This window comes from Phytophthora infestans, genomic scaffold (genome assembly GCF_000142945.1).
Source record: "Phytophthora infestans T30-4 supercont1.13 genomic scaffold, whole genome shotgun sequence".
NCBI classification, from domain to species: domain Eukaryota; phylum Oomycota; class Peronosporomycetes; order Peronosporales; family Peronosporaceae; genus Phytophthora; species Phytophthora infestans.
Window position 1 is genome coordinate 831661 of NW_003303746.1, and position 68204 is coordinate 899864.

Genomic DNA, 68204 nt, shown 5'->3' on the forward strand with positions numbered 1-68204 from the left:
AGTCGAACCAAAGGCTAAAAACAGAGAAATGGAGGAGTCACTTAGTCTAACCGCAGAGGAAGCCAAGATACTGATTACGAGATGGCTTCTTTCGTCGGGACTTCCTTCGACTACTCTATCAAACAAAGCGTTACTGCTGATGGCTCGACGTCTTTCAAACCAGCCTAAGCTGTCGCTTCCAGCTCGGTAGACGTTTCACGTGTTTGCACAGCATGATTTTGGCTGCTTTGTGGAGAGATTATTGCGCTTGCTACACTCTGAATTTGAGTCATTGCTCAAGCAGCCATTTATATCCGTGTTGAAAGCTTTGTGCACCAGTGCAGCCAACATGAATATCGTTGGGACTGCGCTGCGCAAGTTCAAGGTGGCTGAATAGACGCTATTGTCCCACATCTTCAACTTCATCAAGTACATCTAAATACTCAAATGCTTCGCCAACGACTGGTAAACGATGGAAAGGGAGCCAGTCCTTTGACCTGGTTCAGCTTAGCATTCGAACACGACAGCCTCATACCAATGAGATGCTCGGGATTTGAATTGGTTACGCTCATGGTGATAGAAACTTCCCAGCCACATGAATCGGTTGCGCTTGGCGCCATTGATGCGGAGCCCATACGTGTTTGGATGGAGGTCCGCCAAACTCGGATCACACTTTTCTCTGTCTTCGAGTTCAAGTAAAGCCCCGCGGACGAGTGAGACGAGCTGGTTACTGTCGTTTTGCGTACAAAGAATGACTTGTCTTGCCAGCCACTAACGGCGATTGCACCTTCGCCGTGAGACGCATAACCACAGAAAGAGAGCTGATTGATCATGAATCCCATTTTAGTCAGTATAAGCTGTTTGTTGATGGAGAACATGATGTTGTCAGTTGTGAAGTTGGTGCGGATCTCGATAGGGTACCAGGCGTTTTCCTTCACATTGATTGACACGCCGTATTGACCCAGAATGTAAGCTCACCATGCATACGACATTAACACAATCATATCCGTACGCTAGTGTCGTGCTAGCAGAGCCTTTTCGTGTAAATGTTGGATAAGGTCTGTCATTCAAATACTCGGACACCACGGGATACATATCGTCGCAGTTGCCTGTAAGGTCGTATGCAATGGTGTAGCCTGCGCAGTCGTCGAAGATTTGGGACTCAAAGTTGAGCACGTAGTCTGTCTGGTTACACGTACGATGCGTATACCTGGACGCAGGCCGAGCTTAAAGCTGCTGTTTTCGAAGGACGCGCTTCACGAGTACACTTGGTTACCGGCATCAAAGCAGGCAGCAATCATGGCACAAGCGTTGAAACGGTTGCCGTTGTTGACCTGGCTGACTGAGCATGGAGGTGATTGTAGTTCCATTTATATCTTCCGTGAAGCGGTAAGTCTCAACCCGGCATGAGTTGGCGCTACGCGAGCACTTTAAGTACATGATATGACTCGAAGGGAGTGGTACTGCTCAACGCGACTTACCAAGAGAATCCCTATGTTGCCTTCCCAAGTATATCTATGCTGCGCTGGACCTGATGCTCATGAGAAACTTGAGAGCGACATTCAATTCCTGAGACACGATGAAAAATCCGCCCACATCATGGACCAACTCGCATGCCACTCGTACTGGGACGGGTAAGTCAGCATTCCGCATGAACTTCACAATATAACCACTTAATGGTTGTGGTGCATGCGCAGAGCATCCAGATCAAGCCGCAGCTTCAGACATCGATCGTCAAGGTGCACGGAAGTGCTGTACAATTCCAAGGGGATCAACCGCGTGAACATCGTCAAGAACGGCTGCGGCAAGGAGCCTCATATCGTGCTTCGAGTATGCTGTCCTTGGAGGGCTATTTAGTGCTGGTATCACCTAACAAAGTGTAGCGGAGAGCGATAAACGACGTGACTCTGCCCAGCGGTGAAGTGGTGGAGAGCGGCACGAGCTCCGAAACTTCAGCCGAGTCTTCGTGTCGTGTGGTGGCTGCCCGCTACTGTCAACATCAGGAACTCCAAATATGTTAAGGACGGTGTGGACGGCTATACACTCCAATTTAAGTGCAGCGTGGTAGGAGCAAACAGGTTCCTCGCACAGTGCACGAGATTCGAGGGCACCAGTGTCATCCTTCTCAAGGACACGTTGGATGGACCACGTCGTTGCTCGATGCACTCGTCTATGGTGGAGTCAATCATTGAGCAGTTGCAGCTCGATGAGACCACCGTATTATTACGCTGACGTCGTGAGCGACGTGTACAAAAATCGCATCGGCTTTGACTCCGAGTGCACGGGTACGTACCCCTTGGACCTAGAACGTGGAATCACTCGTTGCGCCAGCTCTAGCGTCTATCACACCACTGAGCCTACCCCCCCCCCCGAATCTTTTCAGTCTTTCAGTGGTGTTTCAAATATGATTGCATTGGCGATGAGCTCGGTGTCATGGCGTGGCCCTGTTCGCGCTCAATTTGGTTTCGTGATCTGGCGCTCGCGCAGGGTGATGCAGATTTTATTTGCGATCTATTCGACAAGATGTGTACGGACCCTTTCGTCCATAAGATTATCGTGAATACCACTATCGAATTAAGTTTCTATGGCACCATAATCTACGTTCTCTTCGTTATTCCACGAGCGAACTTCTCGAGCCATAGATCGCAGCGTTTGGTATGAAGTAGCTTCCGATGACTTGCACGGTTGGGTGATGCAGAAGTTATGCAACCGGATACAGGCAGACATCACAATTCGACAGTACCGTAACCGAACATGCCGTGATATTCTCCATTTGTTCACCAACAATCCAAACGCCATTTAAATGCGTATCCGAAGCTGTCTGCTGTAAAAATTACATTAGTCGCGGTCAACCCGGTACTCCAACTGGCCTTATTGAATGGGACCACAACGTTCTTGCTTTGAATGCACGCGTTATTACGGACAATAAAATACTTGCTAGCTGTGTCACGAATTAATTTGCTCAGCTGCCTGCGCTGAAAATCATACAAATCTTTCATGCCGCCAGGAGAATTTACCGAACGCCGTAAGCGAGAAAGGTGATCCGCGCACGCTTGGACGTTGAGTCCATATTTTGGTAGTGCTTAGAAAAATGAGGTTACTCGGCCGTACTCAACCTTTCGTAACCCTAGAATAGGGCAGAGCCAGCCGTTAATAATGCCAATGCAAATGTCAATGACACCACGATTGCTTAATGATTGAAACCCAGCGGCATGCTGCTTTTCTACGAGCCTTCTTGGAAATCGAGGGGCTAGGGTATTGGGGCCATTTATAGCAAATATTACGAGATGAATAATCGATAAAACGCCGAAACACTTACTCCCGTAATCACGCGAATGTGGTTGTAGCTGCCGCCAGCTAACTACGACAAAGCGCAATACAGCATTGCAGCAGGTGATGGTGGGGGCACGCCTCGAGTTCGTCGAAGAGAATGGAATGTGCAGCAACCAGGTAGAGGTCACAATGAAAAGCAAGCTCTCGAAACTTGACATGTCCATACGATAGTATCTCTTGAATGCTTTCTCTTTTAAAAGAGTGGTTTCGTGGGCTCTCCATGCCAGCCTATTCCAAACTACGGGGTCGCTTCTCTTGGCAGTTAGCATACGCTTATATGCAACGAGGCAAATGATAAGACTGCATAGATTATCATCGGCTTTCACACGGCAACGCTGGCGTGCAATAGAACGGCATCGTCGATCTTCTCTATTTGAAGAGTGTGTATTTTATTGTAGCTTAAAAGCATAATATGGTTAGGTGAAGTACTCGGGGTGGGGCAAAACAAAGTACGCATAGTGACGCATGCGTTTTAGGTAGGTGTCTATGACACACTCGCTTTTCCAATCAAATCGTTAAGAGTTCATTTAGCACTCATCCGAGGGTAGGGTTCATTGTTGTAGCACAAATACGAAGGTTCAACAAACTGGCCGCCGAGCGCAGCCAAGGCGGCATCGATTGGCCAAAAACGTAAATGTTGTGTACACATTGGATGCGGTCATCATATCATACTTAACTGCAACGTTAAAATCTCAATATGCCATTTTAGTCGTGAAAGTGGTAAGCGGGTGTTTTAAAATATTATTATAACAGTAAATTACTGGACGTATTTCTATTCTACAAAAATATTTATTTTAGATAATATGAAATTTGTGACTAATATAAGTACTTTTCAAAAGTATTACTTTTAATTACATAGTGATTTTCTTTTTAAAAAGTATCTAAAAAAACAACTATATCTTTCAAAAGAATAATACCGCTTAATAATACCAACATTTCGGGCTCATGTCAGTAACACAATTAGTAGTACAGCTTGTGCTTCTGGTATTAATAAGTTGAGATTCTTAGCTAGGCCTCTTCTTCCATCCTGCATTTTCAAAATTGCCGTCAACGGTAACTTTATGACTGTCTTTCAAAAGTCAAAACTCAAAAGATTTATAGCAATCGTTTAGAAGAAAAAAAAGAGCTATCTCTACTGCATGTACCCGAAGGAACGTGACTGTAGTTTCTTACTACAGTAGAATGCCAAAGACAATGGGACATCGCCCTTCCTCCTACATGTCCCTAGCTCTACCACAAAAGCAGTCTTTGTGCGAGAAGCACAAGTCAGATCCTGCATGCTCTCACTCCGAACTTGCTCGTTTAGCAACGGAGCGCTTTAAGACCCCCCAAGCAGTAAAGCGCACTACCGTCCAGAGTATTCTTAAGCGGTCGGCGGACGTTGCCGCCTTGCCGAATGCCTATCGCGACCGGAAGCGCTGTTGCGCGCCCGCGATTCGCGCGTCTGACGCCAAGATTATGCAGAAGATTGACGAGTTCAAGACTTGGCACGGAAACGCAACTATTCAGGGCTCTACGGTACTAATGATTGCTCAGCGTGAAGGAGTACAGCTACCCGGAGGCAATGCACCTAGTCGAAGGTGGCTGTACCGCTTCCAGCAGCGCACAAGGCTGTGGTTTTCGCAAGCTCCCGCCTAATACAACTGCCGTACTGCAGCCCATGGACCAGGGCATCATTAAGTGCCTGAAGAATGAGTACCAGAACAAGAAGCAAGCCGCGGAGCTGGACCTGTTCTACAAGGGTGTTCCTTACACGCCGGTCGACGTTTACTCCGCCATGAAGTGGTTGTCTGAAGGCTGAAACAACATATTTGCAAAGACTATTAGAAACTGTTGGTGCCACACAGGCATCTTCTCAAAACTAAACGTAAATGTTGTACTGAATTAAGAAACAAATATCAGTGCACTGGATTTGCGTTTGTTTTTTGCTTTACGTTGTGCACTTATGCCCTGGCACTGTTGATATGGTCTGCCCTGCCACATTGGAGGTGCACAACTGTAGTTTCTTACTACAGTAGAATGAAGCGGTCGGATGTCCTCCGCTACCGCTGGAATGCTTACTTGCTACAGTCTGACGGTATCCAATGCAAAAAGCAACACAGAAATGCTCGTTGAATGCTAACCGTAAAGCAACACAGAAATGCTTGTTGAATGCTAACCGTGACACTTAGTATTTGTAGCCTCTTTACCCTACCCTCGTACTTCAACACCCGTCCGCTCGTCCGCCGGTGTCGCTCATTCAGCAATTTGCCGTCCACTAGAGAAATGGCTCCAGTCCACTCTTCCGTGGAGGCTCGCGACGTGCCTGTGGTCGCGTTTGAAGACCTAGTAGCCAAGAAGGACCTGTCTACCGTCATCGAGGAGGCTTTCGGCTACGAAGGCATGGGGATTCTTGTTGTGAGCGGCGTCCCAGAGCTCAGCTCCAAGCGTAGTGACCTGCTTCCGCTTGCATTCAAGTTTGCCAACTTCTCGGATGACGTTAAGGCCAAATGCGAGCTCCCTGGCGCTTTCTACAGCTTCGGCTGGAGCCACGGCAAAGAGAATCTGCAGGGCAAGCCAGACTACGCCAAAGGGTCTTACTACAACAACCCAGAGACCAACGATCTAACTGGAGGAGACAAGCAACTCATTGCCAAGTTCCCGTCCTTCTACCATCCCAATATTTGGCCAAACGAGCTGCCAGAGCTGGAAAAGGCATTTATGAAACTGGGTCAATTGATTGTGGACACAGGAATGTTGGTAGCGCACCAATGTGATAATCTGGTGGAGAAAAAGTGTCCTGGATACGAGAAGGGCAAACTGCATCGCATCATTAGCACAGGCAAGTGCTCCAAGGCCAGGTACGTATCTGTAAAGTGGCTGCTTCTAAAGCACCGAGGCTGATATTGTTATGGACAGGTTGTTGCACTATTATTCGCTGTCGGAGGAGCAGATTGCCGCTCAGAAAGAGGCCACGACGCTCGAGGATTCCTTCGCGTGGTGTGGATGGCACAACGACCACGGAGCGCTAACGGGACTGGTGCAAGCTATGTTTACGGACTGTAATGGTGTTACGGTGCCAAACCCAGATCCGAGTGCGGGTTTGTACGTGAAGACCCGTCAGGGCGAGATCCTTAGGGCGGCTATTCCTCCAGGACACTTAGTGTACCAGATTGGTGAGACGTCACAGATTCTGTCGGGTGGCACGTTGCAAGCCACGCCACATGCTGTACGAGGACCTCAAGTCACGGGAGTGAACCGTGAGACGTTGGCTGTGTTCATGCAACCTTTGCCTCAAGAGCGGATGGCTGTGCCCGACTCCAAAGACCCCAACGAAGCTGGAAAGACCGAGAACTTGCCCAAGGGTGTACCTCCGCTCCTCTCTCGCTGGAACAACGACATGAGCTACGACGACTTCACCCAGGCCACCTTTAAGGCCTATTACTGACTTTGTTAGTTCCATTTACTGTTAACCCATGTACCCAAGTACTCGTGTTGAACTTGATCATAGCAGTGGATACTGCATCACGAGTGCTGTACGTGGCTCTAAGTGGCGATAGTAGTCTTCGACACGGGCTTTTTCAACGAACCCCAGTGCCTTGTAGAACGCCATCGCTTCGTCATTTCCGGCATGAACATGAAGGCGAAATCCGTCGATCTTGTCGCCCTCCTTCTCCGCTTTTTTTACCTGCTCGACCACTTTGAACACTATTTTCTTTCCGATCCCTTGGCGTCGGTATTGCGAGGACACAGCTAGCGTCCGAAGGTGCACCGTTCGTTGTCCATCTCGTTCTAATTCCAGGTCGGCAATTACAGCTCCGGTCACAATTTCCCCGTCCACTGCAGCCCACGAGAGACGGTGCTTATCCTTCTCTGCACGACGGTAGCAGAACGTAGGAGGCTGCACAGGTAGGACGCCCAGATTAAGCTTCTGCACCGCGCGTACAAGTGCCGCATCGTCCGTCAAGCAGCGCAGCTCCATTTATTTCTTTTCAGTTGATACCGGTAAGAGTATCGGTTTACCGACAAAAGCTGATGACGACTTTTTTCAGCTCTGGAGGCCGTGCAGCGCTGTGCTTCCCGAGTGATGGCTCCTGGTTCCAGGGATACTTTATCTGTGCGTCGAGCCGCGCGCAACTCGGTCTAATGGGCGAAGAAATCCCTGTAGACGATTGGTGCGGCTACAGTTGCTTTAGGGTTCTTTAACTGTAAAAACTACGCTTAAGCATCCTCTTCACTCTAATTTGGCAGTGTGGCTTGTCCCGATGGAGGATATCAGGAGTATCGACTCACAGTTCTACACTTTGCGTTGGATAAAGAGGTGCAACTGATTGTCAGAAAGACCGGAGGAGACTTGTGTCAATTGGATGGAGACACTGTTCGCTTTCAGTGCTCTCTTTTACTCGTAAGTTAGTTCTTTTTCTTACTGCTTCTGTCATTTTGAGCTGCTGACTTGTTGTAGACAGATGACAAGGCTGCTGAAGCGATTGAGAAATATTTTCCAAGCATCGCTGAGCGTGTGGATCACGATGTGGTGCGTAGATTCTTTCGACATCGTTTAGTATAACTTTCTCAGTCACGATGTCGTTACAGAGCTTGTTGCAAGAGTGCACGGTGTGTTTTGGAGACATGGACATCACAAATCTCGTCTTTCCTGCGTGAATATCACAACCAACATACTGTAGGTGTCGAATCCTTTTTACTTAGCTCGCAAAAAAACAAAATACTTCAATTTCTGGAGGTTGATACCCCACGTTGAGTAATTGAGTGTTCAACGAGCGGCGAGATTTATACAAGTCTAGAATCCAGCGAGCCAGTCAGCATCGCCCGTATAGACGCCACCGATGTTCATGTCTTCGTGACTTCCACTCGCTGCGATCTGCTTGAATTCTGATGCAGCCTCCGGCTCGAGTGGTGCCTACTCAGTAGATAACGGCACAGTCAAATGTCAGCTATATCAAAGCATGGAGTACATGAAGTAAAGCATCCAAGCGTACCGAGAACGAGCCCATCTTCATGGCTTCCCAAGAGGTGCCAGCGAAGAAAGCGTGTTTCTTGATCGGCTCGCAAGCGCCGGCGCGAATTTCCGAGTATCCGAGACGCTGTGCGGGGTCCGGACTTAACAGACTCGCGATGATATCCTTCAGCTCGGTGCTAGTGTTTTCAGGCCAGGGCAGTTGGTCTGGGCGGAACGACGCAATGTCGTTCAAGATCTCCAAGTCGTTCTCGTTCTCCCGGGTGAATGGTGTTGCACCGGTGAGCATTTCGTACATGAGCACACCAAGTGCCCAGTAATCGGCAGCGATGTTGTGGCCTATCAAAAACAGTCACGTTAGACCAGGACTTCGTCTACCATACAAATAGACTCTCTCACCTTCGCCAGTAATCTGCTCCGGGGCGAGGTATTCGGGGGTTCCACACACAGTGTAAGTCCGGCCACGACCGACGTACTTGGAAAGCCTACACGAAGCAGCCAACGAATTAGATGCTTTGAACGAGCTGAGACACAGGACAACGGGACGTACCGCAAGTTGATCATGCGGAGGTTTCCACTGCGGTCCACCATGAGGTTCGTGGGGTCAACCGTTCGAGAAACCACGCCCTCCTGTACATGCAAAAGACAGCAGCATGAGACATGGTACTAATCCTCATTGAGAACTCAGGACAGCTTACCGAGTGCATGAACTCGAGCGCCATCACAACTTGCGCGGCGTAGTATCGTACGAACGACTCGCCGTGCGGTTCGCCGTCCAAGAAGCTCTCCAGAGTGCCAACGATTTGCGTGTTATACAGCATGTGAATGTCTGAGCCATTCGAGTTCATTCCGAAGAGCTGCGGCACAATAGCGTTCTTCTCGTACAGAGATACGTAGATGTCACGCTCGCCACTGACGTGCTTCTGCATACCAGCGTCCACGATCGCCTGTTTGCTCACCGAGCGCAACGTCAAATAGACGGACGGGGACGAGCCCTTGACCTCAACCAAGCGAACAGTGTTGGTTAGATCGGACATGACGCTTCCGACAACCTCCAGATCGTTGATAGACTGGGGCATCTCGGACTTCGTTTCGTTGTCGAACTGGACGAAAGTGTTCGGCTGTCGAGCATAAAACCCAATTCTAATTTAGCGCAAAGACCACAGTGTAGTCCATACTATCCATACTTTACCTTTGCCTCCTTCTGTGCCTCCGAGATCTGTGTCTTGCGTGCACGACGCAGTTTGTCCTTCTCCAAAATTGAAGGCAGTTTGCCCACAGCCAGTTCCAATGCGTCCTTTCGAATGAACAGACACTCAGTGCGCTCAATAGCACGAATGGAACGTTGACTGCATACGAATACATCACAAATTGTTGTCAGCAAACAGTCATCACGCCCACCAATGCGCAGCTGTCATACCTGATCGAACGTCTTCGAACCAGCGCAATTTCACCAAAGTAGTCGAACGTCTTGAGCTCCAGAGGCACCACGTTGTCCATCTTCGAGGTCGATTCGATGCGGCCACTGGTGATCAGAAAGAAGCCCGGCTCCGTCATTCCCTCGTGCAAAACCACTTGGTTCGGTTCGAAGACCACAGCGCGCATCTCTTCTGCAACCAGGTTAGTCTGCGCCACAGTCAATGGACGCAGTAGGCTGATCTGGCGTAGACGTCGCACAACATCGCGCAGAGGTCGACCACGCATCAAGATCGAGCGGAAAGCAATCCGATCCAGCGCCCAGAGCGTTCCCTTCTCCTTTGTAACAACCGTGTTGACGCGAGGCTTCGGGTAAATAAGCGCCAGCTCACCGAACGTCGGATGAGAGTCGTTGGTTGCCTTGTACACCTGAACCACATCACCATACGCTTCCGGTGAGGAATCGTTCTCAGGCGAAGGCTCGGGAATTTCATCCTTCAGGTGACGAGCTTCAAATTCGCCCGTCTCCACCTATCATCGCACACAATCAGTCTTGCACGTACAGTTCTTCAAATGCAGTGCTGCGTACCAAGTAGAACGTGTCCCCAGGGACTCCTTGACGCATCACAATATCGCCGGCCTTAGACTCAAGTTTCTTCAGTACGGAAATCACCTCGTGAATCTGAAAAAAAAAAACAGAAAACATCTAATAAGCTTCCAGTCTGATAAATAGAAGCAGTCAAAAGGCATGCTAACCTTTTGGTCGCTCAGATGGTTGAACAGAAAGCTGCCCTGAACAGCCTTCTTGATCCACTGCTCCTCTTCCTCAGACTTGCCCTCAGCGTCAACCAAACCCGGGAGACCGGGCTCGCCGTCATCCATAAATGCTTCAGCCAGCGACAAACGGATCGCGTCCGTTCCTACGATCGTGTTCCTTCGCGCATGGTTCTTCGTAATGCCGCGCACCGGCCTCTGCATGGACTGCAGATCCAGCACTTCTCCACCAACGTAGATACTGCCACGAGGCCCGTCTCGCTCTTTAGCCGGGGTAACCCCGTCGAGGAAGATGCAGATCGCTGTGATGTCGTCAGTACGCACTTCAAACTGCAGCCAGCGGTTGTACGCCTCTTCAACGAGAGCATGACACGCCTCGGACGGGTTCTCGTACTGCTTGACAATGTCCACGACGTTCTGACTTGTGAGGAACTCGAAGACGCCGTCACTCGCGATGATGATGAACTTATCGTGCGGGTTCAAGCCCTTGCACAGGATCTCCGGCTCAGCTGTCACACCCAACTCCTCCGACACCAAATCTCCGATGCTGCGCGTGAATGCAGTGCCCTATAATAAAAAATGATAACGATGCAAAGTCAGGACAAACTAAATAATAAATCAGAAAGAGCATCCCCATATGCTTACGGGGTACTGTCCATAAGGATGCCAGATCCGAGGAGGGTCGCCGTTCTCGTCAATCTCGTCACCGAGCGAGAGCCCCCAGTTCTCGTGAATAGGCTCGAGGCCTTCGACTTGGTCCACGGTTAAGATGCGAGCTCCACACTTTTTCACTCTCACTCTCTCGTCCTGAAGCAAGAAATTACAATTTTAGCTGCTTTTAGAGAAAAAGAGAAGGGAGATAAATGAATATACCTTTCGGAAGGGCGTCTGGTCGATCGACAGCGGCTTGGCCACGAGGTTGGCCTCGCCTTCTCGTGTCGAAGCCTTCAAGTTCTCCTGGGCGACAATCGCTCGTGAATCTCCGACGTTCGAGACGTGGATCTCGTTGCCACAGAAGAGAACGGAGATGGATGTGGTGCCACTCATCGAGTCGTCGAAACTGGCCTCGTGCATGGCTCGATTGGTCTGCACATGGGCTCTTGTGAGGGCCGGTAGGATGCTCATATTCTCGTCCAGGTTCTTGATAATATTCTCGGGCAATTGGTCGGCTGCAAACTGCGAGCAAATGTCTCCATATTGACCGTGGCCGTCAAAGACCGCGAAAAAGGCCTTCTGGTCGTCTCCAGCGAAGTGCGTCTCGCAGTAGTAGCTGTCCTGGTTCGCTTTTTTTCGTGCTGCAGCAGATAAACGGTTAGAGTCTGTCTTGTTCTACCGTTTTTGAATTGTCGGCTCTACCTTCAGGATAATAACCGCGTTTCGAGTAGTACGAGTAACGAAGATTGTAGTCTCCGATCTTGACGTGGTGTGTGTTCTCCAGGTGCTTGTTACTGGGTCTGTGTACTGGTACAAAGTCGTCCTCGGGCTCCTCGGGCGCCTGGGACGGTGACGAAGGCGACGATGGAGAGGGCGAAGACGCCGGTTCCTCATCCTTGATACGCGGTTCCGTGTCCACCGTTTCGGCATATTTGTCCGGCGAAGGAAGAGCGGCAAAGGGCACGGCATGCACCTCATCCTTGTCAGCGCCTGAGCGTCTCGCCACGACGGCCGAGGCCTCGGAGGAGCAGCAATTCCCCATTTTTCAAGTGACGTTTCCCTTTCGTGCCGCTTTCCGCACTGGGTGGGACCTGTTGCCTTTTCGTCGCAGCGTGGAAGAGATGTTTGGGGCTGGCTTCCACTGACAAAAAAACAGTCGCCTAGTCGCGGTTTTTGGGGACGAAAACAAATGCTCAGATGATGAGTTTTTGGGTGCACACAGTACAGTTCTAGCTTAAAAAAGGGTCGATATTTATTACTTCTCTGGCCCAAGCAATAATTGGTTATTCCGTACAAAAATTCAATAGTTATTTTATTGATTTTATTTTTTTTAGCCTCTGCATACATGTATTACCTGTCACGGAAACAATACTATGCAGCAAGAGAGAAAATGCTTGCGCGTGTATCACACTCGTGGCCATGATGCTGTAAGTATTCCGGAAAATTTCGAAATCGCATCGATGATGTTTATTTGCTGGGACGGTGTCCAAGATTCTCAGCATGTTTGCATTCACTAAGGGCTACGTTTTGGGACCGAATATTTGTATCCGTTATATTATTCTGTCAGTACTAAAACGTAACTCATAAATTCAAACAGATCCAATTTAAAGAGCTTGCCATTTTTACGAGGATTGTCGCCGACAGTTTATCGGGGATCATAATTGAGAATGGTGAGGGAAATATTAGAACACGAAAACTACGAAAGAACCAGAGTTGCCATCACGCGGGCACTGCGGTTTCGTTCCCTTGTCTACTAGACAGTGTCTACTAGCTGGTGTTGGCAGACGAACGAGGACGGTTATCGTGGTTGCCATCATCAACTTGCTTGAATTAAACACCAGCAATGTTTTAATACATGTAGCAAATTACGAGAAGCGATCCTCCGAGATTGTAATGGTGACCTCACGATTCTCCCCAAAGATGGCACCCCGCTATGTTATCTGGCTCAGATTCTGAGCGTGAACTACAGCTACATACCGGAATCCACAATATAGGATAATACGTGCTGCAAATATCACACAACTAAAATTGAAAAACATTATTTTAAAGCAATAGTGAGTGTGCTTGAGACATGTACCGGTACGGTGCTGAGAAATTGAAAGTGTGTCACTACATGTTTAATTCATGTAGGTGAAATGGGCGCTTTTAAGCTTAAAAGCTACCGACCGGTACAGCCGAAGCGATACTTGTCGTCGACGAGCTATCGGTAGAATTTTTGTGCTCTCTGTGATAATAATATAAGCGAATCGGAAGCTGCAGGATTCATTTTCTACACAAGTGAGGAGACTCAACCCTCTGAAAAGTATTTGCACTTGTAAAGTGGTAAAACCAGCTTCGATTTCAAGGAAACGCAACTTGCGCTTTTTGTTTTGGGTAGATTAGGCTATTTCGCACATGCAAACGAGGCAGCTGAAAATTCGAACCAGGTTTGGTCACAAAAACAAAGCACATTTTCCTCCCAGCAAAACTAGTCCAATCTGAAATTTAGTCCCAAGAATAAAACAAAAGTTCAACTTCAGTTGACGAAAGATCGAATCCCGCAATGGCAGTGCGCGCGTGGAGCTGGACGCGCATCGACGGCCGCAACGTGCTGGCTGTCCCTACCCAGACGGAGATCCGTCTATACGACAGCGATGACTTCATCCTTCTCTCCCGTCTCGCACCGTCGGGCCACCGTTCGCCCGTGGCTTTCGTGCGTTGGAGTGCTTTTCACGGTCGTTTAGCCTCGCTATCGAGCTCCCTGATCCTCGTACATGCACCGCAACGGGACCCACAAGTGCGCGGTCGCGTGCAATTTGTAGCTATATGCTCTTTCCATTTAAGCGATGCGCACGTGAGCATCCGCGGGCTTGCGTTCTCTCGTAGTGCCGATGAGCTGCTCTACTGTGGAGTAGATGCGGGTCTAGGGAAGCTGGACGTGCGTGGCTCAGGCTCCAGCGTCGATCAAGCCCCAGTATTGTGGCAGGACGAAAGCGAGGCCACCGATGTGGCCAAATACTCACCCACCGCCTTCGTTTTTGCCACGTTGACGATGAAGCAGGTGAAAGTGTGGAGAATGAAGAGGAAATTGGGGGATTTTGATCAAAATCAGACGCTACATAAAGTTGAAAAATTGAGTCATCCAGATCCAGTGGTGTATTTCTCATGGAAACCTTCAACCACGCAGTGGCATTCCACGTTGGAGACAGATGGGACCAGGAAGGCTCAGTGGTTTGAACCGGCGAGAATTTTATTGACATGTACGGCTACGAAGTCGGTCAGGATATGGACGGAGACGCAGGATGCAGAGTTTATTCCTGTGCTGGTGTTTGAACCCACCTACCCAATTGACAACGTACGCTGGGTCATGTCCAAGAACAGGAATATAAGCGACGAGAACTTTCAGGTGGTGAACGACGTGAATGACACACATGCAGATTGGATCTCTGGGGTGGATCGGGATGGGATTTTGAGGCTGTGGAGAGTTGTGGGCATTGTGTCGTCCAAACCGACGGTGGAAGAGACGACACTGCAGATTAAAGTGAACGGAGAAGACGACAAGCAGACGATGGGTGTGAATCTGGGAGAGGCTTGCGTCATGGCCTATTTCTCGCAGAACTACTTCGGTATGCCGTCCAAACTGGGTGTTGTGCTTCAACGTGCCGATCATATTATGCTGTCGTTTCACGTCGCAGTTGGAGAGGGAGATCGACCGTCGCAGATTCTGAAAAAGTCGTGGTATAGAAGTCATCTTGGCTCGATCTCCGCGTTATCGGCGCATCCGTCGCTGCCGCTGATCGCTAGTGTTGACACGCATCTGTCTGGGTGTGACGGCACGTGGAGGAACGAAGTTCTCGTCTACTGGATCTCGTTTTCGGCGTTTTCTGCAGAGTCACGGTTAATTCCGTCGGGAGTTTTGCCCTGCGATAAAGGAAATGGCGATGTTTTGTGCGTTCAGTGGGTACCGACACTACACTTTGACGCTACTCCACTTCTCCTTGTTGTTTATAAGTCGGGAGTCATTGAAGTATATGGGAGATCGGCAATAGCTGACGTCGCAGTTGTGTCTTCTCCGAGAGTGCAGGAGCCTACACAGCGTCGAAAACTGGCTCGCTCTCCTAGTTTATCGCCGTGGACATTCTTCGACTACGTGACGGGGGAATCTGGCTTCGAATATGAGGTTACATGCGAAAAACCGGCAAACACGGAGCTGGGGGTTCAGTTTGAGGAGAGAAAAGGAAAGCTGATTGTGTCACGGAGCTTTGCTGGTAGTAAATGCCTCGGTGAAGTGGTCGAGGGCGATGAGCTTGTCGGAATCAACAACAAAAGCGTCGTGGGAAAGGAAATGAACGGAGTTTTTGCTTTGATCGACAAACTCCCGCCTCAGGAGCCTTTGCTATTGCGCTTCCGGGCAGCCTGTGTGCAGAATTATCACGGAACAATGGGGCAATCAATGTATGAACCCAGCTCTCAGTTGAAGACGTCAGATGCTTTCCAGCCAGCGTCTAGCAGTAGCAACGGAGGTGATGTGAATACAGAGAAACATTCCGTTGAGGAGTACGCATCGGACCTTCGACGGAGCTTTCTGGCGTCGCTGGAGAAACAAAACCCGCGAAGCCCTAGCAGTACGGACAACATGATTCATGCAGGCGCGGTATCAATGTATGGTGGCTGGAAACAATTGCTTTACATGAAAGCAGTATCCAGATTGTCATCCCTTTGCGTGTGTCCATCTTATGCTGACGATGGCGAATATGTACCTGATTCAGTATTGTTCTTTGGCATCGAAGTACTACCTGGGATGCTCCGTGTGTGGAAAGGAGTTCGCGATGGCGCGAAGAGCTCGTTTGAGCTTGTTCCCCTTCAAATTCAAGACCCAGCAATCGAAAAGAAAGCTAACATCACTGCGATTGCTGGTGAACGAGACTACCGCCAGCGAGCATTCACAAGCAAGCGAGCTCAAGGTCACAACAGTCTGAACTCACTGCTTTTTATTGGTGATACTGCTGGCAACGTCGAACACTGGCGCTGTCAGGTTGTTGGAGACATTATTCAGTTTACGATGATGAGTTCCAACCCCATAGGCGAAGAAGATTCTCCCCCATCGCCTAGTGACCATCACGTCCGTGAGCCAACTGGCTCGTTTTGTCGACGTGGATATGTTTCTGTTGATCAAGGTGAAAGCCCCGAAGACGCTGAGAGGACTGTTGCTGGCGGTATAAGCCACATCGAAGTGGATGATCCAAACCGCTTGGCAGTTCTACACGCTGATCAACCCGAGGAACTCTATGTGTTTGAAGCCGAGTCCGGGCTCGGAATTCTGCGTCCAGAAGAATCGATTCCATCAAACGGCAGAGGACACATTTTGGGTTTCACGTGGTGCAACTCGCATGTTGAGTTTAATGTCGACGCGCTTGCGGTGAGATACGAATCCGCCACCGTAATTTTTCAGTATGATACGAACTCGCACCGATGGGCACAAATTGGAGACGACATCGTGAGTCCACTACCTCTGTTCGATTGTACCCGAGACTCGTCCGCTTTGTTGATTGGTGGCGGACACCTAAGAGATTCACGACTCGACCAACCATCGTTTCAACCGATTTCTAACGAAATGCCTGTGGTGATTGGCAAGTGGGATGAGCCGGGAAGCTTGCTGCAACACGCGATGGATTGGAAAGCAGCCGAGTCGCCACAGAAACTACCGGTGTGGCATCCCTACGTATTGCTCACAACAATGTTCGGCATGCACGCGCGTGTCGGAGAGAAGGACACTGTGCTAGCCGGAGACCGGACGTCCTACGAGTTTTCCAGAGCTTTTAAAGATGCCACTCAAATGTTGAAGCTCCTGGCTAAAGTCCTCGAGCATGAGCCTTCAGCTCGTGCTAGCGCTTCTAGTGGAGTTCTCTCGTATACTGGCCCAGCGCGTTCTAAACGAACTGCTCTAAGTGAGAATGGACACGCTCGAATGCTGGAGTCTGTTGGCCGATACTCCACATCTATTCACCGAAGTGATCGAATTGATAGGGCAGAGAATCTGTTTGCTGCTCCGATGAGCAGAGACAATCAAAAGAGATACAGCTATGATGAAGATGAGAGCTTCACCGACGAGGACGATCAACGCACTCTTGGATTAGGCGAAGCAGCGACAATTTTGACAGCGGTTGAGTCGATGCTCGAGGGTAAGACACATGCATTACAAGACAACGCGTCTGAGTTGTTCACCTCATTTAGCGAAGATCATTTGTTGGAGATGAAGGCGCTTCTGAGTTTTGTGGACGCGATTCAGTCGCTCGGGTTTGACTTGGATGCTTCAGCTGCAGATCTGGGGGCCAAACGCTTCTTCTCGATGCATCTGTTTGCCAATTCTCTACGAAGTGTTGTGCTGGCGCACACAGGCAACAGCGCTGACAGTGTCAAAAGCAATCCGCAAACCGGAGAAAGCGAGGCCTTATCAGGCAAGTTGAAGTGGAGAAATTCTTACAGCGAGCGTGATGTCTGCTTTTGGTTACCAAGTTTGGAGGAAACCCCTTCCTCAGGGCTACTGTGGGCACTGCATTCAGATGCGCAGCAGTTCTTGTGGGAGCATTGCATTCAGCCCAGTATGCAATGGGACGACATTCGGCCTCTATGGCTTGGACTCTGGATCAAGGATGTTAAGGACTTGCGAGGAATAGTTGAAAGGTAGGCTTTGCACTATTAGCCGGCGTCCTATTCATGTCACTAATGACTGTGTTGAACGTTCCAGGTTTGCGAAGGTCTCCTATGCCCGAACTAAAGACGCGATGGATGTGTGTTTGCTCTACTTGGCATTGGGAAAGAAAAAAGTGCTTAGCGCATTGGCAAAACTCACTCAATCGGAGTCGAACAAGGTAAGAAATGTCTTAATGCTCCGATGATATTTTGTTTCTTATTGCTTAACGTGAGTTATTGTGTGTGCATGATTCCAGACACTAGCTTCGTTCCTGGATAACGATTTTTCTGAGAAACGCTGGAGCAATGCGGCAGTGAAGAATGCGTATTCTCTTCTGAGCAAAAAGAAGTACGAGCCCGCTGCGGCGTTTTTCCTTCTGTGTGAGCCTCCACGGATTCAAGATGCAGTTCGCGTTCTTTCGATGCGGCTCGGAGACCCAAGTTTGGCACTGGTAATCGCAAGACTTGTGGAGTACGAAACGGACAAGCTGCAACATGATTTCTCATCGAATCAGGCCGGGATCACGCCAGCGGGGGAGATCACCAAGCAATTACTCGAGCAAGAGATTGTACCTCTTTTCCGCCGAAAGCGTGAGGTATGGCTGGAGAGTTGTGCGCTCTGGTGGCTTGAAGAGTTCGAACAGGCGTGGGCTGTGCTACTTCCTCAATGCCAAGACGTGGGTGTTTGTGGAGGCAATGAAGCAACTCTTTCTACAAAGAGCGACTTGGTGTCAAGTGTGATGCGAGCTACACACTTCTACGTCAACCTCACGTCTCTCACGGTCTACTTCCAGCATCTTCACTCCAGTGTCAACTCTTCATTGCTCACCTGGGCGAAGAAGAAGATGCAGCAGAAAGCGTTTCCTGATCTCCCAGCATCACCAGTGCCAGCTTCTTCAGGCAAGAGGCGTCTACAACTCGCTTCAACAGCAGATATTGAGCATGCGTTTTCGTATGCAGCGTACGTGTGCAAACGTAGTGGATTGAGCGATACAGCACTCGTCGAGATGCTTCAAGCGCGACACTTGGTGAACGTCCATGCACGCTTTGAAATCTCAACCGTCGAAGCTGGAAGCGACCAGCTCCGCGAGTTACCGATGGATGAAGAGCAGGACTTTGTATCGGGGAGTCCTACTTCTCCTCGATTCCAGTCATCACTTAAAAACTGGCGGCGAGGAAGCACGCTGTCGTGTATTTCGTCACCGAAAGCGAGTAACTCTCTTCGACAGAGGAACTGGGGTGCCTCACAGAGACGCATGAGCTTCATGGGCGAGATCAACCACTCACAATTCGACCCAATGGCGAGCGGAAGGAAGCCACGACATCGCGCAAGCTCCTTTTCATGGTCAAAGGCGCTGCAATCGGAGAAGTCCGTCCCGACAGCGCCGTGGCTGAAAGCTCAGATCGCTGATATCGAGTGTAGACGGTGGGCGTCGTCCGCCTTTGTGGGTAAAATGATTGGAATTCGAGTAGCACGCGAGATGATCAGCCACTTCCGCGTTGAATTGGACATGTGGTTTCGCCATGGAGATAACGCCGACTCTCCTACACACGCTATGACGATCTCAACTTCTCCAGGACAACGGCACTTTCATCGAGTCAAACTTCACAGGGAATTTTTGGATGAGCTGTGCACGCCGCTATGCGAGCAGTTCCAGGTGGACCGCAATTACGTTTACGAAGCAGCTCTCGCTGTGATGCACCCACACGCATACCTTCATATCGTCGAAGTTTGCTTCCTGTTGTCAGAGCTTGGCAGAGGCTCGACGCTACGCAAGTGGGTCGAATATGTGTCTTTGTCGATGCTTCATTCGTGCTCTACATTTGCTTCCTGCAGCATTGCCGAGGACGTATATCGTGACTGGGAAGGCCTCACCATTCAGCTGTGTTATATCCTGAATCTCGATGCTCAAGGCCAGATAAATATCCCGGCTCAAGTGACTGCACATATCAGTGTTGCGGTTCGTACAGGCATCATTTTCTTGGGTTGGGCGCGACAACGGCCAGATATTGTTCGACAAGCTGTCACGTTGCCATTCTACACGTACGGGACGGTCAACGGAGCGCTCAATGGTGAGTCGGGTCCATCACTGAGCTCATTTGCGTTTGAGAAGAACCTGCGATTGCTGTGCAGATTGCTGCAAAGATCTTCTACGAGCATGAGTGAGATGCGCAAAACGCGGATAATTGAAGGGAATCTGGGTTACACTTTTTTAGGAGCTGTTGCCGCCGGTCAAGCGGATGAAGATAGTATTTCGCTACTGTCATGGGGTGGTGTTGACAACGCGGCAAGCCAGAACCAGTTTAAGATTCGCAAGATGTACACACTGATTCTCATGGTGTCCGTGCTCCGGACGCTGTATGCTCGAGCGACAGTTTTCCTGAGCACGTACCAAAACGATATTGACTCTAACGACGAGACAGGTATTGAGACGGACATAGCTAGCTCGCTGTTTACGCCGCAGAAACTGTGGAAAGCACTGGGTGAAGGCCCTTTGGAAGGACTAAAGCGGTGGTATGCGCTGATCGAGTCTCACTTGCGATGTGAGTTTGACTACTCGGTAAAGGAAGTTCCGTGTCTCTGTGGTCTGTACGGATTGGATACTGCAGCCTTTAAAGAAGCCGCTGCGAATGGCTGGAAGGAGCTGAAATGTCAAGCGGATCACAGTGACAACCCTATTCACAATGGCAATGGTAACACAGCTACTGACTCTGTCACGAGGAATAACGTCACCGCTGTAACCCCGATCGAAGCCAAAGATGCGGTGGAAGATGAGAGTTCTGGTAGCTTGCAGGCTTTTCTTCGTGGTATTGGAATGAGTTTGGAGCTGCACACAGCGCTGGTAAACGCAAGTGACGACTATGTGCTGCTCCTGATGCAAAATGCAGACATTGGAGTGCGAACAGCCTTACGACGTTTCCGCATCGATCCTCGGGTGTATGTGAAGAGCTTTGTGCTTCGAGATGCTTTCGGCTGGTTCGCTCGGCACGAGATCTTTAAAGGTGAGACGGAAGCCGACACTATCGCACAAATCCATGCGTTCGTGAGTCGTTGTTGTAAGCAGCGCAAACTACGATTGCTAGTGGCACACCGTGGTGAAGATGCACAGATGTTCCCGTTGGATCATTATCACGCGCGTCCACGCCAAGACACTGACGTTGATACTCACGCCACAGCCAATGAGCATTCTTTGCCACGATCGCGATTTACAAGTGCAGTTGGGAGTGATGTTCCCTTGTCGGGATCTAAGGACGCGGAAGCTTTGCCTGAGGCGTTCTACTTGCAATCTATGATGTTCGTGGATCCCTGGGAAGTCGAGGCGGAGTGGAATGTGCGTCGATACATGTACAATGCACAATCCCCACGACATGTAGAACTTGGGTGGGACCGCTTGAGCCCGATCTGCTCGGAGACGTGCGATGAAATTGTTGAGTCAGCATTCGAAGATCCTGATCTTGTGGCAATGTGGAAAACCACAGGCGGAGAAGGCTGGCTGGTGACAGCTATCACGCAGTACCGTTTAGATGGTCTCCATTCGTATCGCACTCTTCACCAGCACATTCAACGTGGCCTCGCTGGCAAAGATGAGCCGAGGATCCCGCTTCTTGTCGAGATTTATTCACGCAGCCAACGCAATGCAATGTTTGAGGTAGCAGGCTTACCTCATCGGTTTGTTGGTGCTATCACTGTGGAACTGGTCGAAGCAAAGGATTTGATTGCGTGCAGCTGGATAGGAAAGTGGAGTGACGCTTACGTGTTCCTGGAGCTGTGTCATGCAAAAGACAAACCTCGCGAAACAGCCGAAGAGTGGAGCTTGCAAACATATCGAAGTCCAGTCGGCAATGGCGGAGTAAATCCTCAATGGGACTCGAAAGAGAACAAGTTTCCGTTCCGCTTCGCTATCCCCACCCACGGCAAACACACTGCCCGCCCAACCCGAAATGTTCATTTCTCTAATGGTGTGGGCAACGACCGCAAAGTGGATGTACGAGCCAGTCACTTGGCGTCGCAACTATGGAATGCAGACGTCAATGACACGAATCGCGATGCAGTTGATGCTCTAGAGAAGCTGCTGCCTTCAGTGTTTTCTGGCCCGCCGGCGATGCTGCGATGCACTGTGTACCAGAAGAACAAAGTTTTGAGTCATCGGTTCATGGGCAGAGCAGAGGTGGGTATCATGAGGGCTCTTATGTGGAGAACCGTGTCTTAATTCACTCGTTTTGTGTCGTCCTATTAGGTTCCTCTGGATGAGCTCACGTCCGGTAATCCAATGGATTGCTGGCTGCCGCTTGAAGATACAGCGAGCGGATCGCTGCACGTGAAGATCTCTTTGTCTTTCCAGCTCATGTGTTCATCCATGGCAGGACATCCGGAGTTCAAGGAATTGCGATGAGAAGCAACATTCTCGAAGCAGGCTACTTCGAGAACTAGGTACTGCAGCATGGTAGCAGATGTACTGTACAACTCAGCGCTACTGTAGTCACGCAAGGCAAAAAAAACGTTATTAATATTGGTAATACAAGTGGCAAACTACATGTACACATTAATATTCATGCAGGTGTCATTGGGGGCTGATTAACGTCAGAGAAAAGATAAGTGATTGCCCATTCAGTTTCTCGCCCAGGTGCTATCCAACTAAATTGTTTTTTTACTCATTCTTTATTGCGAGATCGCGTAGACGGCCACAGCAATGAGAACGGGGAGGAGAATCACGAGTATCAAGCGGTACGACTGGACCTGGTTGTTAAGCTGCGCCACCGTCTGCTCCGAGATCTCGCGCAGCTTGGCGACTTGCGCGGCGTGCGCCTGTTTGGACTGCGAGCGCTCAGCCTCAATCGCCTCCTGTACCTTACCAAGTTCCGCACGGACGATGGCAAGATCCTGCTTGGTCTTAGCCACTTTCTTCTCCTTGGCCTCGAGACTAGAAGTGAGCTGCGAACGGGCCGCACTGGCCGAAGCCGCATCGACACGGGCCTTTTTGAGCTGCTTGCTAGCGCTCTCAGCATCGGCGATCTTGGCATTCATCAGCGTCTTAGCTGCTTGTGCCGAGTTCTTCCACTTCAACGAGTTGGCGCGTGCCTCCTTCAACTCTTCGTTCGCCTCCAGAAGCGACACACGGGCCTTCTTAAGCAGTTCTTCATTCGTAGCTGCCACACCACGCAGATCCTGGAGCTGACCTTCAGCATTCGTACGCTGCGACAACAAGTCGTCATACATAGACTTCATCTGCTTCGCTTCGGCCGTACGAGCCTCCAAGTCCACTAGGAGCTTCTTCAGCTGCGAGCCGTTCTCTGACGCTTGGCGTAGAGCCTTCTCGCTTTCGAGCTTCAACTGGATCACATTGTCCTTCATCTCAATCAGCTGAAGGCCAATCTCCTCCTTATCAGCGATCGCAGCCTTGGCAGCCTCTTGAGCCTTTTTCAGCTCCTCCGCCAGCTCGCTACTCTGACCTTCCGTCGAAGATTGAAGCTCCGAGATCTGTGCCGCTAACTTCTCAACTTCTTCCTTGTGAGTACGCTCGGTCTCCTCAGTCGCCGAGCGAAGCGCATCTCGCTCAGATGACAGCTCCTGGACGCTCTGCTTCGCCGATTCGAGCTCCTTCTCCAGGGCCTTAATGCGCTCGTCCGAGCTCGCAGCCTTAGCATCCGAGCCCTGGCTCGACGTACGCAGAGACTCCAGCTCAGCAGATACTTCCTCAGTGTTCTTCTTCTCAGCTTCCAACTCCTTCTCCAGCGCCTGGATACGCTCCTCAGAGCTCGACACTTCCGACTTAGATGTAGACACGTCGCTTGTCAGTTTCTGAACTTCAGCCTGCAGCTTCTCCAGCTCCGTCTTCGACGTCTCAAGCTCAGCTTTAGCAGACTCAATCTCGACAGTGAACGCTTCTGTCTTGTCCTCATACGACGAATGCTCTGCGATAGACTTCTCGGCCTCAGCGCGGATAGCCTTGGCATCAGCCTCAACGGACGCGTTCTTCTCGATGAGCTCTTTGTTCGACAGCTGAAGGTCCTCGATATTCTTCCACAACTTGCCGAGGTGAGTCTCTCTGGTCTCCTTCTCGTCTTTAATCTCTGACAGTTCAGCCTGAAGCTTTTCCAGTTCCTCGCGAGTCGACTTGGCGGCGTCATCAGCAGTCTGAAGCTTCGTCTCCAGCTCTTCGCGTGAGGTCTTAGCAGCATTTTCTCCAGCCTCGATCTTGGCCTCCAATTCGTCACGCGCAGCCTTGGTGGCGTCCACCGCAGCCTGCAGCTTACTCTCCAGCTCGCTCTTCTCCTCCGTAAGCCTAACAACCGCCTTCTCTAGCTTGGATTCTGCTTCTTGACTCTTCTGGTTGGCCAGCTCAACATTGTTACGAGCCTCGTCCAGCTCCGTCGTCAGCTTGGCAACAGCCTCGCTCTTCTCCTCCGTCAACGTTTCCACCGACTTCTGGAGCTTCTCAACCGTCTGCTTGGCTTCCTGCACCTTCACACGCTCCGCCTCGAGTTGCGTCGTCAGTTCGACCACCTTCTCCGTGCTGACCGTCTCTTTCGAGACCTCTAACTTCGTCTCCTCGTCTGCCTCCTGCTTGTTCTTTTTGTTTTTCTTCTTGTTCTTCTTCGAGCTCTTCGTCACGACAACCTCCGTCTCCACAGTCTCCACTGTCGTCTCCTTAGTGTCGTTCTCCTCCAAGTACTTCATGGCCTTCTTCGTGCGCTCGATCTGCGTCACTTCAGTCTCAAGCGTCGTCAACTTGTCGTCGGTCTCAGCCACGCGACTCTCGAGATCAGCAGCGCGTTCCTCCAATTCCTCCTCAACATCCACCGTCTCGGGTGTCTCTTCTCCTTCTTCTTCCTGGTTGTTCTCCTCTTGCTCCTCTTTCTGCGTCCAAACCTGCAGCTCCTTACGTAGACCCACGAGTTTCTTCACCTCCTTGGATATGTCATCCATCGCAACAGCCTCGTCCTTGTTGCGCATCTTCTCCTGCAGCACACGCACAGTGGCCGAGCACGACTCGATCTCCTCCTCCAGCGCCGCGCGGTCTTCGAACGTCGTCGTCATGTTGCTCCCGAGCTGCGCACAAGTGGAAAGATATCCAACTGACAGTGCGCGATTGTCACCAGTCTTTTCGATTACGGAAGAGGCTTCTCCACCAAATGATGTTTTGTACACAAACGTTCCAAGATCAGGGTACAGGAAGCCAGACAAAGAGTCGGATAGCGATGGCGGTTGGGCGCCTTCTTCTGGCGCTCGCTCTGCTGGGAGCGACGGTGGACGCGAAGGCCACGCGAGTACGAAAGAGCTGGGCGGCATATACCAACGATGAGAGAGGTACGCGGTCTGCACGGCTGTGATCTACTGCATGTAGCAACTGAGACTGTAGTCTCTTTGCTGTTCTGTAGAGCTGTATCTGAGCGCAGTGGAGAAGGCCATGACGTCAGGGAATCACATGCTGTTCACAGAAGTTTATATGGACTCGGACAGTCTGAAACAGGTTGTCGGGACGTGCGGCGCACCAGCGTGGTACCGCAAGTACCTGCTTGGCTACGAGAATATGTTGCGCTCGTTGGACACTAGTTTCAGTGACCTAACGCTGCCATATTGGGACATCTTCGAGGACTCGGCCAAACGCATCACAACAACAACGGAATGCAACGGTATTGAAGGGTGTTCACCGCTTCTGGAAGACCTAGGAGGCTGCAAGGGTCCTGAACTCATGGCCGGAGCGTACGTCGTGAACGGAGAGGCTGTTCCGAGCGGAAACTGCGCGAATTCCAGCGTGGCGGGACATGCCTGTGCAAATAGCAAGAAATGCGAGAAATGCATTCCGCGAGGAGACTGGGATATAGGTGATTCGTCGTTGGAATTTGGCCCCACAACGCTTGCAGATTTGATACGACATGCTAGCGACGCCAAGGGTACGGCCAGCAGCGGGACCTCCACGATGGATACACTACGCAAGGAAGTGCAAAACTCTATTCAGATGACGCTGCACAGTATTCTCGGTGGCGTGTACGAGACACGTGCTGCTGCTTTCGACCCAATCTTCTTCAGTCACTAGTACGTTCTCTTGAGTGTACATACTTCGAAATGGACGACTGAATGTGTGCTTTTTGGTGAAGTGCAACGCTGGATATGGTGTACCAGTTCTTTCAGAGCTGCAACCAGAGCATTGCCCTTACTGGGTCCTGTCAAGGTCACGGCAAAGTGAAGATTTCCCCGACTGCAACGATTCCCATGAAAATCAAGAGCACAACGGTCGAAAAGCACGCTGATCTCGGTGCGTTCTTCAAGAACGTTGGCACCACTTTTAAGAGCATGGACTCCTTCGCAGTCCAGTACGAGATCGGCCCGTTCCTCCACAATATACTCAAGAAATCTTTGCTACAGTGCAACACGAAAATCAGCGCCACAGGAGCAATCTCATACGCTACAGCTAAAAGCACGTTTGAGGATGCTGTTGGCATCAATACCTTGGTGAACGACTTGGTCACGTGCGATCAGACTTCAACGATGAAGGGAAAGACGACAGAGCCGGCTTCTGCCTTTATATCGTGCCAGCTGCTCTCGTCACTGCAGAATGGCGTGTTCACAAACTTCAGCACGCCTGTGCGCGAGTTCTTTGGTGCCACACAGGACGACCTTCCCAAGTGTGTGGGTGATATGGCAGCAATTGCCACCGTCGAGGTCGCAGTCACGCCGTCCACGACGTGTCAGAAGGCGATTTACAAGGACACTAGCATCAGCACCAAGAATGACTTTAACACGGTCAAAGACGGCTTTGCAATCGTCACTAGAGGTGCGCAAGATGGAAGTGTCCGGTACATGAACCCGCCAGCTAAGGCTTAGATAAGTGTCTGTCACCGTAGATCAAAGGCCTGTGATTGAGTACTGTACAAACTTCATAGATGTCGAGGCAATCCGAGTGGAAATTGCTGCTTGGATGCACAACAGATCACAACTCAACAAAGATAATCTTCCAAGCATATTTTTTTTGTGAAGCACGAGGTCGCTGATCGCGCCAATACAGTGTACTGAGCCAGTCTGGTACAGTACAAGTCTATTCACGGTTGTGTCGAGCGCAGGGGAGTTCCAGTTTTTCAGCGAGTTGCGAACTTCAAGAGAGTCCGTGAAATGGCTACACTGCAGAAACGACGTGGGAAGATCGTTCCATAGTTTATCCCAATGTAACGTCGTTGAGTCGCTCGTCGAAATGGAAGTTCTTTTTTCGAGGCTGATGACATCAGTGATGTCGGAACGAGCACCCCGACAAGCCCGCACTGAACTAGAATTCAGTTTCAATATCTACGAGTATAACATGAAGACCTCCATACATAATAGCGATCGAGGATTTTTATTCCTTGGTGAAATACCGGTTCGACTCGAAGTTCGAGGGGAGGTTGACGAAAAACCGCATAGTACCGTGTTTATGGTACAATGTCCTTTCTTCCCACCTGTCGTCAGCGGTGCTATTGGCTCTCATGATTTCTACCAATCCTGAAGAGTCTTGAACTGCTATCCCGTCCACCGCGGCCTACACGCGGCACAGTGCAAGATGTCGGAGGAGACCGCGGCCGCTTTAGCGACCAGCGGCGGCACTACGCTGTCCGGTGCGTTCTCCCATCTGCGTCGTCGCTCGTTCCTCTTTCTGTTGATGCGCAGAAAGCCCGAAATCCCTTCGTTTAGCTCACAGTCCGGCCCTCAAATTGTCGTGTGATTGTGTTTCATCAGGCCCAGACGCGCAGCGCCTCGATACGGACAAGCGCGAGCTCATCGAGAAGCTCAAGAAGGCGGTGGCGGCTGGTAAAGCCATGAAGAAGCAGCTAGACCAGCACCAGGAGGACAAGACCAAGCTGACGCGGCAGCTCGAGGACAAAGACGGAGAACTGATGCTCGCCATGTCCAAGGTAGAGGCCTTCCAGGTAGAGCTGCAAGCCCAGCAGAAGGACAATGACGAGATTCAGAGAACAGCAGCGCAGGAACAGGCTAGAGTGATGGTCTTTATAGAGGAGAAGAACCGACTAACAGACCAAGTGGCGGCCATGCTGGAGGACAAGCAACAACGCGAGCGGGAGACGCAGCAACTCGTAGACGAGAACCACACACTACAAAGCAAAGTCAAGGACCTCACAGAGCAGGTTCAAGGCGCCAGAGAGCAGCGAGAAGACGTCGAGCAGATGTACATGGAGGTGGCGTCCAAGTTAAATCAGGCGTTGAGGGACAACGACGAGCTCAAGAAACCTAATTCGTCCGGAGACCGCTTACGCGAGCTAGAGACACAACTTGAGGCGTATGAGCAGGATAAGCTGCAGTTTACACAGCAGGTCGAGGCCCTCACAGCAGCGAATGACAAGGCTACAGCAGAGCTCGCTGAAGTCGCAGATATCCGCGACAAGCTGCTGGTTCACGTTGGTATCGACTTGACGTACGAGAGCATCGAGTCGCTTCTTGATACGAAGAACATGGAGATTCAGATGCTCACAGAGCAGCTCTCGGCGGCTGAGGCCCCCAAAGAGCAGGCTGTTCGTGAGGCTGTCGGTGCGGCGGTTGCGGAAGCAGAAAGTCTTCAGGTGAAATTAGAAGCGCTGCAGACGGAGTATAATTCGTTGAGTAGCGACAGGACTGAGCAAGATAAGACTGTGGCGGAGCTTCGAGCTGAGCTGGAACGAGTCGCTGCAGAGCACGCAGCGTCGATGGAAGAGCAGCGACGAGTTTGTGAGGAGACACAAGTGGAGAATGAGCAGTTAACTGCACGATTGTGTGACGTTGAGACGCAGAAACAGCAGTTATCCGACGATTTCTCCGCGATCAAGGCCAAGCTCGAGGGATTAATTATTGCGCTACCGTTAGACAAGCTGACATCCACAGAATCTGATACGGAGAGCTCGCAAGTGGAGGAACTGGAGGCGTGTCTGGAGCATATTGAGAAGCAGCTTGTTGGCGCTGCGAAACCAGCTAAGAATGACCTTGAAAGCGAGGTAAAGACGCTCCAGGAACGGATCCACAAGTACGAGACGGAGAACCAGCTTCTGACTGCAAAACTCGAAGAGTGCGAAGCTGCGTTGAAGGCTCGTGCCAGCGAGATCGAGAAGCTTGTAACGAAGGCGAGAAGTGTCAGTTCTGACTCCAACAAGTGCGTGTCCTCGGGCGAAAACGCTGGATGTAACGGTGATGCACCTGAGAGATACAATGGAGACGCTAACGACCTCGAACTGGAAGCTACGAGGGCCGAACTGCACGCTGTCGAGACAGAGATGGCAGCCTGTAAAGCTGAAAACCTGCGCATGATCTTCGAAGTGGCTAAAACGGCTGATGGCGTCTCGAAACTCAAGCAGGACCACGAAGAATTGCTGCAGACTCACTCCAAGACAGCGTCTGAATTAAGAACGACGCTAGTGCAGCTGGAATCTCTGGAATCTGCCAAGAAGACTCTAGAATCGGACTTACACAGAACATCCGAGTCTATGCGGTGCAATGTCGAGACTTTCGCGATGCAGAAGGAGGACTTTGAGGCCGCTATTGCCAGCTTGAACGGTGCTGTACACACGTCTGAACAGGAGAACAGCAAGATTAAACGCGACTTGGAGGATATCAAGACCGAGAACGACGTGTTGGAGGAGCGGATCAGCGAGCTGCACGCTGTTGCCGACAGCAAAACCGAGCCAGACGAGTCGCAAGAAAAAGACCGCGAGGTTGAGGAACTTCGCTCCTCTCTCGTCCAGGCTAAGGTGAACTTTCTGGAGCAGAAGCAGCAGCTCACAGCTCTGGAGAAGAAGCTGGTGGAGGTGTCCAAGTCCAGTGGCCCTGCTTGCGCTGTGAACAACGCAGCATTGGATGCCGAGCGACGAGAGTTCGAGGCTGCGCTGATTGAGATGATCGAGATGGAAAAGAAGCTTCAAGTGGCTTACGAAGCCAAGCAAGGCCTCGAGTCTACCCTGCAGGAGCGGATGGAGGCGAAGGCGGATCTTGAAGGTCGCTTGTCTATTGCTGAGGACAAGATCGCAGAGCTGGAGCAACAGTTGGAGCAGAAGGTTGCTCTCATTGCCACGATCGAAGAGCAGCTTCGATTAGTTGAAGAAGAGCGCGAAAAACTGGCAGACGAGTTCGCCAAGACAAAGTCCAAGCTGGAACGCAGCAGAGGCAAGCTGGAGGAGAAGGCGATCGAGTTTGAGGCGTTTAAAACGACGACCAACATGCTCAAGGACGAGCGTAGTCGATTGTTTAACGAGATTGCGCTGCTAAAGGACAAGATCACCAAGTCTGAAGCTCAGAAGGCCGAGATGGCTGACTCCCAGGAGCTTGCGAATGAAGAATTGGAGGAACAGCTGAACGAGCTGGCGGATAAGATCGCAGAGATCGAGGCAGAGAAGCAGGATCTGCGTGCGAGGCTCGAGGAGACGGTGTATCGCTCCGAAGAAGACATCCATCAGCTGAGAGAGCGTCTTTATATGCTGGAGGAAGAGAAGTCGGGGCTGGACGACGAAAACTTCAAGCTGGAGAAGACTATGGAGCATCTGGAATCCAAACTGGACAGCCTGGAAGAGCAGAAGACGGAGCTGGAAGCAGCGAACGCGTCCAGTTCTCAGCAGCTGAGTCTGTTGGAAGAGAAAGTGGACAAGGCGGCTAGTGAAATTGCTACTCTATCGGCCGAGAAGAACAGTTTAACGGAATTGCAGCAGTCACTCGAAGAGAACGTGTCGCGTCTTGAAGAGGACAAGGTCCAACTGGAGCAAACGCTGGAGGAAACGACGTCAAAACTGCGAGACGAACTGGAGCAGGTCACGTATCAAGTGAAGGCGTTGCAGACTCAGCTTAAGGCGTCTGTTATCAGGAAGGATGAGCTCACAGCGTCATTATCAGAGCTACGAGAGCGTGCTGAAGCGGACAAGGTTGCTAGCGAGGAAGTGACTGCCAAACTGGAGTCTCAAGTCGCAGAAAACCAGACCCTGGAGAACAAGATTTCAGTTCTAAAGCAGATGGCAGAGAGGGCGTTACAGTCACTGCAAGCTGGTCGCGACGAGCTCTCTGAAGCTGAGTCTCGTGCTGCGGTGTTGGTGGAGGAACGAGATGCTGTGAAACTTTTACTGCAGCAGGAGCAGACTGCGTACGACGAGTTGACTGCTCAACGTGAGGAATTACAAAAACAAGTCGAAGAGCTTAACGCTGAACTCCAGAGCACACAGGAGATGCATGCAGAGGAAGCTGGCGCAACTGACGAGACGATTCGTGCTCTAAAGGATCTGGAGACGACGTTAACGGCGTCAGTGGAGTCTCTTAAGCAGGATCTGGCCGAAGCCGAGTCTTGCGTTATGGTGTTGGTGGAAGAACGAGACGCGGCACGGAAGGATCTTACTGCGAAGGATCTGAAAATTGAGGTGATGACTTCCCAGCAAGGAGAGCTAGAACTTGCCGCTCAGAAGCTGGAAAGCGAGTTGAACACGCTGCGGAGTAAAAGCTTAGCTGACGCAGAAGCCACCGAGGAGATGCTTAGTGACCTTCAGGAGTCCAAGATTCAAGCGGAGGAAGCGGTTAAGGACCTGCAGGAATCGTATTCTCAAGCAGAAGCTTCTCTACAGACGATCCAGGAGCAGCTAGCGGAGTCGGAGTTGCGTGTTGCAGCCTTGGAGAAGGAACGTGACGCCACCCGAACGTCTTTGAACGAACAGGAGTCGACTCACGAGACGCTGAGTGCGCTTCAAGAGGACTTGCAGAAAAAGGTTGCTGCTTTGGAGACGGAGTTGAAGGAGCTGCACGAGACCAGTTCGGCTGAGCTGACTGCTTCACACGAGACCATCGCTAGCTTGAAAGCTGCTGAGGCGGAGGAAGCAGAAACGTTGGCATCTCTTCGTCAGGAACTCGCACAGGCGGAAGGCTGTGTGATGGTGCTTGTCGACGAGCGTGATGCGGCGAAGAAGACGCTGAGCAAGAGAGATCTGACGCTGGAGGTTCTGTGCTCGGAGCATGGCGAGCTGCAGCTCAAGAGCCAATCGGTGAATACTGAGCTGGAGGCGCTACGCAATAAAAGTGCAGCGGATGCTCAAGCTGCAGAGGAGACTGTGCAGGCGTTGAAGCAGGAAGTTACGCGTGTTTCGGAGGCGTTAGAAGCCACTCAAAAGGAGTTATCGAACTCCGAGTCACGATTGATTTCTCTGACTGCTGAATGCGACACGCTGACGAAAGCGTTGAGTGAATTAGAGACTGAACACGAGGCTATGAGCACCCAAAAAGAGGGGCTGGAAGAGCGGATCGAGAGTTTGGAGGCTCAGAAGAACAAGTTGATTACTCAACACTCGAGTGAGTTAGAGTCCGCAGAAGAGACCATTCGTGCGCTGAAGACGTCGGAAGCTGAGGTGAAGGAATGCTTGGCATCAGTTAGGCAAAAATTGGCAGAGACGGAGACTAGTGTGGAGGCTCTTATAACAGAATTGAGCGACAACGGAGTTGAGATCGGTAAGCTTACCTCCGAAGCAAATCGGTTGCAGGAGCGTATCCAGGCGTTGGAAGGCGAGCTACAGACGCTGCAGAGTCAGCGTGAAGCCGAGTCTGAGTCAGCAAAGGAGACGATTCGCAGTCTGAAGGCGTCGGAGGACGAGACGATGGAGACGCTGGAGTCGATTCGGGTGAAGCTGGCGGATACGGAGGCTCGTGTGGTGTCTTCTGAGGCGGAGCGTGAGGCTCTGAGCAAGACCCTGAGCGAGATGGAGTCGCACCGTGATGTCCAGAGCACGGAGGTTGAGAGTCTGCAGGAGCGTATCCAGGCGTTGGAAGGCGAGCTACAGACGCTGCAGAGTCAGCGTGAAGCCGAGTCTGAGTCAGCAGAGGAGACGATTCGCAGTCTGAAGGCGTCGAAGGCCGAGACGATGGAGACGCTGGAGTCGATTCGGGCGAAGCTGGCGGATACGGAGGCTCGTGTGGTGTCTTCTGAGGCGGAGCGTGAGGCTCTGAGCAAGACCCTGAGCGAGATGGAGTCGCACCGTGATGTCCAGAGCACGGAGGTTGAGAGTCTGCAGGAGCGTATCCAGGCGTTGGAAGGCGAGCTACAGACGCTGCAGAGTCAGCGTGAAGCCGAGTCTGAGTCAGCAGAGGAGACGATTCGCAGTCTGAAGGCGTCGGAGGCCGAGACGATGGAGACGCTGGAGTCGATTCGGGCGAAGCTGGCGGATACGGAGGCTCGTGTGGTGTCTTCTGAGGCGGAGCGTGAGGCTCTGAGCAAGACCCTGAGCGAGATGGAGTCGCACCGTGATGTCCAGAGCTCGGAGGTTGAGAGTCTACAGGAGCGTATCCAGGCGTTGGAAGGCGAGCTACAGACGCTGCAGAGTCAGCGTGAAGCCGAGTCTGAGATCAGCGAGGAGGAGAGCGATTGCGCAGATTTCGAGAGGGCTTGCGGAGGCGCGGAGAGCGATGGAGAGCGTGGCCACTGCGATTTGCGGGCGAGAGCTGGCGGATTACGGAGGCTCGTGTGTGTTTTTTTTTAAAACCCAAAAAGCTTTAATTCTCTGAGCAAAGACCCTGAGCGAGATGGAGTCGCACCGTGATGTCCAGAGCACGGAGGTTGAGACTCTCCAGGAGCGTATCCAGGCGTTGGAAGGCGAGCTACAGACGCTGCAGAGTCAGCGTGAAGCCGAGTCTGAGTCAGCAGAGGAGACGATTCGCAGTCTGAAGGCGTCGAAGGCCGAGACGATGGAGACGCTGGAGTCGATTCGGGCGAAGCTGGCGGATACGGAGGCTCGTGTGGTGTCTTCTGAGGCGGAGCGTGAGGCTCTGAGCAAGACCCTGAGCGAGATGGAGTCGCACCGTGATGTCCAGAGCTCGGAGGTTGAGAGTCTGCAGGAGCGTATCCAGGCGTTGGAAGGCGAGCTACAGACGCTGCAGAGTCAGCGTGAAGCCGAGTCTGAGTCAGCAGAGGAGACGATTCGCAGTCTGAAGGCGTCGAAGGCCGAGACGATGGAGACGCTGGAGTCGATTCGGGCGAAGCTGGCGGATACGGAGGCTCGTGTGGTGTCTACCGAAGAAAAACTGGAAACCTCAAAACTAACGTTCGAACAGAAACAACTTCTAGTTGCCGAGCTGACGAAGGAAAAGGCTACTCTTGTTGAGAAAACGAGCGTCTATGAGTCTACTGTGACTGACCTGGAGTCAAAACTTCAAGCTGAAGCACAGCAGCTCTCCGACGCAGCACAGCAAATCGAAATACTCCAGAATCAAGTCTGCATGCTCGAGTCTCAGCTTCGTGATCAAGTGAAAGCAGTCAAAGAGAACTCGGCTCAAGAGCTCGAGACTCTCAAGCAGCAGGTAGCGTCACTGTCCGAGTCTTCCAGCTTCGCATTAGCGGAAGCATCAACGCTTCGTGAACAGCAAGTAGCTACAGAAGAACGCTATGCTGCTAGCATTTCTCAGAAAGACGAGGTGATTTCAACGCTGAAATCGAAGCTCGAGGAGGTGATGGGGATGTACAAGCGCCTAAAGGCACATGTACAGGAGCTGCAGGGCCGATTGACGCAACAGATCTCAACTAACGACAACCTCAGGTCGTCGTTCGAGGAGTTGACTGCTCAGCATTCTGCCTCCATGCAAGAGCTAGAGGCAGTGAGACGCGAGCTTGCTTCATCCCGTGAAGAATCAAGTGCAATGGCGGAAGAATTACGTAAGGCTGGAGAGAAATGCGCGGACGCTGAAGCTCAACGTGAGAGTCAAATGGAGACGTTCAAGCAGCGGATCTTGGCCTACGATGACGACTTTACTCAAAAACAGACGCAACTCGAAGAGAAGGAGACGCTACTAGTGGATGCTACAGCACGTAGCGAGGCTGCACGATTGCAGGTGACTGAGCTGGAGAAGGAGCTTACAACGTTGACTGACACAGTCGAGAAGACGGAGCTGGAGCTGCAGAGTGCCAGGAATCGAGTTCGACATCTTGAGCAGGCCGGAAGCGACCGTGAGGAGGCTGGAAAGAAGCACGATGCCGACCGAATGGAGCTCCAAGTGCAGCTGGATACGGCGAAGAAGACTATCGAGAAGCTTCGTGCGGCATCAGACGCCAACGTCGGTCTACAACGGGAAAGTATCTCGCAACTGGAGAACCAGGTGGCCAAGCTGAAGCTGCAAGTGGAAACCGAGACGGAAGGCGCCACTGCTGCTCGATCTGCCCTGGAAACATACAAGAAGCGAGCTCATACAGCTCTCAAGAAGACGTCGAGTGAGAATAAGCTAAATTTGAAGAAAGCAGCGCAAAATACGACCAAGTTGGAGCAAGAATTAGTCGCCGCGAAGAGTCGAATAAGCGCGCTGGAAACGGAGCTGGAGGAAACTCGACAACGTATGGAGGAGGTTGAGAAGTCTGGAGATGCGCGTGCACTGAGCGCTCGTGAGGCGTTAGAGGCGGAAAAGCGTTCGCTGGAGACAACGTTGCTGCTAGAACTTGATAGTGTGAAGGCTGAAGTGACGAGACTGGAGCAGGCCTTGGAGCGCGACCGGATACCTCTTGAAGCTCGGATCAAGCAGCTGACAGAGAGCAATGAAGCCTTGAGCAGCGAGATTCTCTCTCTCAAGGAGACAATCCACGCACAGTCCGAGACTTTGGAGCAGACTGTGCAAGCGAAGGAAGAAGAGATCAGCGACTTGTCGAGGCAGCTCCAGGCTGCCCTTGCTGCTGCCGCTTCTCTCGCTACTAATGAGGCTGGACGGCGCTCGTACTCTCCTGCTATCTCGCCGACGGAGAAGGAGCGGCGCTCGACGGCGTCTTCTTCGCGCTCGTTCGATTCGGACCGAAGCAGCTTCCTGCACCAATCCACAATCGACGAGCACATGGCTGCGGCAGTCGCAGACTCGTGTCCGATCCCTCTTGCGTCCAAGACGAATGGGGTGGACTCCAAGTCGGCGGATGATGAAGTTGTGCGACTGAAACTTCAGCTGAATGAACAGGAAACCAAGGCCCATCTCTATCTGAAAAAGGTATTTGCTACACTGTGGCATCTTGTGGATGATTTGACTAAATGCGCTGTTGTTATTTTGCAGTACGAAGACATGTCAGCTCACTTGGAAGAAGTCAACAGACAGAAGCGACTCCAAGAACGTGACGAACATTCTACCCAGGCGATCAACATTGAGGTATGGCTTACCATACCAGCGCAAATTGTATCAGTAGCTCACTGTGGATGTCTCTCGTGTGTACAGTACTTGAAGAACGTCATCATGAAGTACATTGAGAGTCAAGTGCAGAGTGAGAAGGAGCAACTAGTGCCTGTCATCTCCACGCTGCTGAGCTTGAGTCCCCACGAGCACCAGAAGGTGCTGGCTGCGCACAGACCGAACGATGAGGGTGCTGGACTGTTCGGCGGTGTGTTCTCGCTCTTCGGTGGCGCCGCCGCTGCACCGCCCCCGAAGCCGATAGCAGCGCCGCACAACTTCAAGCCGTCTCCTACTGTGAGCGGCAACTCGACTGGTGCAGCCCTCGGCAGCAAGGACAAGAATGGTGTACTGTCGTTTGGAAGCGATCCCAGCGACGACGAGGAGTTTGCAACGCCACTCAACCCGTTCGCTGCCTAGCCATTTATCTACACGTGAGTGACGTCCAAAACAACAAACCGCTGGCTGAGCTGGCAATTTAGATGCATAAGTGAAGAGGGATTATTATAATGCGTTAGATTCTTTGAACGATACGACGTTTTGTTTCATGATCAATCAAACAGGCTTACAGTTTGCAGAGCGTTTGATTGCAATGCCATTTTCATTTCATGCGGTTCGTGTCAAAGCAACGCATTACGTAGACGTTTCCATGCCAGCTTCAAAGAAGACTGAAGATCAGGTCACTGCTTCAGCCTAAAGCAGGAACAGACAGGGTTTTCTTTTGTCTTTAGATTCCGCTGGTGGCCCAACAGTTAGTCGACGCCCCTACCAGTGGTGGGGGCGTCAATCCACTGCACTGCATCCCATCGGCGCTGGCATCCCAGCAGCAGCTCCGCGTTCTGGTGCAGTGAATGCACGACCACAGGCCGTAAAAAAAAAACGCGCATGGACCATCGAAAATTTCGTCGAAATTTTCGATTCGAAATTTATGGCGGCACACGTTTGTGCGCTTGATTGCGTAATGCCGGTAGTCTTAACCTACACGTCCACGTGGACATTTAAAAAAAACTTAAAACTGGCTTGGTTCTGCGTTTGTGGCTCATGGGTGTTTTCCTAACGTTGATAATCCGCTATCGCAAGAGCCCGCAGCGATTGAAAGCTCTCGAGCCAGTGCTGCCCGTATTATTAATGATACATGTAGTGAGTCACCCCAGGTGAAAATTGGACCCTTTGCTTTCAGTCACCAAACTTTGGTCCTAAGTCTGGGACAAAGAGGAGGGCGGGGTTGCAGCGTGTGGGGCTCGCGCGTCGAGTTAGTCACTTGTGACTTGATCCGAGACGGAAGTAAGACTCCCGAAGCGAAGGTAACGACCGGACCGAGATGGGCGTTGAAACCGCTCAACCGAGTGCTGAAATCTCATTCACATGGATGGAGCTCAGTCTTGCCGTTATTGTAAATTATCACACGTGTGAATTCGTTGAAACTACATGTAGCAGCTTACCAGCGGTAAAATACAGGTAGCCAGGAAGAGTCATGGTGAGTGTGCTGCATTGGAGCCCCAGGAGCAGGAGTTGCGGTCATGGTGAGTGTGCTGTATTGGAGCCCCAGGAGCAGGAGTTACCGGTAGGCAGCCTTCTAGGGCACAGCAATACCGTAGAGCCTCTAGAATGGAGTTCTTTGCTGCCAGGTTTGCTGGGCGGATACTTTTCGGTCGTCAAACGCGTTAATGGTACGTCCGGTCGCTGTTCCTCGCACTTTTCTCCTTGAAGCTGCCTGTGCAACGTGTTTAGCCAATCACGCCGGTCAAAAAATAAAATATGAAACACAACGGCAAGCGGCGGGATCCGTTGAAACGTGTAAAATAAGCGCCATCGCATGCAGACGCAGCCGCAAAATAGCTCCCTGAGCTGCGATCGAGCTCGGCGGCGACAGTCAAGTGCGACTTTCAGGTTAGAGCACCGCCCGGTGATTTTCTGCTTGGGAGATGCCCCCGCTCAACGGCTGTTGGGCAGACGGGGCGCACAGATGCTGCATTTTCTATTTCACAACGGCTTTTTGAAGTGGCCACGGCTTGCTTGCTCAGCTCCTCGCGATCCTGTACCATGTGCGCATCTGTTCACACTCAGAGGCCCGGTAAAAGCACCTAGCAAAAATAAAATGAACGCTGTTACGGACGAATATTTATTTTTACAGTATGTATCTGTATTAGCTGCTAGCCCAGCCGATTTGATAACTTCAGGACGCCAAGGACATCGCGCGACACGCAACAAGCTCGTCGATCCTTTCTGGTGTTGAGCAGCTTTCTCGCTCATTGACGACGGCCGTCAATGCAGCAGATATCATGGATAAAAAGGGGACATTTTACACAGGCGCCGGGGAGAGTGCACACCAACAACGTTCTACAGTTCACCAAAATAGCACCCGCGTACAAGTTCAACATGGCTCATTTTGGTTTCATGTCCTTTTTGCGCCAATCCGCGCCGCACAGCGCCGCATTTTAAGCAAATCCACGGCATTTCCTCGTCCAAAACGATCAGAGCTTCGAGAATTTGATCAGCACTCCTACATCGGTTTACGCAGGGAGGATGGGATTCCTTTTTCTGACCGGCGTCTCTTTCCACGTTCACTTCATTCGCAAATTTGCCCCTAAGCGCGCACTGCTCCGAGCCAAAGACCCCCAGCCCCAAGAGACCAACACTCACCCACACCTTTTTCCAAGTTTTTTACTATGGAATTTGCCCGCCGCTTTTCCCACACCAGTGAGATGCTTCAGGCCACTACGTTTAAGGACGCGCGGCAGCCCGGAGGCTTGCACGTAGACACAAACAACAACAACCGAAGCGCCAAGGCCGCCCAGGAGCCACAGCAGGATGCCAGCCCGACGTCTAGCCCCATCTTGGGCCCTCGCTCTGCCCCTTCGTCAACTCACCACATGGACAACCAGCGTCGGCGCCGCAGTCACTCGGAGTGCCTCCTTCTTGCCAAGACAAACGGCACACAAGATCTCCCGGGCCCGTGCGCCGAGTACATCAGTAACGTGAAGCAGATGCTGGCTCGAAACGACGACCAGCTCATGCAGCTTAAGCGACGCCGCAGCATGAACCTCGGCCACCCCTCACTCTTCAAGTAAAATCCCAGTCAGAGACGGACCCGCAGCGAAGAGAAAGCTGCACGTTGGCGTCGACCTGGAAAGAGTGTCGACAACGTTATTTTATAAAGAACCAAGCCGCTGTATTTAATACGAGAATAGTACACTCCGTTCGACTCAAAACTAATTGGACCTCCTCAGCTATTTTTCAATATTATCTGCTCTAATTGCTGATGTGTGTATGCAGCATGGGCAATGCAACTCTGAGTTTGTCCTCGCTCAGCGCACAGATGGGCAGGCGACAGAGCCCGCACTCGTTCATCTCCCAAGTGTCAGAAGAGGACGAGATCTTCCCGCGCTGGAGGCCTCGCACCAGCTCCTGCGTCTCCGTGTTCGCTCTTGTGTCCTCGGCAGCTTTACTGGCTTGACGTTTGAGGATGTTGAAGCGGGACATGCGGCGGTCACTTGTAATGATAGGTGGAGTGGTTCCTCGAGTAACAGAGACCACGTCGAGTACCACCCATGGCACTGTATTTCCCCGAACTTCTAGTGGAAACATTATCTTCTCCTCTGCCTTATCGTGGACAAACAGGGAGTCCAGAGGATCCATGTCTTCTTCCTCGTCAAATGGCTTAATGCTGGGTTTAGTAACAGCTTCAGCTAAGACCAAAGACTCTATCCTGAATACGATGGCCCCACAGCGACACTGTACCATGGTGGACGTGTCAGTGTTCTCCATGTGTGTATTTGAGTACGACTCTAGTTGTTTGAGGTATTCTGGCGAGGGATATTCGAAGAATTGTGCACAGTCTCGAGCGAAGCAATTCAGGATGTCGAAAATAGACATGTTTAACACACTGCGAAAGAAGAAAAACAGAATGTTGGTCAGAATTTCCTGAAGTGTCTTGGTGTCCTCTGCATCTTTCCCCAATGCGACAAAAACCACACAACCAGCCTCGTCACGAAGACGTCGCTGGATCACCGAAAAATACAGCGCCGCATGCTGCTGGAGCACATGCAAATCCAGAGTGACGCGAGCGTTGAGTAGGAAAGAAGTGCGATGTTTCTCTTCGTGAATTTCCTCGATAAAATGTGACGCTTTGTGCACATTTGCGTCGCCTGATTCGTGCCAACTCAGGTAGACAAAATGCACAAAATGGTCCACGTGTTGTGACTCAAATGCTTCGATGGCTAAAATGTCGTTACCGGCTGGACCAGAGCCACAGCCAACACAGCTTTTCACCTTTTGTGTGTCTTGCATCTTGATAATTTCAGCAGCAAGATAGAAATTCCAGAATAAACGAACAGGAACAATTACACCATGAGTTTCAACACGCTTTCGACCCGGTAAAGTTGCTGCAAATGGTCGAAATTCTGGTACAGCTTCAGTTGGCAAAACCTCAGTGTTAAACTGGAAGTGACTGACGAAAGACTCGTCGACGGGTGTCACAGGTAGCGCGTGCACTTCGTTTATCAACTTTTGAACTTGAGCGGCAATTGTTTCCAGCTTCGGACGCCGAGTTGGATCTCGCACTAAAATTTTGTCACAAAGTTCCAGTAAATTTATCACCACTGCTTCTTCCTCGCAACACGTGGGATTCAGTGCTGCAAACACTTTTTGCTTATGATCCGAGCGTAGAACAGGTTGGTCTTGAGTCACGACGAGATGCGCGTACAAACCAGCCCAATCATCTTAAAAAAAAAAGAGTGTAAGAACCACATTTTTTAAAAGAAGTATTTTTTTTAGGCGACCTTACCGTTCTGGAATAAAAGTTCTTGTGTCACCAACTCAAACAACAAACACCCAATCGACCAGATATCGCTGGCCAAAGTAACTTTCACTGCCACTTCACTGCCTTTAATCTTCAAGACCTCAGGACTCTTGATAGCTTCAGTCCCTCGTGTCCGAGTCAGCGACATGCACTTCTCTGTTCGTTTTGGAGCGCCGGGAGATGCCGCACTCGATGAAAAAGAGGAAAACGTGGCCGTTCGTACCGGTATTCGGTCGGTATCCACGACTTTGGCCTCTCCAAAGTCAGCGAAACACAGCCAACCTTTGCTAGGTTTGTCGATTTCATCGTTCTGCAACAATCGACGACTCAGCTCACGTGCACTCGACCGAACAAGAATATTATCACTCTGAGAAATAATACTACAACGTGAGTTCTAAGATACCACAACCTAGATGAAAAATAATCCTTTACCTTGATATCGAAGTGACACACACCAGCTTCGTGAATGCGATTCAAGCAGCAACAGGCTTCCTCAAACGCCCGTAGGATCATTATCACACAGGATCGGAACGGAACTACCGAGTCTGCCCTCTTGATTGAATCTCGCCACTCCGTCAGGGAACATGGACAAAATTCCATGACGATCCCAAAATTCTGCTCTTCGTGGCAATTCCCATAATCTACAAGCTGTGTAGCGGACAGTTCACCTCGTAGCTGGGAGAGAATCGACACTTCATTAAACAATCCGTTCACTGCACACATCTCTCCAGCTCTTCGTTGGTGCTCGACAACTTTCACAGCGACATATTCAGGCTTAGAAAATATTGTTTTTTGTCGATAAACCGTCGAAAACGCGCCTTTGGCGACGTACTCTCGTTGTTTGTCGTCTTTTGTTGCGTACTTCAAATTACTGTCCATGCGATTCGGGCACAGTAATCTCAAGAGCGAGCGAATCGCTGCTTGCCGTGCAGTCGATACAAAAGCTTGCAGTGTCGTCATCTCCACCATCAGAGCTTCAAAGTGTCTCTGGTCCATATCCACGACTGCTAAATGTTGCTGCAGCTTCCAAAGTAAATCGTCTGGTTTGCTAGAGTCTTCCGACACAGAAATCCGTGGACAGACTGTCTCGTCGATCGCTAGATTTGGATCGACGATGATGTACGTTACCACTAGAACAATTGCCAAAACGTGTAGCGCTGGCTCGCGTAAGACGAAATTCTGATCAAGATTCACTTGTTCGGGTCTAAAAGTGGCCAACTGTGGAGTTGAAAAAGATAATTTCGCCATGCCAGGTTGAACTCCCGAGGCACCAGAGGTGTCAGTACTAGACTGGCGAAAAAGCTTAAGTGGCGGTAAGCACGGCAACGAAGAACTTGTCCCGTTGCTACTGAGAGATCCATTTCTTTCAGGCTGAGATCGAGCGCTAACGTCATCGAAAGGCGTTTTTTTCGGTTGAACACGCTGTAAAACACACGAAAGCACTTGGTTGTGCTTGAATGCGTCTTGAATAGCTGGAAATTGCGCCTTCCGACTCGCTAGAGCGATCAAGCATCGCAAGTTCAGCTCCACTACTCGATGCACCATACTGCGTTCTTCTTGTCCTTCATTTTCAATAATACGGTCACAATACTGTTCAATTCGACGCCAATGACTAGCAACACAGAGCTCATAGTCGATAGGAGAGTTCACATCTTGAGCGGTGTATAGTGCTTGTTGGAAGCGTAGAAAAGCTTCTTCCAAATGGAAATACTTTCGTGAAATACTCGTGAGTAAATTGGGCGGTACAGACAGCGATCGGAATGTTACAGCCATTGGTAACATTCGTGACGTACCGTCCAATTTTACAGCAGAGCTCCCTCCACCGTTTGGGAACATCAGTTCGACCATAAACTCCCACAGAGTCGGATCGTCGTGCTCTTCCTCAATCATACGAGGTCCCAACATCCTGATTAGCAGCTCTCCTTTCAGCTGCTCGATGACTTCTGCATCCTCATTTAAATCTTCATCGCTAGGCTTGCTGTTCTTTGATTCCCACTCTGCTCGGACTGGCAACGCGATATCGAGATTCACGAACGTACTTAAGAAATTGAGCGCATTCATTTGAATACAGATAGCATCTCGTCCACCATTAACGTTTAGTGAACTGGGCGATAAAAGGAAGCGAAGAAGCGAAATGAGAGCGGGACAATCCATACCGAGAGCTCGAACCAGCATAACTTGAAGGTCCGGATCACTGGTGCGTCTTAACGCCACAGCAAACACTTTGATTAGCTCGCTCCCCATGCGAACATTCCGCAGTTGCTTCGATTGTGGTAATGCTGTTTGCTTGACGACATTACTCAGATTATTCACAATTTGCAGCAACTCGTTTAGACACAACACCAGCCATTCGTCTAAAAACACTTTTGGAATCCACTTGAAGACGTCCGCCAAGGCACTCAGAAAATAGTCACACGAGTCCTCTGCATCTGATTCTCCAGCTTGAGTAGCATCCAGCTTCAGCCTCTCGTTGAGTCCACGAATTTTGATCCGAAATAAATAAATAAACGCCAAATACTTTATATCGCCCACAGCTGAGCTCATTTCGTGTCTTCTTTTCCGTTCAAGACGAAAAAGCGTCGATACGCACGTGATAACTACGCGGAACTCACACGTGAGTGCGTCTCGTGTGTTGACATCTTGAGCTTCACTGCGTTGTTGCACAATACGAAGACATTCATCGAAAAAATGTCGGTGGAGTCCTTCAAGACGCAACAAGAGAGCAACATCGCGATCCCAGTTCGTAAACTGCTTTCTGTGGTACAGAAACCGTAAAGAAACCTGCAACACGAGCTCGTACATGGCCATTCTAGAAGACGATACCAAACGATTACGAGCACACGCTGTAGTGGCCTCACGTCGCTCTGGACATGAGCAGAAGGCGGTTGTGAACAGTGCCGGGTCTTCTGTCCACACGTCTGGAGATGTAAAGAAACCTTCTTGTACGTGAATTCCAAGATACGCTTGCACGGATACGGGACTGAGTCGGAAGAAGGCAAGCGTTGTCGAGCGTACAACTGGTGTCGAGGTCAGATTTGCTCCATACGACAGCGATAGCGACTTCCGAGACTTTGTCTGCACTTTTCGTGCCAGTTTAAACACGCTCATCCTGCGATCTCCTCTGTCTTGTAGCGTACTGGCAGCAGTAGCCGGCGGAGGGAACAATCGAAAGGAGCGGGAGTCTGCCTTTCCCCGTAACTCCGATCCATACGCTGCTTGTCTATCGACTTCTTCGTGGCGGAGAGCCTTCCAGAGAAGCGAAATACTTTGATTCCGCAGAAATAATCGCAAGAAAACTGGAAATACGGCCACAAGGTCGCGAGTAAAGTCGATCAACGCAGCCGGAATACGAACTCGGGCTCCAAATATTTGACAAAGCTGATGAACCAAGCGGCAAATTACCGCGTCATCACACCGTATAGTCATGAAAAGAATGTCAAAACGGATAGCGCGTGCAAATTGTACTAACGTTTCCCGCTTTGTACCCATTTGGTCCGTCTCGGAAAAAGCCGCTGAAATGAGCAAAAGCTCCAATAGAATCGGGATAATTCGTGTTGCCAGCCGTTTCTTCTGTATTGGCCAGTGCGCTGACTTCGAGAACGTAGTAATCCCATCACGGACCGTAGTGGTCATGAAGCAGAGATGCATCTCGTGTAACACGGCCACAAACGAGTCAGGAGGAGCTTCATGTGGAGTAATAAGCCCACAAACAGCGTCAGTTGCATTGAGTGCAGCCAGTTCCTTGTCGTTTGAGCTGAGATCGATGCAGTTTTGAAGTGAGGATTGTTGCGATAGAACTGCAGTCTTCTTGAGTATCACTCGATCTGGAGTCAAAAAGTTGTCACGGATAGCGCCAAATCTGACAGTAACACAAATATGTTAGCCTCAAACATTTTACGAATAACTCAAATAACGCACGTGAAATTGGGTTCAAATGTGCGTTTCGAGGAGAACGACGTTGCCAAGAGAAGTGCCAATGGGTTGTGCGTGCCATCTGCAACTGTGATGGCACATTTATTAAAGTCAAACTCCACTTGTCGAATTTTTATTACAGAAGAATCCGCAGCGTTTCCAGATACTGCAAAGATGTAAAACCCGCAAGCTTCGGGCATTAATCCAAGGGAATACGCAGACGGAGGGATCATCGAACATGTCCAGTCTTCCAGTCTGGTGTCCTCGTCTAGATGGGGTTCGCTACACAATTCAAAGACAACAGCTTGAACTTGAGGGAGAAAGCGCTTCCAGCAATGTTCCAAAAGGAAATACGACTCACACGCTAGACGCAAAATGTGTACTGGCGTCACATCTTGCTCTTTCTTACGCAACTTTGCCAATTGAACCGCGTCGCCCGTTTTCTTCACATCTTTGCCCTTCACAAGTGCCAACGCTCTCACGGCTTGTCGAAACTTCACGTACACTGCGATCGCTGCGTCTTCTTCTTTTACCAATAGAAAAGTTCCAGGCGGTTGAGTGAGCAGCGACGTCATCGCCGCCTCGCAGCTCGGGGCCAAGACAGCCACAAAACGCGGATCTTTCTGGCTTGTCGTGGCGGGAATGAACTTTGCGTCGTGATGGCTGTTGCCCCCAGAGGGGAAGCTGTAGGCAGCAGCACTTTGATCGCCCGACTTGTCGCTCAGCATCACGACCACAGCACCAACCGCCAACTCCTCTTCGTCGCGCCGACTTCCACGTCGAGACAGAGTCTTCGATCGGTCCGATGTGGAGGGTGCTCCTCTCGGAGCTACACTCATGGCTATAGTCGAGTATACTCCCGCCAGCTCTATTTAGTAGCCGCCAACCGCCGGTTACAGCGATATGAGGGGTCAGGAGTTATTACTCAATGGCATCACTCTAGTGCAATCACTCTGAGTGCCGAATTATTCTCTGAAATTTATTTCTCAGAGGAAAGAAGAGGTGTTGCTTTGTGGAATCTTGAACTCCTGTCGGAAAGAGATGTCTTCTTATAAACTCAAATAATGCGACTCCTTGGATCTTAACTCCTTAACTATCTGAGTGGAAAAGATTGACTGTTGCCTGTGTCGTCTGGACTGGGTCCCAATAATATTACACAATGATGCAAGAGGGTGTCGAAGACTTTCAGTAAAACGTGTCCGAAAATAGTTTTGGCAACGAAAATAACTTTTTTGCTACGTACTTTTATTTCCCCTTTTTGCAAATTTCTGAAAGCCTCATTGTCGACTAAAGTCGACGTGCGTTTTCATCGGGTCTCATGCCACAAAAGCAAATGACGAGTCAAGAGTTAAGCAGTGCCCCAATAGACCGACTCCCCTAGTACTCACTCTCAGAAATCTTTAATGTCATCTGGAGCGCATCATCTTCGGAGTAGAGGCCTCCCTTCAAACTTTGAGTAACTCGTTTAATTCGTTGTCCACTTCGCAAGGCCATCGTCGACTTGTCCAGCTCCAAGGCATTTTTTGCAGCCTCCACGGCAGCCTGTTTTGCCTCCTTCATGTGTTTATTCATGATCTCGTAAGCGGCAGAATTTTCCACACCATCGGCTTCGTGCTTCTCATGTAACATCCTCATCTCACGTGGCTTGATCGTAGCTTTTCGGAATCGTTTCGTAGGTTTATTACCTTGACCAGTAGCATCACTTTCGCAGTGTTCCATACATTTGCCACGTAGCTGGACTCGCTTCTTGCATCCTGGGTGCGAGCAGTTAACCCATCCACCATGAGATACGCATTTCCCATTCGCTTGCCACACTCGTTTTCCGAGCAAATTGTTCCCCCTCCATGAGCGACGCACTTGCCTTTAGTTTTGGCCCGAGTCGTACAGTTCGGGTGCGAACATAGTGCCCCTCCACCATGTGCGTAACATTTTTGCTGGGAGCGAGAGCGACGACCGCAACCGTCTTCTGAGCATCGAGAGCCCCCACCATGCGCAATACATTTGCCACCCGAGTGAGCAAACCTAGTGCAATCTGGCAGAGAGCAACGGGGGCGACTAGTACGCTTAACGCATCTAGATTTCGACTGTACTGGCTGCGGCAATTTTGGAAAAGCACTGTAATGGTCTCGGGCACTGGTACAGCGTTGAACTTTGGCTGTGGACGAGCCTCGGTCTTCAGAATTTGACTGCTTGTTGGATGTGGAGAAGGGTAGTTCACTGTGGAATAGGTCGTCATCACCTCTGTTTGGTAAACGAGAGATCCTCGTTCGAGTTGTCTGGCGTTGCTTCGTTGGTGCAACTTCAATAATGGTTGCTTTACTCGCTCGGAGGCTTATATTTTCGATTGTTGCCTCTCCGGAGATGCCATCGACTGCAATATCCTTCTTCGTCGCTTTCTGGGCTCTGGCGCTTGACGTCTTGGCATATTTGATTGCCTGGGTCTCCTTCATCTCCGTTAGAATAGATTGTTTCCTGGTTTTCTTTGATACTCTGGACCTTGTAGATCTTCGCTGGTCTGTCTGCTTTTCCAATGCCTTAGTCTCCGTCAGTTCGCTCTGCACATCAGACTTTGGTCGTATTTCAACGGACTCGTTGCTTACGTCGCCAGTTTTGCTGCTGGTACTCTGCTGCTTCATCATACCGGTAGCTGACAACGAATCAGCTTTCGCCATCACATCAGAGCAAGTCTTTTTAGTATTGACACTAGGATTCTCCTGTGTTCGTTTAATCTTCTTTTTCCCGTTTGCAGTCTCAAGTTTCGTTGCATGATTGGAATTAGCGTTTGACGCTGGCGTAGAGGAACTTTGTCTGGTTATCAGAGATCTTTTCCTTTTCCCCCGGCGCTCTGCTTGCACTACTTCCTGTTCAGCTGCTAAGGAGGTAGAGTTGCTATATCGCTGCCGCTTCTTGTCCTCGCATTCAGCAGTTTCAGGATCAGCTTTTACCTTAGTCGTCACATTCTTCCTAGGTCCCGTGTCTTTCTGCATTCGCTTCTTCTGCTTCTTTTTCAGTCTCTTGTTTTTCGGTTCCTGCTTCTCCTGTGCCTTCGACTCGCAATCAAAACCTTCTGTTGCTATTGGCCAATTAGTATTTCCAACCGCCTCAGACCGAGTACACTTGATTTCAGTATGTTCCACTTCGTTAGAGACGTCGACTTGGTTTGTATTCTCTTCGTCACTTAATACGCCTCTGCCGACAAAGCGTCTGGCCTCGCTCGACACTCCTTTGGTCACCTCCATTGGCACTAGCACGCCCATCACCGAGATGAACTCCAATTCGACATCGTCGGCGTCCACCGCCATCGCCTTGCTTGCACTTTTTAAAAGCTCAACAGAAAATTAGGTTCTGGTAAATTTTTAAGCTTTTGAAAAAAAAAGAGACTGAAGGGAACAAATTGCTAAAAAAAAAGTAATCGATATTGAAGTGGTCGATCTATCCCTCCTGATGGCGCCTTCCAGTTAAAACGATGTGGTGACATCGACACCACCCAGTCGACCGTCGGCATACCCTCCTGCGCGGTTCTGCGCGTTGCCCAGGTCGAACTCACCACTTGGGCCCACCGCCTCGCATTCCACACGGTCGTCGTCGGCCAATTCCTCACGTAGCCAGTGTTCCACCACCTTATACATCGGGATCTTCCCTCCATCAGTACACTGCTGAATCGGACCATAGAACCCAACAGTACCGCGACGAATATACAGCACATGAGATGCCCAGACGTCCGTCCCATCGAAGATGTGCGTGGCTAGCAACACCGTGGCTTGTCGAGTCTCTGTTTCCTCCTTTAGGAATGCCAGTACGTTTTCGCGCGAGATGATGTCGAGCATTCCCAGCACTTCGTCCAGTACGATGAGCTGCGAAGGTCTCAGTAGCGCCAGAAAGAGCTGAACGCGGCGACGTTGACCGTCCGACAGGCGATGTAAACGCCACTTTGGGTCAATACGCAACACCTTCAGTAACTTTTGGCGTCGCTCCGGGTGTTCACTCTGCAGTTTCGTCATCATTTCTTCCACCGCCATGTCAGCCGAGTAAGCCATTGCGTGCGTTGCGAACGCCACCGAGCGCTGCCCCCAGTCGGCACTAACGAAAGTCCTTAAAGCGTTGAGTGTCGTGTCACGGAAGCTGTCTCGACCGAAGATCAGCGCCGTGTCGTCAGCCGTCAGGTGCTTGCCAGCCAAGATACTGAGTAGCGTGCTTTTGCCAGCTCCATTACCACCCACGACCAACAGGCGCTGACCAGACTGCAGCGTTAGATTCACGTCACGCAGGACTCGATCGTCGTCTTCCATGGCGTCAGCAGTAGCGGGGTCATGCTGCAAGCGATTGATGAGTTGGCCACCGATAGTAACTTTGGCGAACGCAAAGTTAAGACGGCGAAGCTCCACAAAGGGAGATGCTTCTTTATTGGCGGTGCTCATCTTTATTGTGTGTTTCCAAAGTTTAGGGCCCCTTTGGAACCTCAAAAATATTGCAATATTCGCGATCCGATTGCCCAAAATGGCATTTTCAAAAATACCAAGCAATCGCAATCGCATTTAGAAATTTCGGACAATCGTGTGGACCACATATACAGCGAAAAAAATACTCTTAAAACGCTAGGGCTAGCGTTTAAAGTAAAGAAATGGCGGCATCCATGGCAAGGTCCAATTGCCATGTGCCATGCTACTTTATCTTCATTAACGTAAGTTGTAATAATAGTTTTCATGATGGCACAACGGCAGGGCAAATCTATTCTTAACCACGCCATGCCATGGCACTCAGCCACGCCTTGGTGGCACAGGTGGCATCTCATTGTTAGAAATGAAATTTGTAACAAAGTGCCATCGGTAATTACTCAGTTTGCCGAAATAGCATATTTCACTAGAATTTCCCTTTCAAACGAAACCTTGCTGGCAAGCTCAAGCGCACGAAGGGCTCCAAGAGGCCGGACATCAGCAAGCAGAAGAGATCAAGGTTGCGTCGAGGACTTGTCCAGCAGCAGCTTCATCTACTGCAACCGCTGATAATGTCGCATCCCCCTCCCTTGCCGTGCCCGTCACAAGCGCGGCGCCGAACAACCTCGAGCAAGCTGTGACTGCATCGCTGAGGTTGTCCACGGGTTCCCTTCCAGCTTTCGCGGCCAATAAGCAGCAAGGATCGGCACAGCTCACTATGAACGATTCGATTGAAACCCAAAGCACACTAAATCGAGCACCGGTCCTGCCGGTGAGGGATGGAGCAGCTCCTACAACACTAGATAAGACAGCTGACCAGTGTTCGAGGGACCTGTTTACCAGCTCATTTATTTCGAAGCTGAGAATGCCACTGCCAGCTACTGGTCAAATTCTGAGAGGTGCTTACACTAACGACGAGCTTCTGGAAATGCTCAGCTCCGATGAAGAGTCCGAACTGCAAGAGATGGTTCCGGCGACCGTCATTCGCGCCAACTTCATGCTAGATTCTGCTGGCAAAACTGAGTACACTGCCACGAATAACTAATTGGGCAGTTAAACGTCGTACCTCCCACCACAAATCACTTTGACAAGTGAAACTCCGCTTTGAGCGGACAATCAGCAAACCGGAACAGATTTGCCACATCACAGCATACGAGCGTGCTGTGCAGGCCTCCGTTGATGAAGGAAACCTTCTGGACCCGAGCCAACGGAAGACCAAACACTGCCCCATTCGACTGTTGCAAGTCTCATTCTGTCGCAAACTGCGATCGGTGCAGTTGCGCCATTAACGACCTGGGACCTAGCTATCGATGGCGACGGCCTGCACACGAAACCAACGAAACTCCCACTACATATTACGGTAGCCTAGGATCACTATCTGTGGCAAACCTACTTAACCTTCTCATTCCAAAATATACCCGGTGCGAGGCACCAGAGCAGGAAGAACCTCTGTGTTCTGGGATAGCCTGCTCACGTCAGGTTATGAGCCGAACCTCTGCTCCGACCAGTGAAGACTTCGACGCTTCGCGAGGCGACGTAGAAGACCTAAGCGAAGAGGCCGACGCGCGAGGTGCCGACGCCTTTGAAGACGCCCGCGAGGAAATACGAATAGGTTTCCCTGACGATCTACGCTTTAATCCCTCGGAATAAGTCACCATGGAGCAGCACGACCAGCTCCAGTTGATTCGTCAGCTGCAGGCAGATCTGGCAGCCATGAAAAGCCAATTTGCAGCAAGAGCTCCATCAATGTCGGACACTAGCATGGAATCAGCCCCTCCTTCGCCGAAGAAACCCAAAATTAAGGACGTGCGCTGCTCAAACTTCAAGGGAAACGAGGTTTACCCTGGTTTAGGCGCCGGATTTGAAAACTTTATCCACGAGTTCGAACACGCAATTCGAACCGAAGGGCTAGTGAATGGCTCAACCTGGACCAACGAGCTTAAGGCGTCGGTGATCGCTAACTATCTGGAAGGTAAAGCGTCCAGGTATTACCATAAGAAAAGCTCAGAGTGGCAACGACGTCACGACGGTAAAAACATACCATATTCAGAGGTGAAGCGCGCGATGCGTGCAGAATTTGGCTGTATGTTAAGCCAACTGGAGCTCAGCACCAAGATGCGTTGTAATAAACGAAAAAGTGACTCGTGGCACGATTACTTAGAGTATTTGAACTTTATTGAAGGACTTATGGAGGGAGACCAGACGAAGCTAGTGATGGAAGTATTTGGTAACCCCGCATGCCCTGAACTCGCAGCTACATTTCTGGCGGCCGTACCTGAAGACACTACGGATTATGCTACAGAAACCGACCGCACGAAGCGATTACTGTACAAGCTTAGAGACGATGGACGACGCCATAGCAGCAAGCAAGATGACAGGAAAATACGTCAAGGTGACCACCGCAACGAAAATTTAAACGGTGTACGCGGGCAAAAACGCAACAATAGCCAAAGGGAAGAACGATCGTGGCGAAACCATAAAAGCAATGACGAAGACAGTGATTAACAGTCTCACCAGCAGAACAATGGTCAAGCATTTGCTGCTGCTTCTGGAAATCGACACCAGATTCGATGTCACGTCTGTAACCAGCTCGGGCACAAGGTTTTTACATGTCCAGTGGTGGAACATGCCAAGAAACTAGCATCCACAACCAGTAGTGCGCATGTTGCGACGGCGACTGACAATATTGCAGTCAGTACCGGTAGTGTGAATACAGCCACAGCTGAAGAAGGAGACAACAGTTCTTCTAGCGACTCTGACGATGAAGCCCCCGTCTGGGTAGCGGCTAGCACTACCGACTCAGCCAATTTCTTCAAGTCGAGCGAGTTTGGACCATAGATTCTGGAGCAACACACCACTTGTGCATGAATCGCAAGCAACTTTTCGCAATTAAATCAGCATTTCTCTCTGTTCGAGTCGCTTATGGCAATGTTGAGCTCGCTACCAAAAAGGGCAACACTGTCGTCACGACAACTACGCGTACTGTAGAAAAGCATACTGTCCTATTAAAAAATGTGTATTACGCGAAAGGTATCGATCGCAACCTCATATCGGTCGCTCAGCTTACACAAAAGGGATACTCCTGCGAATTCGGGAAGGACCTGTGTACGAGAACGAGTGATACGGGCAAGCAGATTGCTGAAGTGGAAAAATGTTCGCTAAACGGACTTTGGCCGGTCGGTATCGAGGAAGCTGCTGCTTCTTTTGCAGAAATGAAAATTTCTACTCTACGACAGGGGCTTGAACGACTTGGTCACGTGAGCTACCAGGACCTTTTTCGCATGATGGACAAGAAACTTGTCGGTGGCATGGTGGTATCTAACAGGAAAGTGGATTTCTATATTAACTGTGCCGAGGCGAAGCAAGCCCGCCGACCCAAGAACAAACACGACACGTCTGCTTCTGCTCCGACGAATGAACCGGGTGCAACCCTGTGTGTAGACCTAAAGACCGACATGACTCCAGACCGCCTCGGTCACAAACACATCCTGACTATCGTGGACCACGCCACAAATTTTAACCGCGTCTACTTGCTCAGTAAGAAGAGTAAAGCTGAAGAACACTTGGAGAACCTCATCAGTGAGTTCGAACGACAGTATGATACGAATGTGAAAGTGGTTCGATCTGACGGTGGTGGTGAATTTATCAGAGGAAGACTGAATCGTTTCCCAATCGTGGAATTCGCCATCAACTCACCGAACGTGACATGTCCTCTTCTAACGGAAAGGCCGAGCGCTTTCACAGGACATTGATGGACTCCACTAAAGCTATGCTTTGGGCTTCTACATTACCTCAGAGATTCTAGTGCGATGCCGTTCTTTACGCCAGCTACATCCGGAACTACTTGCCTACCCGTGCGAATGCAAACTGAGCTCGCCTATTGAGGCTTTATATGGAAAAGTGCCTAGTGTTTCGCACATTTTAAGGTTTGGATCGAAATGTACAAGTCATATCGCCCATCCTTCGAAGAAGTCGACCAAGAAACGTGCTGAAAAAGGAATTGTCATTGGTGTTGACTCTCAAATGAAAGCGTACCGTGTTTACATCCCGCGCACCAAGCGAGTTATTTCGACGACTCACATCCAAAACATTGACCGACTGGATACGCGTGCTGTGGGGCGATATATGGACGCTACCGACGCTATTAACGCTGATGAAGCCGCAAACGAAGGTGACAGAGCCACAGAAGATGTCTCTAGCCCTCGCGAAGAGTCTGAACTAGGCGAAGCTGATGTGGGGAGCCCAGTGGAGAACTAACAACTCACCTCACGTGTCATTCAACGTATCTTTGGCCTCAATCGCGGTAACAGTAGTCCAGAACGAGACGATTTTCAACTACCTCTATCTTTCCTCGACGAATCCGCTACTCCTGTGACTGCCTTGCTGACAGTAGCGCCCCGTGAAGGAACCGCATTTGTAACTCTACTGGAATCCGATAGAACTAAGGTACCTACGACAGTCGCAGGAGCAATGAACAGCCCGTACTGCCGTGAATGGATGCAGGCGATGCAGGAAGAGCTCCACGCGATATCCAGCAACGCCACGTGGGAAATTGTCGACATTCCTTCCGATGGAAATCTGATAACTGCAAAATGGGTGCTTAAGATAAAATTCGACAACAAAGGAGAACTGGAACGATTCAAAGCTCGGCTTGTAGCGCGCGGCTTCAACCAGAAATATGGAGTTGATTTCGAAGCGACTTTCGCACCTGTACTGAAGATCGCAAGTCTACGACTGATTGTCGCTCTTGCAGCATTGTGGCACGCTATTGTTCGCCAAGGAGACGTACCCAACGCTTACCTTCGAGCTAACCTGGATCGACCTATCTACATGCGAGCCCCTGCTGGTCTCCGAGTATCAAAAGGCAAGTGTATGCTGTTATTAAAGAGTCTCTACGGTCTTAAACAGAGCGGGAAGCTCTGGAACGATACCATCCACACCTACTTGCTGGAACTCGGCTTCGAGAGGAGCCAACTCGACCCGTGCCTGTACTTTCGACGATACAATGGCAACCTCACCATACTCGGCCTCTATGTCGATGACGTAGTAGTAGTCAGCCAGCGTGAGAGCGATACCAATTGGACAATGAAGAAGCTAAGTGACCAATTTCAAATCAAGGACATGGGTCCCGCCAAAAGATGCCTTGGGATCAACATTGCGCAGAGCACACCGGGCATTTATATGGATCAAACTACAAGCATCGATAGCTTACTGGCGAAGTTAGATATGGAAAATTGCCGTCCTGTGAAGACGCCCATGAAATCGACTCAAAACCTACACAGTGAAGACTGCGAGCCGCATTTTGACACGAGCAACATGCGAGAGACCATTGGCTCGTTATTGTTGATTAGTACGAGCACTCGTCCTGATATCATTATGACGGTGAACTACCTTGCCCGTTTCGTTGCCGCACCGACTATTACTCATTGGACAGCTGCCAAACGAATCCTCCGGTACCTGAAGGGGACTCGGGAGCTGAAGCTTGAGTTCCTCCGACCCCAGGCACCCCAACACAGAATTGATGTAGCCATTTACAGCGATGCTGACTGTGCAGGCGACAAGGACGCTAAATCTACGTATGGTGGTCTGCTTACCATGAATGACATGCCGATCGCCTGGTATAGCAAGAAACAATCGACAGTAGCTCTATCAACGGCAGAAGCGGAGTATATTGCCGGAGCAACTGCAGTCCAAGACTGTTTGTGGGTGAAACAATTGATTGACGAGCTCAAACTGAGAGTCAAAGGTGATAATGTCATCCTACACGTTGATAATCAGAGCGCCATCAAAAACATGGAGAATGACGTGACAACCGCCCGCATGAAACACATCAACATAAAGTTCCACTTTATTCGTGACGCTATTCGCAATGAGGGAATCAGCATACGCTACTGCCCAACTACGGAGATGAAAGCTGATATCCTGACTAAACCACTCGGTACTACACTGCATGGACGCAATGTGGCGACGCTCAAATTGATCACGTCATGACCAACATACATCTATATCACGCCTGTCACATCGAGGAGGAGTGTTGCAAGTCTCATTCTGTCGCAAACTGCGATCGGTGCAGTTGCGCCATTAACGACCTGGGACCTAACTATCGATGGCGACGGCCTGCATACGAAACCAACGAAACTCCCACTACATATTACGGTAGCCTAGGATCACTATCTGTGGCAAACCTACTTAACCCCTTGGTTCCCGACGTCGTAACTTACGACATGACTCTTTTTTTATGTCGTAACTTACGATATAATTGGAATAACATTAGAACATGGCTCAAAAATGGAAATCCTTTACTTTAATCAAGTCATTTGAAATCGATAAAGTTCAACCGGTAAATGAGAAAAATCCAAAAACGAGCCAGGGATCAGGGACGCGCGGAAAAGATGGGATACGCGGGAAAGTATCCATTTGCCACTCAGTGGCCCACAGCCCATTACAGAATTTGCTCGATGGCTCGCATCCGGCCTGGAAAACGAACCAAAACAGCCGCCGTTGCTGCGGTGGCGCGCAACATTGACTTTGGCCACTTTTGGCGACAACTTCGAGCTGTGGAATGGAAGTACAAGCGACCAACCGGGATACAAACTAAAGGGAAGTACGTAAGTGCAGATGGTTCAAAGGTGTTAGTTGGAGAGGAGGCTGTGGTGGCGTATGCATTAGAGACAGGAATATTGGATGAACCGGAGAGCGCAGAGGAAGCCAACGCTGCAGACGATGAGGTCGCTGTTGACGTAGTAGCCGACGATGACGAGAGCGCCGCTGCCTCTGCTACTGAAGACGCCGTCACTTCCAGTAAAGACGCCGCCGATAATTGTTTAGAGGACGTACGTGCGTCGCAGATCGACACAAGTGCTGAGCTGTCACAGCAGACCATGAATGATCTGTTTGGCACCCCAAGCAGCTGCAATAGCTCTGAAGTCGAGCTTTCACAGGCAGCAGTTACCCGGGCTTTTAATTTGTCGCCCGGAGAGCTTCGAGACGCAGCGACAAACCTGCAGTTTCTGTCATCTGGACCCGAGAGTGACGCTCAGTCGGATGTTGGCGCTGCTTCCCCGCCTGACAGTCCAGTGCCCGCACAGCCTATAACTGTGTCGACCGCCCTACCTGTAACTGTGCCCGTCGCCCAACCTACACGTGAGCCTGACGCCCAACCCGTACGCAAGCACGCTTCCCAACCTGTTCGTGTGCCAGCTACGCCGACCTGTCCTGTCCTACGCCCCCGTCATCCTGTCAAGAAGGATGTAAATTTTGTGGCTGACGACGAAGACCTGAGTGACTACGAGAGCTTTAGCTCTGGAGACAGTGATGACGACATTGAAGAAGACAATGATGACGATGATGGCAATGATTGTGAAGTACCTGAAGAATTGAATGAGCTGTCAGAAGATGACGCTGTGCCAATGGACGCAGCGTTCATTGACTCACTTCAAGTAGGCAGTGATGCCCTCAACAGTCAAGCCAAGCAGCAGCGTGAGGACGCGCTACGTTCAATGGAGTGGTCTCCAGTCACTCACGAGTTTGAGGAGGGTGTCGAAGCGTACTCTGGTCTGAATATGGAAGAGGCACGACCGGTCGCTGAGCTACTAAACGTTTGCCACTCTCCACTACTTACATTCTTTTACTTTATGCCCAAGTCGCTATGGGTCAAGATAGCTGCAGAGACGAATCGGTATGGTCTTCAGCAAGTCACCAGACGTGCAGAAAGAATTCATGCAAAGCAACACGATCGGAGAAAGGAGACGGTTAAGCAGATTAGTCGGCGTTTGAAGGCAAAGCCGGGATACGAGACGCACGAGATCTTACACGTGATAGGTCTCCTGATTGCGCGCATGCTCTGCCCGCAAAAGCGACGTTTTGCCGCTCACTGGTCGATGGTGGAGGATGGGGCCGTTCCTGCAGGTAATTTTGGAAGGTTCATGGGCCGGAATCGATGTCAAGACATGTTGCGCGACTTGCACTTTGTGGACAACGAGGCGGAGCATACGCGAGACAGGCTCTGGAAGTTGCGAATGGTAGTCGAGACAATGCAGAATCGTTTCTTGATTGCGTGGACCCTCCCGGCAGTGTTCGCTTTTGACGAGGGTGTTCTGCCTTCTACTTCTAAAAGAAACACGACTAGAATGTTCATGCCCGATAAGCCTCATCAATATGGCTCGAAAATGTTTATGGTGTGTGATTCAAGGACCGCGTACTGTCACAGGTTTTTTTTTTTACTTACGTCGTAGGTTATGACATTAGATTGGTTTCTCACCAATTGTGTCGTATGTCACTAGATTTGAGCTGTATGCGGGCAAAAGACGAGATGGAGAGCATTCAACATTTGACCATAAGACCGGTGCGGCTGCAGTCGTTAGAAATTTGAAGACAGTGCTTGGCCCCAACACCCGGCTTCCATGGCACGCAGTAGTTATCGACCGCTTCTATTCGTCAATTCTACTTGCTATCGAGCTACTGGGCATGCAAGTGTACGTGATAGGCACGATAATGACCAACCGGCTTGGATATGATGCAAATGTCAAAGAGAAACGCAAGTCACGTCCAGCAAGCGTTCCCCGAGGCATGTTCACGTTCTTTCGTTCTGTCGCCATTCCAAATATGGTTGCATTTCACTGGTGGGACCGGAAACCTGTGCATTACCTGTGCACAGGCTCGGCAATGACAGAGACGACTATTACACGAAACGTCAAGCGCGTTGGTACAATTACCGTGCCCTGCCCGGCGGCTGTAACCGACTATCAACGTTGGATGGGCGGAGTTGATGTGCATGATCAACTCCGCCTACAAGAGTACTATTTGCAGAAGTCTACGAAGTTCAAGAAATACTACAAAAGCCTTTTTTAGGCTTCGTGGATTTGGCACTTGTAAATGCGTTTAATTCGCACAAAGAGGCTGCACGTATCGCTGGAACGCCGGTGATGAAGCGAGGAGAATGGTTCGGAGTCCTGCAAAACCAATTACTGCATCTGAAAGTGGAGGACTTCGCTGGTATTGTTGCAACACCGACACCTAGCAGCAAGAAGCGGAAGCGCCCCCAACTACGTCTGACACATGCTGTCGAGCAGGCCGACGACTGGGTGACCGTTACGGGCATTCAGAAGCGTCGCCAGCGATCTTGCAAGGTGTGTGCCCTGTTGCGCACGGATCGAAAGAAGAAGTCGTTTGCTACAACTTACTTTTGCGAACGCTGTTCTATCAAAGTGCTGGCTGTGCAGCAAGATACGACGTCAGTACAAGGGTGTAGCTAAAACGTGCTTTGCGATCTGGCACGACGACTTCGACTGCGGCCAAAACATTCCTGCAACACTGGGAAAGAGAGTTGTCTTGCGACGCCCGGGGAAGAAGGCAGGTGTGCACAAGAAGACCCGTCGAGAGTTGCGACTTCGTGAAGATGAGGAAGACGGCGGTGATGAACATGAGAGTGAACAAGAGTAGGCTTGCCAGCGTGACATCAAAAGAGTGTGGGCGCTTGTCATGTCGTAATACACATTTCCTTGAGCATCTGTACTTTTTGTTCTGTCTATTCTACTGATCTGGATTCATAAAACAGCTCTGTGCACCACTTTTTCCCCGATGTGCAGCAGATCTTCCCGCTGTACTTTCTAATGTGGGGCAACTTACGACATACAGTGTTTTCTGCTAGCTACTAAGTAGTATAACTTACGACTTCTGAGAGAGCAACCTGTCAAAAACTTATACACCTATACGCACGTCGAGCATATGCCACATACAAACAAGTAGTGACATGGACATGTCGTAAGTTACGACATTATTTATCTCGTTTTCGATACATTTCGCCGGGAACCAAGGGGTAAACCTTCTCATTCCAAAATATACCCGGTGCGAGGCGCCAGAGCAGGAAGAACCTCTGTGTTCTGGGATAATTTGCTCACTTCATCGACTTCTAAACGTTATATTTTCCGACCAATTCGGGAAGCGCCTAGGTGTATCAGCTGACGCGGCAACGCGCGAACAACTCGACGTAGAAAAGGTCAGATATTCTGGCAGGATGTTGGCGTTAGGTTTCGCAACAACACGAGTGATTTCAACAATCTCTACGATGACGCCGCCAGCGACCCTTATTTTGCAACGATAAATCATTCCGTTGTCGTGTAGCACGATTCGGCAAAGCTGTTTCCAATGTAGAAAATTATTAACCGCAGCTACATGAAGGCGAATTCAAAGCTCTACGTATCTGGCCAGAGCTCTGACGACGTTTTCGCCTATTTTGAGGGCAACTTGGGTGCTCTCTGTCTCCGAATCTGCACCAAAATGAAGCCCGAGTTGGCTGCATTTGTGTACGATGGTATGCATGCAGACGACGAGATTGACTCAATAAACATCCGTGAAAATTGGGCTCGTACGCCAGAAAAAAACCCTGGTGAAATGGCAAGATCAAGTCATCAAGACGATCGGCCGTATGACCGACTTTATTGCTGGAGCGCCGTCACCTGCTTTGGCGGCTTCACATAAACCCGCGGGTGGGGGCGACAACGAGGCCCGGCTGATTGATCGGATACCAAAGCTGCATTAACTGATTGACCAAGTCAAAAATAACCTCCGCAAATCGGAGCAAGAAGGAATTGCTGACGCCGGAGAAGCCAAAAGCCTTCGCATGCATCAGTCGCGTTTGCAATGCTACGAAGAGCAGTTAGAGACTCTGGATTAATGGCTACACGTTTGTAGCAACATCGACATGAGCTGCATGAGAATGCTTCGTATTTAACGAAAATGAAAGTTGAGACAGTATACTTACTGGTTTTCGGCATCTTCTCGCTCGCGTCGGACACTGTTGAGACGAGGACGCAGAATCGATCCGCGCTCAAGTAACGCAACGATTGCATCACGGAACCCACTCGGAGCTGTTGTATTGGTCGGTGTCAATGGATAGGTCGGACAAGTCGTACAATCATCGATATCGTGACGCGACTCGCCGATAAACCGATGCATCCGGTGGTCGATCTTGTGCTAGCCTGACTTCTTCGACTCCCACAGCTAAATCGTCATCTTCTTTTACTCTTTAGTTTCTGTTCTCGCGGAGACGCTGGTTAGTGCACCTGTTATGAAGAATGCACGCTGCTAATATTGTTCAAGGGACTCGTTTAAACGCAATCTTCAACAAAGCCTTGAAAATTCTCCACTTGCAAACCAGAAGACCAAAAGCCATCTTAACGCGGATACGAAGCTGGCTTAGATGAAAATTATAGCAGTTGGCTCGAATGAACATTATCGCTATCATGGCTCAGACGAAAATTATAGCTATCATGAGCAGTCGTAAAAATCCGTGGTCGTGGAAACGGTGTTAGAAGCTGATTTGAGTTGCTGCGGCATGACGAGTCACTCCCATAGCATGCCGCTTGGAGTACTCACCGCGGTGAGCGGGATGTCGCTCTCACGCATCAGGATCTGATAGTATCCGTCTACCAAATCCAGCGCACTGTACAGTACGCGTCCGACCATGCTGTTCAACAACACATACTTTTGTGGGATTGGTGTCTGGGTCGGCACCGTCGCGTTGTTCAGCTTGTTATAAGCGTGAGCTAGACGCCACTTTCCGCTCGACCTCCGAACGCAGAAAGTTGGCGTCGACTGCGGGGACTTCAACCCCCACATCATGCCTGCCTTCGCTTTCGCAGCGAAGAAGACACCGATGATCTTGCACTGTTCGCGTGGAAGAGGCCATTGTCTCGTGGCACAGTACTTCGTGCCACACACGAGATCGATCTCATGCCGTACGCCTCGATCCGGTGGGAGTTGGGTCGGTGAATATTTCTTAGCCACGTCCGCATACTCCGTCACCAAAGCATTCATCGGATCATTGGGATTCTTAAGCATCTCAGAACCCAAGCGCGTCTGACGCTACTTGCTCAGCTCTTTCAGGACGTCATCATCCAAGGCAGAGGAGGAGTATAACTCCCACCGAGTGGCCTCAGGTCTTATGAGCACCATCTCGGCAACCAACCCAGCCTTGAGGTTGACCAGGAAAGATTCGACCGTCATTTCCTCGAGGTTCAGTATCTCTGCAACCTCTGACAACGGTGTCAAGTGGACACCAGATGCCTTGACGGGTAAACCGGTCTCGCCATCGAAGATGTGATAGCACACTTCCACTGGCTGTGTCGGAAGCGTCCGGGCCCTGGACGCCGAGTCGCTTGAAGCGACATCGATCTGAACGAGGTTCAGATCCAACTCTCGGCGGCGGCGGCGTCGTCGTCGACGATGACCGTGACGTGGAGCTTTGTTACCCACGTCTGGGAATGTCAGAGCGCGGACATCCGAGGCACTCGAGGCCTCGTGTGCTACTATGTTACCCACCCAGGAAACGTATCCGACGTCTTCTTTTTCAGTTAAGGTCTGGGCGACCGTGTGTGGAACTCTGTTACCTGCCTTGTACACGCTATTACGAGCGTTCGTGACAGATGCAGCTGTCTGCGGAACTATGTTACCCACTTGTGGACCTAAGTTACCCATTTGGCCAGTGCCTCCTCTGGCCACCGCCACCATCGAAGCGTCCGCGGAGTCACCATAAACGTTGACGACTCCCAAGCATCTGCTGGATGCTTCGGTACCCTGGCAACCCTTGCGGACGCCCCGGGTGCTGACAGAGCTGGGAACCTGACTCATTAATGCTTTGTCAAACTTCACAGGGCGGCTGGCACCGATTGCCTTGCCTCGACAGTCGACCCAGGGCTCGTGCTTTTCGAACCAGGGCCATATAGCAGGGTTCCATGTCGAGAGTAGTAAACTGTTCTAGACTGTCAAATTCTTCAAACTTGGCGGACAGACCCCCTTGGACGTTGGGGACAGTGACGACCTTCCCGTCGGCCAGTCGCAGTGACACCGTCCCTTTGTCCTTTCTTTCTCTCAAAGCATCGGACAACTTGTTGCTATTAGGAGCAACCGTCTGGCGGCGTTCGAAATTCTTCGACGCTTCAGAATCGATCAAGATCTAAAGGGAGTGATCGTATCCCCGTACACATCCGTGTTCTACGAGCAACCCGCCGCTGCTCTTCGCCGATTCGAGAGTGCGAGGACTCCCAGGGGCTAAGTCCCCGTTGTACGCGCTACCCGCGCACCCCTCACGAAGACTTAGTTCTTCCCCAGAAGGGCGCCCCGCCCCTACTGGTCTCCGGCGTTCCCCTGTCCCCGGGATCCTGGCTTCTGCCAGCGACCCTTGAAGACGGGCTTGGGAAAAGTCCGCCTGCGGAGTCTCTCCACGGGGCAGTCACGCTTGAAGTGGCACAGCTTCATGCAGCCAATGCAGCGAATGTCGCGCTGCTCGGCGGACCCGAGTTCCATGGGAGCTGGTCCGTTGGGGTTTGCTCGACCGAAATTCGATAAAGAATTCCCAGGCCATGCTGAGGCCGGCGTGCGCGCCTGGCGAAGGCTGTATTCTTCCTGAAGAGCCACTTGAATCGCCACTTCGAGGGTGCTTGACTGCACCCGGAACAGCTGAGTGTGCGCTGGGCCCAGTCGGAGGCCGTTCATGAACACAGTCATCTTAACGTGTTCGTTGAGTGGGTTTCCCACTATGAATGCCGTAAGCTCCCGTATCCCTTGGACGTACTCGTGCAGCTCGCGCCTTGCTTGCTTGCATGAGAGGAAGCGCGAACGCTGCTGGTACTCGTAGTTCGCCGGGAAGAACGCGGCTCGGAGCTGTTCGCACAGCTGAGCCCAGAGCCTCCAGCGTGTACACCCAACGCTTAGCACGACCGCTAAAACTGGAGAGTGCAAAAGCAACACGGACCTGCTCGATCGAGATCAGGGCCGCGCCCATCGCGAGCTCTACCTCTCGAGCCCAAAAGTGAAGGTTCTCATCTTCCTTCCCTTCATACGGCTTAGCCTTCAGCCGGATTGGTTTCAGGTGTGGCGGGTTTGTTTCCGCCGCCGGAGCCTGCAGGTTTTCCCGCACATGTGTGATGAGCCCTGCTCGTAAGCGTCAAACGCATTGGTACGCTCGAGCTGCTCGGCCAGTGTCGAAGCCACCAGGCTTTGTAGAACCTCCATACTGAAGATGCCAGCCATCTTCCGAACCGACTCGAGCTGTGAGGCCTTCAAATGGGAGAAGTCGCTCCTATCCTTGGCAACGAGTTTCAGAGAAGCTCAGGTAGTCTACCCGCGGTGGCGTGGATTGTCTACAAGTGCTACCAAGTGTGACGGGGTCACACAGCACCTTGCGCTAGAGGAAGTTGGCTTCCGAGAGCTTACAAACTCTCAGTGAACGGAAGTTCACTGACCCCTTTGCCTAAGGGAGCGAAGTGACCAATTTAAAGTAAGTTGTAAGCTGAATATATTTTTAGGTAGGCTAAGCTTGACGTAAATATACAAACTAGAATTCACCAAAAAAAAGCAATGTCATCAGCCAATGGCTGGCCCTGGTATCATGTACCATTTGTCCCGAAGTATGACGTGTCACACTTCATGTAACTAGGGGTACACTTGGGGCTACGCACCCCGTTACATTGCTGGCAACATCTGACAAATATTGATAAAATGTCAGGAAAGGTTTCGGCAAATTTGGTTTTATTCACAATATTTTGAATCGGCTGTGCAACTTTTCCAAGATTGACATACCAGAATGGGGCGTCAGCGCCAACCAGGCCACCGGCAGCGCGGTGCTGGCACCGTGAGCGTGTCGAAGGGGGACACCATGCGCCAGGGCGTGCTATGCAAAGAGTGGCAGCGCACTCCCATGCAGCTGCTTCTCGAGTTCTGTCAGTCCAAGAAGCGCCGCAACGCCTTCTACGCGCGAGCCCGGAGCAAAGACTCAGCCAAGTTCCGCATGCGCTGCGTTCTACCGGACGACAAGGACAATAGCAAAGACCTGAGCTTCTGCCCTGAGCAAGAGTTCGAGACGCAGGAGGAGGCTAAGCACTGCGCCGCGTTGCTGGCGCTTAAGCACGTCGAACCACTGCGGCCACACGAGAGGAAGCTACCGGACCCGTACCGAGACTTGTGGCTAGCATTAGGCTCTCAGGATAGTCCTGCAGATAAAGGGTCAGGTCCGAAGACAAAGAAAGGTAGGATCAGGGCTCAAAAGGAGGAGAAAGAGACTAAAACTGAGTCTAAAGACGAGAAGACCATCGATTTTTGGGGCGGAGATGTCGAAGAGGAGGTTGTGGAGAAGACAAATGGGAAGCTGATGACTTTGACGATGGACAGGAAGTTTGCGTCTCATAAAGAGTTTGAATCAGCGAAACTTGCACGCACTCAGGAGAGGAACAAGAAGCAACGATCGAGGGAGAACAGGGAGAGAGCCAATCTGCCCAAGCAGGTCATGATGAGTGCGCAGTGTAGAGAACTCATTGAAGCAATTCTGAGGCGACTAGGGGAGACGCAGAAGGAGAACAACAAGGGAACACTTGGACTGGACGAAGACAACGACTTGGAGCTGAAAGAACTGGAAGAAGAAGAAGAGTTCCGGAAGAAGGCGACCCAGAGACTTAAAGCGATCGGATTTACCCCAGCGCAGACCAACGGAGCGTTGCAGAACTTCCCACGCGGCTTCACGGTGGGCGATGAGAATGCTGACGATGCGCGTATGACTGCGATCTTTGACTGGCTGTGTTTGAACATCCCTGAAGGAGACTTGCCGAAGAAATTCAATCCGGAAGGCACGCAACTCGATGTGGTACTCAGCGCTTCGTCTGAAGAGCAGTCACCTCGTACGACTGTTCTTGTGCAGCGTCTGATGAAGTTTGGCTACGATCGTCACGACGCTGCGGCGGTGGCGACTGAGTTTGTACAGGAGCATTCTGATATGAGTGACGAAGAACTGAAGATTCCTTCGATGGCTACACTGTTCGCTCTCGTGGACAAGCTCTTCCCACATGTCAAAAGACATTTCGGTTTGGACGAGATCGACGGAGCTGTCGAGGCTTCTGACGAGCTGTTCGACCAACGACAAGACGAGATTTTCGCCTTGGAGGCTATTTATGACGAGAAGTTCAAAGCCTCGGCACTGGAAGACGCTCAGCTGCTTGAATTTGAGGTGACCGACGCGCTCCGCCTGCATGTTTATCTGCCTAGTACGTCCAAATATCCGTACGAACTGCCGCTTCTGGCGTTAACATCGACGGAGGCCCAACACCAGCCTCATCTCCTTGCGGCGTGTGGAGAAGCACTCAAGAGCTGCATTTATTCCAGAGGTGAGCCGATGCTGTACGACATCTACGTCGCGATTGATACCTACTTGCAAGACAAGAAGCGGTTGGCTAGCAGTCCACCCAGACTTCAACTATTAAAGAAGCCGTCGGTTGTAAAGGAGGTTGCAGCAAAACCTGCTCGAATCTCCACTAAAGCGACATCAAGCAAGTTTAAAAATCGGAAAAAGAAGGGCGGCACTGCTGGAAATTACAACAAAACCCAGACGAAGCGCGTAGACGTGGAAGCTGTTCGCCGTGCGAGTGAGAAGCTGCTCCAGTCGAGGAGAGCGAAGGACAGTCAACAGAACTTCCAGCAGATGCTCGCTGCTCGTGCAAAACTTCCTGCTGGCAAGGAAGAGACCCAGGTGATCAAGTGTGTGCAGAACAACCAAGTTGTTCTCGTCTGTGGCGCCACAGGTTGCGGAAAGACGACGCAGATCCCGCAGTTTATCCTGGATGAGTACATCAACCGTGGGGCTGGCGGAGAGTGCAACATCATCTGTACTCAGCCACGACGTATTGCCGCTATAGGTGTAGCCACTCGTGTGGCACAAGAACGATGCGAAGAGATCGCTGACGTGGTGGGGTATCAGATCCGTATGGACGCCAAGAAGTCGTCAAACACGCGACTTTTATTCTGCACGACTGGTGTCCTGCTTCGACGCTTGCTCAATGATCGACAGCTGTCAGGAGTCTCACATGTGATTGTTGATGAGGTTCACGAGCGCAATGTGGACACGGATTTCCTGCTGTCGATTCTCCGTGACTTGCTACCTCAACGTCGAGACCTTCGCGTGATTTTGATGAGTGCTACGATGAATTCCGAGCTGTTTGTCAAGTATTTCTCATCGATTCCAAGCACGCCGTGTCCTGTGCTGGACATCCCTGGCTTTACCTATCCGGTCGAGTGTAACTTTCTGGAAGAAGTTCTGGACCAGTCTCGCTACGAAGTGCCCAAGTATTTGCTGAAGGAGAAGAAGAACAAGAAACAGGATGGAAAAGACGAAGAGGAGAAGCAGAAACCACTGTCCGAGATGACGTCAGAGGAGATTGCAGCGCGTGTTGATGATTCCAAGATCGACTACGACCTTATCCTGCATCTGGTGCGTCATCTCGTTCTAAACAAGTCGCAGAGCAGTGGAGCGATCCTCGTTTTCCTACCTGGCACTGCTGAAATAAAGCGTCTGATAGAGATGTTGACACATGGCAATGGTGGGCTCTCATCCAAAGTCTGGGCTCTGCCTCTGCATGGCTCCCTCTCGGGAGCTGATCAGGCGATGGTCTTCAAGTCTGCGCCTTCAGGGAAGACCAAGGTCATTGTCAGCACAAACATCGCCGAAACATCTATCACTATCAACGACATTACGGCTGTGATCGATTCTGGAAAGGTGAAGGAAATGGTGTACGACAACCGAGCTCGACGCTCTCAGTTATTGGACTGCTGGGCTTCTCGTGCTGCCTGTGACCAGCGAAAGGGTCGAGCTGGACGTGTGCAGGCCGGAACATGCTATCGATTGTTTTCTCGCAAGCGGTTCGCTGCCATGGACGCGCAATTGTCTGCTGAGATCCATCGTGTGTCTCTGGAACAACTGTGTCTACAGATTAAGAAACTGGAACTTGGCTCGATCAAGGGGTTCCTGTCCAAAGCGATCGAGCCGCCTAAGGAAGATGCCATCGATGCTGCTGTCCAAGAACTGGTCGATATCGCAGCGCTCCGAACCGTAGGCGAGTCGCCAAAGAACAAGCTTCGTGGCAACAATGACGAAGAAGTGATCTTGACGCCGCTGGGTAACCATTTGGCTATGTTGCCGCTGGATGCTCGCATTGGCAAGTTCCTGGTGTACGGATCCATTCTACGCTGCATCGAACCTGTCGCTATCATCGCTGCCTGTATTTCTAGTCGGAACCCGTTCTTGATGAGCATGTCGGACCCGGAGCTGCGTGCTAAACAGGATGCACTCAAGAAAGAACTGGGTGGCAGCTGGAAGAGCGACCACTTACTGCTGTGGAAGTTAGTCGAGCGGTATTCGCCTCTGCGTGGACAGAAGTCGAAGCGTGGATTCTGTCGTGACATCGGTCTCTCGTACGACACGATGGAGTCGATCTTGGACTTGAAGCAACAGTACTTGCAGCAATTGGACAATATTGGTTTCTACGAATCATCAAGCGCTGATCACCTTAATGAGAACTCGAAGGCGCCTCGTATCATCAAGGCTGCACTTTGTGCTGGTCTGTACGCGAATGTGGCGCAAGTGGTGTACCCAGAGCAAAAGTACTTCCAAGCTGCACACGGTGTAGTGGAGGAAGATCACAACGCCAAGCAGATCCGATACTTCGTACGCTCTGCAAGTGAAGCTGGTCAGCGCGAGCGTGTGTTTCTGCACCCGTCGTCGTGTAACTTTTCCCAGAACAACTACGATTCGCCGTGGCTGCTGTACACGGAATTAGTGCAGACCTCCAAGATTTTTGTACGTGAGAGTACTATGGTGAATCCGTATGCGCTCTTGCTGTTTGGAGGCCACCTAGAAGTCATCCACGAGAAGAATTTACTTACACTTGACGGCTATATACGATTCAACGCTGTGGCTCGTATCGGCGTGCTGATCAAGTCGATCCGCCAGCATTTGGATCGTCTGTTGATGCAGAAAATTGCGGACCCAAGTGTTGATATCGCGCAGAGTGAGTTGGTGACTGCTATCAGTCAGCTGCTTAAAAGCGAAGGCATGTACACCGATGCGTAGACCTTCTCTTAAGACTGTTACACGCAAGTTGCAAGGACAACCCAAAAAAAGTTACGCTTTTCTTCTTCTTTAATGTAGGAAAAAATGGTACATGTACTGCAGCAACAGCTACATGTACATGTACAAATCACTCTGACGAGGGGGGAGAGAAAGTCTGACAAACTTGTGGCTGTCCGACTACTGCAACAAGTAATGCACGAATGTGCCAGCTCTCACTAAAAGACGCTAAGCCAACGTGCATATTGGTTGCCAATAGCGATGGCTTCCTGTTTCGTCATCCC

At 50.7% G+C, this 68204-nt stretch overlaps 17 protein-coding genes across 17 annotated transcripts in view; 10 read left to right on the plus strand and 7 right to left on the minus strand.

Annotated features, from left to right (window-relative positions):
* Positions 1–5571: 5571 nt before the first annotated feature.
* Positions 5572–6877, plus strand: PITG_08301 (uncharacterized protein; the record flags this gene model as incomplete). The annotated part of the gene is made up of 2 exons (XM_002903652.1): positions 5572–6152; positions 6211–6877. The coding sequence occupies 2 exons, from the start codon at positions 5578–5580 to the stop codon at positions 6737–6739; spliced, it is 1104 nt and encodes a 367-aa protein (XP_002903698.1).
* PITG_08302 (uncharacterized protein) lies at positions 6797–7273 on the minus strand (the record flags this gene model as incomplete). The annotated part of the gene is made up of 1 exon (XM_002903653.1): positions 6797–7273. The coding sequence occupies one exon, from the start codon at positions 7271–7273 to the stop codon at positions 6797–6799; it is 477 nt and encodes a 158-aa protein (XP_002903699.1).
* Positions 7274–7326: 53 nt separating this feature from the next.
* On the plus strand, positions 7327–7953 carry PITG_08303 (uncharacterized protein; the record flags this gene model as incomplete). Its single annotated transcript, XM_002903654.1, has 4 exons — positions 7327–7466; positions 7543–7612; positions 7766–7810; positions 7900–7953. The coding sequence occupies 4 exons, from the start codon at positions 7327–7329 to the stop codon at positions 7951–7953; spliced, it is 309 nt and encodes a 102-aa protein (XP_002903700.1).
* Positions 7954–7972: 19 nt separating this feature from the next.
* Positions 7973–12152, minus strand: PITG_08304 (cGMP-dependent protein kinase, putative; the record flags this gene model as incomplete). Its single annotated transcript, XM_002903655.1, has 12 exons — positions 7973–8209; positions 8289–8605; positions 8666–8751; positions 8817–8896; positions 8965–9387; positions 9459–9615; positions 9687–10213; positions 10272–10364; positions 10439–11023; positions 11102–11263; positions 11330–11751; positions 11813–12152. 12 exons carry the CDS (start codon positions 12150–12152, stop codon positions 8090–8092), a joined length of 3312 nt encoding a protein of 1103 aa, XP_002903701.1.
* Positions 12153–13652: 1500 nt separating this feature from the next.
* PITG_08305 (uncharacterized protein) lies at positions 13653–22322 on the plus strand (the record flags this gene model as incomplete). The annotated part of the gene is made up of 7 exons (XM_002903656.1): positions 13653–14715; positions 15151–16508; positions 16725–17773; positions 17838–17961; positions 18040–19855; positions 20000–21951; positions 22021–22322. 7 exons carry the CDS (start codon positions 13653–13655, stop codon positions 22174–22176), a joined length of 7518 nt encoding a protein of 2505 aa, XP_002903702.1.
* A 120-nt stretch (positions 22323–22442) lies between these two features.
* On the minus strand, positions 22443–24821 carry PITG_08306 (myosin-like protein; the record flags this gene model as incomplete). Its single annotated transcript, XM_002903657.1, has 1 exon — positions 22443–24821. The coding sequence occupies one exon, from the start codon at positions 24819–24821 to the stop codon at positions 22443–22445; it is 2379 nt and encodes a 792-aa protein (XP_002903703.1).
* Positions 24822–24982: 161 nt separating this feature from the next.
* PITG_08307 (uncharacterized protein) lies at positions 24983–25821 on the plus strand (the record flags this gene model as incomplete). Its single annotated transcript, XM_002903658.1, has 2 exons — positions 24983–25091; positions 25163–25821. The coding sequence occupies 2 exons, from the start codon at positions 24983–24985 to the stop codon at positions 25819–25821; spliced, it is 768 nt and encodes a 255-aa protein (XP_002903704.1).
* Positions 25822–25895: 74 nt separating this feature from the next.
* On the plus strand, positions 25896–26609 carry PITG_08308 (uncharacterized protein; the record flags this gene model as incomplete). Its single annotated transcript, XM_002903659.1, has 1 exon — positions 25896–26609. One exon carries the CDS (start codon positions 25896–25898, stop codon positions 26607–26609), a length of 714 nt encoding a protein of 237 aa, XP_002903705.1.
* Positions 26610–27802: 1193 nt separating this feature from the next.
* PITG_08309 (myosin-like protein) lies at positions 27803–30387 on the plus strand (the record flags this gene model as incomplete). Its single annotated transcript, XM_002903660.1, has 2 exons — positions 27803–30225; positions 30324–30387. 2 exons carry the CDS (start codon positions 27803–27805, stop codon positions 30385–30387), a joined length of 2487 nt encoding a protein of 828 aa, XP_002903706.1.
* Positions 30388–35951: 5564 nt separating this feature from the next.
* On the plus strand, positions 35952–36305 carry PITG_08310 (uncharacterized protein; the record flags this gene model as incomplete). The annotated part of the gene is made up of 1 exon (XM_002903661.1): positions 35952–36305. The coding sequence occupies one exon, from the start codon at positions 35952–35954 to the stop codon at positions 36303–36305; it is 354 nt and encodes a 117-aa protein (XP_002903707.1).
* A 2170-nt stretch (positions 36306–38475) lies between these two features.
* On the plus strand, positions 38476–39097 carry PITG_08311 (uncharacterized protein; the record flags this gene model as incomplete). The annotated part of the gene is made up of 1 exon (XM_002903662.1): positions 38476–39097. One exon carries the CDS (start codon positions 38555–38557, stop codon positions 38954–38956), a length of 402 nt encoding a protein of 133 aa, XP_002903708.1.
* Positions 39098–40480: 1383 nt separating this feature from the next.
* On the minus strand, positions 40481–43494 carry PITG_08312 (uncharacterized protein; the record flags this gene model as incomplete). Its single annotated transcript, XM_002903663.1, has 6 exons — positions 40481–40486; positions 40557–40606; positions 40672–40973; positions 41096–41865; positions 42118–43109; positions 43167–43494. 6 exons carry the CDS (start codon positions 43492–43494, stop codon positions 40481–40483), a joined length of 2448 nt encoding a protein of 815 aa, XP_002903709.1.
* Positions 43495–44591: 1097 nt separating this feature from the next.
* Positions 44592–45437, minus strand: PITG_08313 (uncharacterized protein; the record flags this gene model as incomplete). The annotated part of the gene is made up of 1 exon (XM_002903664.1): positions 44592–45437. One exon carries the CDS (start codon positions 45435–45437, stop codon positions 44592–44594), a length of 846 nt encoding a protein of 281 aa, XP_002903710.1.
* A 2619-nt stretch (positions 45438–48056) lies between these two features.
* On the minus strand, positions 48057–49016 carry PITG_08314 (ATP-binding Cassette (ABC) Superfamily; the record flags this gene model as incomplete). Its single annotated transcript, XM_002903665.1, has 1 exon — positions 48057–49016. The coding sequence occupies one exon, from the start codon at positions 49014–49016 to the stop codon at positions 48057–48059; it is 960 nt and encodes a 319-aa protein (XP_002903711.1).
* A 1671-nt stretch (positions 49017–50687) lies between these two features.
* PITG_08315 (uncharacterized protein) lies at positions 50688–51406 on the plus strand (the record flags this gene model as incomplete). The annotated part of the gene is made up of 2 exons (XM_002903666.1): positions 50688–51302; positions 51392–51406. 2 exons carry the CDS (start codon positions 50688–50690, stop codon positions 51404–51406), a joined length of 630 nt encoding a protein of 209 aa, XP_002903712.1.
* Positions 51407–63615: 12209 nt separating this feature from the next.
* Positions 63616–67923, plus strand: PITG_08316 (ATP-dependent RNA helicase, putative; the record flags this gene model as incomplete). The annotated part of the gene is made up of 1 exon (XM_002903667.1): positions 63616–67923. The coding sequence occupies one exon, from the start codon at positions 63616–63618 to the stop codon at positions 67921–67923; it is 4308 nt and encodes a 1435-aa protein (XP_002903713.1).
* A 215-nt stretch (positions 67924–68138) lies between these two features.
* The window catches only part of PITG_08317 (secreted RxLR effector peptide protein, putative), a gene marked incomplete at both ends in the record, with an annotated part of 519 nt that continues 453 nt past the window's right edge, over positions 68139–68204 (minus strand). Inside the window, one exon of the mRNA XM_002903668.2 lies at positions 68139–68204. This exon is cut by the window's right edge and continues 453 nt beyond it. Coding sequence (XP_002903714.1) covers positions 68139–68204 — 66 coding nt within the window.